This window comes from Megalobrama amblycephala, unplaced genomic scaffold (genome assembly GCF_018812025.1).
Source record: "Megalobrama amblycephala isolate DHTTF-2021 unplaced genomic scaffold, ASM1881202v1 scaffold472, whole genome shotgun sequence".
Classification (NCBI taxonomy): Eukaryota; Metazoa; Chordata; class Actinopteri; order Cypriniformes; family Xenocyprididae; genus Megalobrama; species Megalobrama amblycephala.
Genome location: NW_025953397.1, coordinates 132,495 through 189,660, shown reverse-complemented (window position 1 = coordinate 189,660; position 57,166 = coordinate 132,495). Strand labels below are relative to the sequence as shown.

The 57,166-nt window shown below is 39.0% G+C and overlaps 5 protein-coding genes and 1 long non-coding RNA gene across 8 annotated transcripts; 5 read left to right on the top strand and 1 right to left on the bottom strand.

Moving 5' to 3' along the window:
* Positions 1-16: 16 nt before the first annotated feature.
* Positions 17-6,867, top strand: LOC125261728 (serine/arginine repetitive matrix protein 2-like). Of its 2 annotated transcripts, none has more exons than XM_048180297.1 (4): positions 17-903; positions 1,048-1,422; positions 3,979-4,138; positions 6,185-6,867. In XM_048180297.1, exons 1-4 carry the CDS (start codon positions 40-42, stop codon positions 6,337-6,339), a joined length of 1,554 nt encoding a protein of 517 aa, XP_048036254.1. In that variant the 5' UTR covers positions 17-39; the 3' UTR covers positions 6,340-6,867. The 2 variants fall into 2 exon arrangements, with proteins under 2 accessions (XP_048036254.1, XP_048036255.1); XM_048180298.1 differs by lacking the exon at positions 6,185-6,867 and adding an exon at positions 5,549-5,592.
* Positions 6,868-18,856: 11,989 nt separating this feature from the next.
* On the bottom strand, positions 18,857-31,113 carry LOC125261722. Of its 2 annotated transcripts, none has more exons than XM_048180290.1 (14): positions 29,486-31,113; positions 28,401-28,481; positions 23,614-24,006; positions 23,252-23,353; positions 22,872-23,104; positions 22,570-22,748; positions 22,103-22,196; positions 21,651-21,995; positions 21,438-21,555; positions 21,251-21,342; positions 21,018-21,132; positions 20,029-20,301; positions 19,690-19,866; positions 18,857-19,095 (listed from the first exon to the last, which is right to left on the bottom strand). In XM_048180290.1, the coding sequence occupies exons 1-14, from the start codon at positions 29,733-29,735 to the stop codon at positions 18,890-18,892; spliced, it is 2,658 nt and encodes an 885-aa protein (XP_048036247.1). In that variant the 5' UTR covers positions 29,736-31,113; the 3' UTR covers positions 18,857-18,889. The 2 variants fall into 2 exon arrangements, with proteins under 2 accessions (XP_048036247.1, XP_048036248.1); XM_048180291.1 differs by having other exon boundaries at positions 20,029-20,298.
* A 195-nt stretch (positions 31,114-31,308) lies between these two features.
* LOC125261729 lies at positions 31,309-32,449 on the top strand. The gene is made up of 3 exons (XR_007183418.1): positions 31,309-31,382; positions 31,995-32,075; positions 32,292-32,449. It is a non-coding gene; the product is annotated as an uncharacterized LOC125261729 (long non-coding RNA).
* Positions 32,450-41,402: 8,953 nt separating this feature from the next.
* On the top strand, positions 41,403-44,783 carry LOC125261718 (GTPase IMAP family member 9-like). Its single transcript, XM_048180286.1, has 3 exons — positions 41,403-41,525; positions 41,700-41,796; positions 43,945-44,783. The coding sequence occupies exons 1-3, from the start codon at positions 41,403-41,405 to the stop codon at positions 44,781-44,783; spliced, it is 1,059 nt and encodes a 352-aa protein (XP_048036243.1).
* Positions 44,783-46,070, top strand: LOC125261725 (vicilin-like seed storage protein At2g18540). The gene has a single exon (XM_048180293.1). The coding sequence runs from the start codon at positions 44,863-44,865 to the stop codon at positions 45,991-45,993; it is 1,131 nt and encodes a 376-aa protein (XP_048036250.1). The 5' UTR covers positions 44,783-44,862; the 3' UTR covers positions 45,994-46,070.
* On the top strand, positions 45,959-49,698 carry LOC125261723 (GTPase IMAP family member 8-like). The gene is made up of 3 exons (XM_048180292.1): positions 45,959-46,022; positions 47,759-48,352; positions 48,699-49,698. The coding sequence occupies exons 2-3, from the start codon at positions 47,773-47,775 to the stop codon at positions 49,370-49,372; spliced, it is 1,254 nt and encodes a 417-aa protein (XP_048036249.1). The 5' UTR covers positions 45,959-46,022; positions 47,759-47,772; the 3' UTR covers positions 49,373-49,698.
* The last annotated feature ends 7,468 nt before the right edge of the window (positions 49,699-57,166 follow it).

Sequence of the window (57,166 nt, the reverse complement as noted above, 5' to 3'; positions counted from 1 at the left end):
TTTGCTTTTACCGGTATTTCTTCCTCTTAGGATATTGAAATGGTGTTAATGCTGTACTTCTGCTTTCATATTGTGCAGAGGACAAGCCGCAGCCCTCATGTGTCCCAGAGGGGACTCAGCAGCCCTCATGTGTCTCGTAGGGGAAGCCGCAGCCCTCGTGTGTCCCAGAGAGGAAGCCGCAGTCCTCGTGTGTCCCAGAGGGGACTCAGCAGCCCTCATCTGTCTCATAGGGGACGCCGCAGTCCTCGTGTGTCCCAGAGAGGACTCAGCAGCCCTCATCTGTCTCATAGGGGACGCCGCAGTCCTCGTGTGTCCCAGAGAGGACTCAGCAGCCCTCATGTGTCTCATAGGGGAAGCCGCAGTCCTCGTGTGTCCCAGAGAGGACTCAGCAGCCCTCATCTGTCCCAGAGGGGAGGCCGCAGCCCTCGTGTGTCCCAGAGAGGACTCAGCAGCCCTCATCTGTCCCAGAGGGGAGGCCGCAGCCCTTGTGTGTCCCAGAGGGGACACAGCAGCCCTCATGTGTCTCATAGGGGAAGCCGCAGCCCTCGTGTGTCCCAGAGAAGAAGCCGCAGCCCTCATGTGTCCCAGAGAGGACTCAGCAGCCCTCATGTGTCTCATAGGGGAAGCCGCAGTCCTCGTGTGTCCCAGAGAGGACTCAGCAGCCCTCATCTGTCCCAGAGGGGAGGCCGCAGCCCTCGTGTGTCCCAGAGGGGACACAGCAGCCCTCATGTGTCTCATAGGGGAAGCCGCAGCCCTCGTGTGTCCCAGAGAAGCCGCAGCCCTCGTGTGTCCCAGAGAAGAAGCCGCAGCCCTCGTGTGTCCCAGAGGGGACTAAGCAGCCCTCACGTTTCCGGGTGGCGGAGCAGGTCCCAGGGTTCCCGCAGCCCCAACGTTTCTGGGAGGGTGAGCAAGTTCACAACGCCTTATGTTACAATGCATTATGAGCTTGTAGATGTGCCATTTCAGTATTTGTATTAGTTTTTTTGTTTCGTTTAGAGGTATTGAAATGTTCCTTAAAGTCAAAGTTTCTGCTTCCAAATTGTATAGGTAACCAGGGTCAGCCCAGCAAGACAGAGTCTGACCCCGAGAAACCCCTGTGGGTCCCCCACAAGTGGCCTCAGCATGAGCCTACTTGGCAGCAGCCCCACCCCGTCTCCTGGCCACAGAGCAGCCCAGTTACTGCGTGGCCAAAGTTTAGCCCCCCAAAAAATTGATGGAGCAATGTTCATCACACTAGTGACATTGCTAGAAGAAGTGAAGGACACACTGAAGCTGCATGGCCAGATGCTAAACACACTGCTCAAAAAAGATTCCATGCCAGTCATGGCGATACCGGATGGTGCTGTTTTCCCCCTGGCCAACGTTGAGGACGTTATCGCCATGAACGAGAAGCTCTCAGACCCTGAATTCATGTCTGCAGTGGTAAGTTTTTGGGGGCCAGATCCTATTGTTTTCCTGTGTTTTCTTTTCTTTCTTCTGACAAAATCCTTCCCATGCATAATGAATCACTAAACTTTGCAGAGTTCAAGACCCATGCCAGGTTGCTTCAAATCAACCATGTCTGCTACAACTTAACATTTTTCACCTACATGTAGTCCCAATACGGAAGAGACTTAAGTATACTTGAACATCAGTTCACTGCTGCATTGACTGATCTTAATTTCAAATCTGATGGTAATTGTCTTCAGCAAAACAGTCCTTAGCTAAATAGACAAGTTATTAAGACCATTATACTTGTATAGCTACAGTCGGCAAAATTGGATACGCCCCAACAGCCTTTCTCCCGCCCCGCCACATGCACCATATTAGGGATGGGCGATTATGGCCTAAAAAAATTATCACGATAATTTCAGCTATTTATTGCGATAACGATACCAATGACGATAATTATATATAATTTTGACGGACAGTAAAAAATCTGTCATAATCAATTATTACCCGTCATTTTAATTTTTATATTTTAATGATAAGACATTCAATAGCTTTTGATTTCGTCCACATTTTCATTTTTATTCATGAACTTGCAGGATAAGTTAATAGGCCTTGGCTATGCATTTATTTATATTATGAAAAGAAAGTTGAACAAAGACTGTCACTTCTCAGTTTTCATCTTGAACAGCTTGATCATCCTTTCCTCTTTACATACATGAAATACATGAAAATGTTGAAAGACACAGTAGCTTACCGAAATCATCAGTTCAGTCAGTGTCACAAACAATTTCACTTAACATTAAGTTAACTTATACCTCAGAATTTGTTGACCATAAACTTGATAGTCAGCAAGAAAAATAACAAAACAAACCATTTAAAACAAAACGAACTGGATTAGAAACTGAATTATGTAAGTATAAGTATGATAACTTTATTATTATAAAATAAACCTAAACTGAGTGCTTGCCTCTGGACACTGAACTCGCGCTCTGCTACTGGAGCGCACTCGCCACCTACTGGACAGAGGTGGGAATTACAGTTACAAGCTACATCAGCCTCAGTAATCTGTCAAAATGACGGAAGGCCTGCATATTTTTTCCGTCATTGCTAAAAAAAATCGGTTAACGTGACCTCCGATTGATTTTTTTTATATATATATATATCAAACGACCGCGGTGGCGCGGTTGTCATGCCGACCGTAACAGCCCTAACTGTATCAAAAAGTAACCCAACCAACTATGTCTTCAGATAGTTTACAAAATACAGCTGTGACGCAGCTCTCCGTGTACGCGCTTCGGATGAGTACACACAAATCTCCTCACAGTGCGCGCGAGTTCTCTTTTGCGTCTTACAGTTGAATGTTTAAAGTGGCAAGGTTTAAATGAGTTTAGTTTAAACACAGATAGCAGCGTGAGATGTTCAGGTCTCACCTGCACTCGCACGCTATCAACACCCGGGTGATGACAGCGTGAATGACATACGGCTCATTCATTGAACATTTGTGATTATGGTAGTTTGCTCCGCATCTGATTTTCTATAGCTAACCAAACCAGTTCCAAATTGTGGAGGTAGCTCCTGGCAACAAGCCTCACGTCTGCCTTCTGTCATGCTTGTTTTAACTCCGCACGAACAGTGAATCGCACAAAACTACGTCAACAACTAGACTTATCGTAATTATCGTGAGTAGACAAATTTTTATCGTGAGGAGAATTTTCAACGGTATTTATCGCAAACGATAATATCGCCCATCCCTACACCATATTGGGGAAAACAATGCTGATTTGCCCATTGACTCCCGTGTTATAATAGGCATTTTTCCGAACGCAGGATTGAGGACCCACGGTGATATTTTCACTCAGCAACCCACTTTTGTCTGCTGTTGAACCTGAAAAATCTCTAATATAAACTACGTAGTGATTGAGGTAATGAGATTGTTGGTTCCACCTGTTATTTTTGCTCCGCGTGTTTGTCATATAGGCTATTCATGGTCGATTATCCAGAGTTTAAGAATCTTAATCGAATTGTCACGTGTCGTATCAAGATCTTTATCGACTTTTTGGCACAGCCCTACTGGAGAGTGCCAAAATAACTTCCAGTCAAAAATATTGAGGGTGGACTTCTACACAAAATTATGCTTGATGGAAAATGTCTTCATTTCCCCATGGACATAATCATGGTCATTCTGTAGTAGATCACCCCCTTGAGGCAGTTTGGCTGTGAAGCTCTATGCTGAAAAGGGAAGACTGGCATTGTGAATATGGCCTATAGACTACGGTCTATAGGCCATATTCACAATGCCAGTCTTGTAGGTTTTAGGGAACTGGTATTTTATGCTATCAAGCACATAATTGGTTTAACACTTTTTTTATTATTATTATTATTATTATTATTATTGACATGCCAAAAATAAGGATGCCAGGTTTAAAGCGGGGTGTTTGGCTATGTAATGGGGACAGAGAATATTTTATGATATTTACTGACTTAATATGGTGTTTTCTGATCCTGTGACTTTAAATGTACTGTGCTCTATTACTGTATACTCTTAAGGTTGCCATGGTTGCAGACATAGGGGGTTCCTCACTTGAAGATGCCACTAGGAGGATGATGAAGTTCCTGATGGTGCCAGAACTGCAACGGCAGTACAACGTGACCGGACGGATGGGCAAGCTGTGCTTCAAAGATCTGCGTCTTTTTGAAGTTTTCTATGGTAGATTCAGTTTTTTAATTGCTCAATGAAACTTGTCTTTGGCCTTTCTTTTATTTATCCAAAGTTAAATGATACAGTAGTTTGTCAAAACACAATTTAGATGGAGATTATCAACATTTTAACATAACATTAAGGACAATTTCAGCCTTATAACCACTGGTCTGTTCCACATGCAACTCTCTAACCACTCGCCCAATTTGGTAGGTTTCATTCTACTGGCATGAGTGTAGTGCCCATTTTCGTGTCTTGTCAAAATATGCCAAATTTATGACTTGAATTATTACATTAATTTGCCTTAATGGCTGAAAAATCAACTTCAAGAATTGTTCTCCACAGAATCAGGATTCTTCTCTGCAAAATCCACACTTTAACAGTTAGTCTTATCTTTGAAGTATACTACAACTTTTCTCCAATACACTGTGTTTAAAAAATTCAAAAATGTGTAAGTGAACTGAACTAGTCCAGTGATACTTTAATTGTTTCTAGGGGGGCCCGTCAACACTTTAGCAGCATTGTGTAGGCCTATACTGTGTGCAGGTCCTACCTAAATCAATGGCGAATAAAATGTAGGTCTATAGACCCATTTTGGACCTACGTCATTGTGACGTTCCGATGGCATTTAGTAACGGAAGTAAGAGCCCCTCCATAGACTCTCGATAAGATTAGTTTAAGACTAAGGCAGTCAAAATCAAAAATGTTAACTTTTTAAAACAACATTCATGGTCTTGGAGAGATAAGATAAGAAAAACTTTATTGTCTGTCACAAGTGACAGAAATTTGTCTTCGTCAGGCTCAACAATATATAGATTTGAAAAAAAGAGAAAACAAATACACTCACTACAATAGCCACACAGTGGTACACAGTAACAAACAACAATAACCAGACAACAACAACAATGAACACAGGTCGGAGTTAAGGTGCTGGTTTCAGAATATTCAACTTAGTGATGGCTGTGGGAATGAAGGACTTCTTATAAACATTTTTACAGGCTAGTGGGACCTTGTAACGGCGACCTGATGGCAGTAACTGAAAGGATTGGTGAAGAGGGTGGGTGGGGTCTTGTGTGATGGTGGTGGCTTTCCTAAGTACTGAGTGAGTGTAAATATCTGATAGGGGGGTTTAGGGGGAGCCAATTATTTTGCCAGCCTGTGTTATTATTTGTGTGAGGTTTGTTTTGTATTTAGTGGTGAGTGCATTGTTCCAAGAAAATATGTTAAATGTGAGAGTGGATTCTATCAGTGATGTGTAGACTGTGGTTAAAATGTCCTTGCTGACATTAAAAGTCCTGAGCTTTCTCGGGTGGAGGCGCTGCTGGGCCTTCTTGTACACATATTCTGTGTGTTCGGAGAAAGAGAGGGATCCGTCTATTTCTGTTCCGAGTTATCTAAAAGATTTGACCTGTTCTACAGGTTGGCCATAAATGCTGATTGGCTGGAAAAGCTGTGTTTGTGTCGTGGTAAGTGTTCCTCTGGTACCACAACACAGTTCCTTGGTCTTTCCAATCTTGAGCTCGAGGAAACTTGCCTTAAAAGTCCTGGCCAGATTGCCATTGAATTCTGTATTCTTCACTAATACAAAATCATTATTCAATCACTTAATTATCTCATTACCTCCAACACTGATTAAGTGTTACATTAAACAGCCTGTAGTGTGCACACTAAGCAGTGTTCATTTCATCTGGGGAAATCCATGTGGGGCCTACATGGAAACTGGGTGCAAAACTGGCTGGGTCCCAGTTAGATAGCCCAGGTCAAACCCATTTGGGCCCCACATGGCTCTGCTGGCTGGGCCATATTCAGCCTAAATATATCGGGATATGACTTTTGGTCCACATCGCAGTAGTATCGCCTAGATGCAATGTATTTCAACATGTAATGGAAAAAGGGTTATATGTTGGCATAAAACTCCATGGTAAATGTCACCCTAGGGGTAACATTTTAGCTTACCACATGTGGAAATGTGTTACTTGAATGAATGATTTGAAGAGTTACAAGTTGGAGCAAAAAAGAACCTTGCTAAATTGACTTATGCTCCCTTGTTTTTAGGTGCACTGAAGAGTAATGCAATAACTGCAAACGTGAACCGAAAGGATGTGGAAATGGCACTGGGGAAATGGTTTACAGGCGCACGTGACCGTGGCGGGGAGAGGGCTGCAAGAGCCCTAAGACAAAAAAGAACGTCAACAACACAAACGCCATGACTGTTTTTGATGTATTTTTTTGGAGAGATGTTTTGTTTTCTGACATTTTTAAAAAATATATTTTTTTTATTTTATTTACCAGTAAGGTACCGGTATTTATTTACGGTTTTTTTTATTTTTCAGAGATTTTTTTTAAAATATATTTTTTAGTTTACTGTATGTTGTGACATTGTTTTTTTTAAGAGAATTTTTGTTGTTCAATTTAATATATTTCTTGCAGTTCAAAGCATCAAGTGTCTTGTATTTATCTTGTACTTACATTCATTCTTCATTTTTAATTTTTCTTAGATTGTTTCCTTAAATGAATGGTTGGGCTTACCTTGCATGAATTGCCCAGTTAGGACCAACATAAGATCCTTACAGAGCCCACTTTAAGCCCATATGGGCATTCACGGTTGAATCCTGGTGCAAGCCCACTTTAGGCAGGTGGGGCCCAAATGGGTCTGACATGAATTGCCCAGTTAAGACCCACATAAGACCCTTACAGATCCCACTTAAAACCCACCTGGGCATCCACGGCTGGCCCCCATGTGGATCCCGGGTGCAAGCCCACTTTAAACCTCTTCAGACTGGTGGGCCCTAAATGGGTCTGACATGAATTGCCCAGTTAAGACCCACATAAGACCCTTACAGATCCCACTTAAAACCCACCTGGGCATCCACGGCTGGCCCCCATGTGGATCCCGGGTGCAAGCCCACTTTAAACCCCATCAGACTGGTGGGCCCCAAATGGGTCTGACATGAATTGCCCAGTTAAGACCCACATAAGACCCTTACAGATCCCACTTAAAACCCACCTGGGCATCCACGGCTGGCCCCCATGTGGATCCCGGGTGCAAGCCCACTTTAAACCCCATCAGACTGGTGGGCCCCAAATGGGTCTGACATGAATTGCCCAGTTAAGACCCACATAAGACCCTTACAGATCCCACTTAAAACCCACCTGGGCATCCATGGCTGGCCCCCATGTGGATCCCGGGTGCAAGCCCACTTTAAACCCCATCAGACTGGTGGGCCCCAAATGGGTCTGTCATGAATTGCCCAGTTAAGACCCACATAAGACCCTTACAGATCCCACTTAAAACCCATCTGGGCATCCACGGCTGGCCCCCATGTGGATCCCGGGTGCAAGCCCACTTTAAACCCCTTCAGACTGGTGGTCCCCAAATGGATCTGACATAAATTGCCCAGTTAGGACCCACATAAGACTCTTACAGATCCCATTTAAAGCCCATCTGTGTAGCCATGTTGCAAAGCCCACTTTGGACCCCTTTGGGCAGGTGGGGCCCAAATGGGTCTGACATGAATTGCCCAATTAAGACCCATGCAGTACCCTTACAGGTCCCACTTTTAGTACGTCTGGGCTTCCACGGCTTGCCCCAATGTGGATCCCGGGTGCAAGCCCATAATGGGGCCCACATTTGCTGCCCATGAAGCCCTCATCTGGGCCCCACATGTCATTGCTGGCTGGGCTACATAAGAGGAAATCTTTGTTTCTTGAAAATTGGTTCACTAATGGAGTGATGTTAGTAAACCAGCTGTTTGATAGTGATGGTAATTTATTTAGTTATTCCGATTTTATTTCAAGATATCAATTCCCAGTATCTAGTAAAGAATTTAATATAGTTTTCAAAGCCATCTCTTTAGAAATCTGTATGCTGTTTAGAAACAATAATAGTGCCACAGTGATTTCTGTTTGTCCCCCTAGTCCTGAATCCACTGTGGTTGGGTCTATTTGTTTTTCAGGGCATAAATCTAATTACAAAATCAGGTCATTATTTTTGGACATCGTCACTTCTATTCCTTCCTCCATTTCTTATTGGAATAACCTTTTTGATGATATTAAGTGGTCTTATGTTTGGTCACTCCCTCAGAAATTCTTTCTAACAAATAAAGTTAAAGAAATATCCTATAAAATTATTCAAAGATTTTATCCAGTTAAGTACTTTTTACAGAAATTTAGAAGTGACATTGATACATCCTGCTCTTTTTGTGAAGCCTCCACTGAAACTGTTGATCATTTGTTTTGGGAATGTCCCTTTACTTTGTCTTTCTGGAATAATATTGATGCTCTGATTGTCCAAAATGTTTTTTGTAACTTTTCTTTATCATATAGACACATTCTTTTTGCGTTTTATGTTAAAGACAAGAATCTACTTAATGCAAGTTTTTGTATAAACCTTCTTTTATTTATTGGAAAGTTTTATATCCATAAGTGTAAATACATGAAAAGTAAACCCCACTTTAACTTTTTCAAACAAGAATTGAAGATGTATTTAAATACAATGTCAACCTCTGTTAACAAGAAAGCAATGAAAACATCCAGAATTTGTGCCATGTTTAATATTCTTCCTTAATATATTTATCTATTTGCCCTTTTTTTTTTTTTTTTTTTTTTCTTCTTCTTATCTTTTTCTCTTCTCTAATTTTTGAAATATTGTTTATTTTTTGCATGTACCAACTTGTTCTGTTTGTTAATATTGCAAAAAAAAAAAAAAAAAAAGAAGCACCGATCTCGCAACACGTTCTCACTCCCAACTCGTCACATATGGACGCTTGGTCAGGACCCCTTGGCGTCACATATTAACGCTCTGGGTACCCCCTTGGCGTCATTTTTCAACGAGCAGGGCAGTCCGATAGACTTCAATGGAACTCTGAACCGGAGCCTGCGGCGTTGAAATTTGACGTCTTGGGTAAACACACCGCAGCCCGTTGTCTGCTGTGGATGGATCGAGACTACAATAAATAAGAATAGATAGGAATAGGCTGCAATAAATGATCTATGCCGAGTGTGGTCAAATGGCGGCCCCCATATCATCTTTATCTGGCCACCCAACTGGTTTTTAATGTTAAGAAATCCCTCGCAGTCTGATATTAAAGTGCCCTCTGAGAAAAAGGGGGAGCGTTCACAGAAAATGAACAACGGTGAGTTTAACAACGGTCATCGTGTGTGCGACAGCATTCAGCGGTGAGTTTAACAACGCCCCACTGCAGCTAAAGCATCATTCAGAGGTGAGTTTAACCAAAACAACGCTCAACTGCAGGTAGAACAGCATTCAGAGGTGAGTTTAACAACGCTCCACGGTGCGTGTAGTAAGAAGTTTAAGCGTTTTCTGGTCACAGGGTAAGTGACGGTGCATGCTGGATAATGTATTTTTATAGGACTCTGGTATTGATAAATAAATATGTATATATGCTTGTGTTCGATTAATCAATGTCTTGTTTGTTTGTTTGTTTGTTTATTTATTTATTTATTTATTAAAAATCCTCAAAATTAATAACGCTGACGTCATTGTATGGCGCGATCGCGATCCCAAGGTCCATTGCGATTTTCCACTTGGTAAGTAGAAAAGTTAATTAATAGAGATCGAGACTATTCTTAAATTCACACACTAAAAACTGTAGAATCAGGTCAAGTTGTGTTTAGAACTTTTAGAAGTGTAAGGCAGCAATTTATTAGGACGGTTAATGATAGAAAACTTTTTTATATATATATAAATTACTTGCTGCACCAAATGTGCAGTAGGCTAGCAAAGTTAGCTAATTAAATTCAAGTTAATTTTTTTCGCATATAATCATGAAGGTGCAATCATGGGGAATACAAGATTTTCAGTACTGATGTGTTTCCAGTTACCTATTTTACATACTCAGACTGCCACTTTAGCCAACATTATATAAATGGTCCGGTAAAAAACAGGGTTGCCAGATTAGTTTGTTTTCCAGCCCAGTAATTGTTTAAAATCCACAAATAATCTGACAATAAACGCCTAAATATTATCTATAATAAACAGTAGAAACAAATTCATAACAACAACATTATTGTGTCTCAGCACAATTTCTCAGTTTTCTATTTCTTTCTTTTGTATTAAAATAACAAAATTCCACCTGCCCAAGCCCATTTATTCACACATGGTGTAACCCAAAATCAACCAAATGGGTGGAAAACTGTCCAATCTGGCAACATTGATGAAGAATACTGGTGTAAAGTGTAAGGCACAGGTGTCAAACAGGGTCGCAGCCCTGCAGAGTTTAGTTCCAACCCTAAATAAATGCACCTTACTCAGCTAATCAAGTCCTTAAGGCTTATTTAAAAGTTAAAGGTATGTTTGTTGGAGCAGGGCTGCGGCCCTCCAGGAACAGAGTTTGACACCTCTGGTGTAAGGTATTCAATTCTTAATATATTTTTTTTCTCTCTCATCAGGTCTTTCGAATTTGCCTGCTCCTTATTCTAAACCCGACCACACAGACAAACACACACTCACTCACACAATAAAGGCACTTATAAGAGCCACGTCTGTCCTGTTTACCTGTCTGTGCTGTAGTTTACTTGTCAGTCTCTTTTTAGCTCTCTCTAATCTTTATCTCTGTTTTTATCTTTATTTGTTTTATTTGATCATCTCTCCAGTTCTCTTAATAGTTCCTAAAAATCCTCTTTATTGTAACAGTTTGTCAATCTGTTGTTTGTTTGTTATATTTCTTGTCTAGTCATGACAAGGCCCAAATTCAGGTCCTGCCCTTCTTGCCAGACTCCCAATCAGGCAAGCAGGAAAACCTGTCATGTCTGCTTTGGAAGCCTGTCCACCAAAAAAAAAATAAATGAAAAAGTGGCATCACTGGATAGCCAGTGGGGGAAATCTGTCCTTAAAAGCAGAAATGCTGGGCGTCTAATTGATTCTGCCCGTATTGCAGTAAGTAAAATAGGTTCATATTTCATAAATTAGTGTGAAGTAAAACTGAAAGGCCATGTTTTTCATATACTGAATATCATACTAATATGATCTGGCCTTTACAAACATAGTCTTATTTCATACATGGAAGAATCCATCTTTACTTATAAATTTTGCTAAAGAGTTACAAAATTGTATTCTGTGTCAAGTATTAAGTAAGTCATGATGGCAATGGCAGAAACTAGCAGTACCTCTGGCCTTACCTTATATTGATGATCGATTGTATACAGTTCAAGAGTAATGTGTCTTCTAAAATAATCTTAATGAAACGGGTTATGGCTCATTTTATTGCATTGTTTTTCATTAAATAAAATTGCTTTTAACAGTGCTAATGTTTCTAATACTTCAGTGGGTGTTGCTAACTAATGTGTGATAACTGCTTTTGTTCATTTCAGGTGCAGAAACTTGAGGCTGTTGGATACAAGCCAATTTTATTTATTGGGAAACAGGACAAAAGGGCTTCAAATAAGTGGGTGGCAGATATTATTACACATCTGCACCACACTCCTGTCACCAAAATTCTTTTGGAGAAGATGCGGAGGGCTTATGAGTTTATCTTAACAAAAGGTAAGAGTAATGTTTTTGTTTAGAAATTATGGTTATTTAAAATACATGTATATTTCTCTGTTACTATGTACAAATTAAACTTGTATTTTAGCAACCTCCACAGCACAGCAGCCAGAGAGTGTTGCCGCGGAGCAACCGGAGAGCGTCGCCGTGGAGCAGCTGGAGAGCCAAACCATGGAGCAGCCGGAGAGCCTCACTGCGGAGCAGCCGGAGAGCATCGCCGTGGAGCAGCCGGAGAGCATCGCCGTGGAGCAGCCGGAGAGCCAAACCATGGAGCAGCCGGAGAGGATCGCCGTGGAGCAGCCGGAGAGCCAAACCATGGAGCAGCCTGGAGAGCATCGCCATGGAGCAGCCAGAGAGCGTCTCCGTGGAGCAGCCGGAGAGCCTCACTGCGGAGCAGCTGGAGAGACAAACCACGGAGCAGCCGGAGAGCCTCACCAAGCAGTCTGAACCCGTATTTGTTCTGAATCTTGTTCCTGTGTCTTCCTCACTCTCTCCAACCTTTCTCTCTCCTCCTTCCTCTGCTACTCCTACAACTGTTCTTCCTTCACTTTCTTCCCCTCCTCCACCTCCACTGCGGCAGAGGAAAAGAAGGTTAAACACCTTTACCGCGTCACACTCTACCACCCCTGTCTCTACTCCATATCCATCTCCCTCTTCCATTTCCAAGCCTTTGAGTCAGGAGGTGCCACTGGTAAAGAACAGAAGAAAAGGTAACTTTTTGCATGGTACATCTTACTCCACACTATTAATAAATTTGCTCCCAGTCAAAGCTGACTTCATGTAAATTGGATTCATTCAGCTAACCAGGACATTGGTAGCCAGTTCACAGTATTTTGTTATTTACGTAGTTGTTTAGCTGTGGTTTAGTGGCCAATGTCCAAGGGTTGAGGGAAACCAATCCAGTACATTTTGCTTGATTGACAAAAACGGGGACAAATTCACTTTGACACAAATGGAAAAGACTGCATATCACCTCACATGTGAAATTATAAATATGGGCTTGTGTGATTCAGCTACAAAGCATGGCATTCGTGGCTTAATAAACTTGTCTTTTCATTATTTCAGGTTGTCGAAAATGTAGTAGGCAGAAGGTTTTCCTTTTTGATAAAATAACTGGGGAACGGATAAATGAGGTAAAATGTCTTATTAGGCCATGTGCTGGACTCAGTGACTGATTTGTGACTGACTCTGACCTTTAAAAGATAATATCCAGTGATTGCTTAAACAGTTAAAGTAATTATTACGTGTGTTTGTTTGTGTCTGTGTAGGGGAAAGCTGAATTGAAAGTTCACTGGTTGCCTTGCACTGTGTGGTAAGTCATGTTTTATTTCCTTTTTAATTCCATTTCAATGCAATGGATTAGTCCATTCCATGACCCAATACAATGTTGGCAAAGTTCAACTGCTGTCTTAAAAGCAGCATGGAAGTTCATGTCAGTGATGTCCAGTGTTGGCAAAGTAATGCATTACAATATTGCATTACTCCCTTAAAAAATAACTAATTGCGTTACTTAGTTACTTTTTATTTGCATTACTTTTTTCACCTGGGCTTGTTTGTTTGTATTTAATAACAACAAAAAATATATATTTTGGCAAATGTTTAAGGCTCTTTCACACCAAATGTGAAATTAATAAGCCTTAGGCAGAAGGAAATGCATATCCATTCCTGTACAGTGGAGGGCGTAAATGTGAGTAAATGTTCACATTTAGTCTAGATCAGGGGTGGCAAACCCTGGTCCTGGAGAGCCTCAGTCCTGCAGAGTTTAGCTCCAACCCTGATTTAAAAACTCACCTGATGTAGCTTTCTAGCAACCTTACAAACCTTGATTATCTTGTTCAGGTGTGTTTGATTAGGGTTGGAGCTGAACTCTGCAGGACTGTGGCTCTTCATGACCAGGGTTTGCCACCCCTGGTCTAGAACTACAACATCCATGATGTTCACACAGCGCACACAACACCTCTTTAGCACTTTATTTCTCTCAACTTTAGGACAGGAGAGGTGTCAGTCAATAAATGTGAAAAAGTAACTTGTGTTACTTATTTGAAAAAGTAACTTGGATATTTTGTTATAAGCTCCCTGATCTTGGCAGTAAATAATCCTCTGAGGTAGCCTGTAGAGAAACTGGTGTGAGGTCGATGGTCAGTACTCTGATTTAAATAGCGATGAGGCAGAGGCATTGGGAAGAGCTAGATCTGGCAGGCATGCCCTTGAAGCCTCTGGTCTTGCATCCTGAGGATGAGACAGAAAAACAAACAGAAAGGTATTGGTGCAGGTGCCATTCACTTAAAAAAAAAGAGTTATAGTATGTAAAGTGTGTGTGTGTGTTCTTGTATACATGGTTGTATACAAGGACACAAATGTGTATAATGACATGGGCATTACAATGTAAACATGGTTTATGAGGACACACTAAACAGTGTTTTTTTGAAATTCAAAAATGCAGACAGTTTCCTGTGATGGGTAGGTTTAAGCCAGGCACACACTGAACAATTGTAAGGCTTATTATGACTGTAATTTGATACTTACGACTGATCATGCCCAAGTGTGTCAAGTCATAGCCAGTTGCGTTTAGTCAGCGTTTACAGTCGCATTTAAATTCCTTGTGTAAGTATTTAAATGTGCTTTAGTCGAAGAAAATGTCTTTGTGTATTGAGCTCAGAATGTTTCAGCTAGTAGTTAAGTGTGTCCCTGGCTATAGGGGCAGAATATACAGTTTGCTAATGTAGAATATACAGTTTGTACAGTATAAAACATTACGCCTATAGAATGTCCCCACAATTCACAAAAATAAACGTGTGTGTGTGTGTGTGTGTGTGTGTGTGTGTGTGTGTGTGTGTGTGTAACTGAAATGAGTCTTGAGTTTGGTTGTAAACTGACTGTCTCTAAATTTGGAATGCTTGGAAGACTATTCCATAGTTTCAGAGACAAATGGGAGAATGATCTACCTCAACTTTATTTAGAATATTATATGAAGATCTTGGAATTCTGTGGATTGAAGCGGACACAAGGTATTGTTGGTAATGAGGAGCTGGAACATCCAGTGCTTTTCAAGTAATTAATATCATTTTAAATTAGTTGACAAGCAGCCAATGTATTGACAATAAAATGATGCTGATGTGATCATATTTTCTGCTTCTAGTAAGTGGTCTAGCGGCTACATTTTGAACTAGCTGAAGCTTATGAGCCTGCAGGACATCCACCCAAGCATTACAATAGTGCAGGATTCATCCCCAAAATTTTTCACATGAAACACTAAGCATGTGTCATATTTTAGCAAAAGTTCAATGCTGGAAATGTGATTCAAAGGACATTGCATAGTAAGATCTGTGCACTGTTCTGGTGATTCATCATCCCTGAGAGGCAAATTTTTCTTTTGGAGGTTTTTTTGGCAATAATTAATATCTGTTTTGAAACTTAAATAGGATGATGCTGGAATTTGTTTGCATTAAAGATAAGCATGACAGCAGTGATAATAAAATGCAGAGAAGAACAGTAATAAATATTGAAGAGGAGAATTGAAGAAAGGCAAGCAAAAGCCACTACCCTTTCGAGTCTGTAATCTGCTTGGAACACAACATGGACAATTCTGCTTCTCCTGCCACTTTTCAACTTCCAATAGTGTTTTTACTCCTACAAATATGAGATGTGCTGGAAATGTGATTTTCAAGTTTATCAGAAACATTTTGACAGATTGCAGTCGAGCATAAGATCTGTGTTCTAGTAATTAGCTGCCAACTGTTCTAGTACAATATTTAAATCTGAGATGTAATGTTGTATAAGTATAAAACTGTGTAAAATGAAAATATGCCAGTTAAGTCCAATTACCTCAAATTTGTATTTAAGTAAATTACTGAGTAAATGTGCAGTTACATTCCACCACTTGGGTTAACCAGGATTAAAGCTGCTTTAACAAGCATCGTTAAATGTCATCTCTTTAATTTAAACATGACAGTGATCTTGATTTTTGCTCTGTGTTCTAATGACATTATGTACACTTATGATGTTTTACAGTGGCAAAACCTGGGATGACACATGGGAGCCTGCGAGTGAATTCCAAAACATTGTGCCAAAGTCCCCACATCCCAACCAGCTTTCAGCATGACAACATCACCATAAACACCTGGACTCATCAATCACCCTTCAATGCAGTTTATTTTTGAGTGTTTTTGCTGTTCTTCAGTAAAGTTTTTGCACAGTACCCAGTCTCTTTTAGCGTTTATTTTCTTACAGTTGTCTTTTTAAAAACTTTTTGCTTTTGTCATGAACTGCTTAACAGTTAACAGTGTACCTTGCGAGATCATAAGTTTGTTGTCTGTGAGCATAAGCTCATAAATACCAAAAAATACTCCAAAAGCTACTAAAATGTCACTCAAATGTTGTAGTCATATATTAGATATGAATTACTTTATTATTTATAATCATAATTGTAATTACCAATTTATGTTTTCCTTGCATTTAGTTTAGTTTTTTGGCTTCTTTAAAGGGAAGAAAATAACATGTTTCCTGATGGCAGACTTGCATCTCCTGGTTTGTAAAAAAAAAAAAAAAAAAAAGAGAGAGACAGAGAGAGAAAGGCTTTAAAAAGTTTTTTATTTAAAGCATGTTGGGTCACATACCTGCAAATGTTACATAAGTATTTTATGTTTAATAGATTAATTTATCTATGTTAAAAATTACTGCATGCTAGAATAACTATCACAGTCATTTTCTTTTTGTAATAAAAAATGAAATATTTTGATATATTGTATTATTTATTTCACATACAGTGCACAGCTGCAACAATTATTTAATATTAGTTACCCTCTGCTTCATGCCATGGAAACCAACTGGCCTTTGAAAAAAATTTTCAGTGAATTGTATATAAAATAAAACTATTTTTAATATTCTACTACGTAGTAAAGAAACAAAAGGGCACTGTACACCTGCCAATCACATCTAATTCCATGATGCCCGCAAGTCAACTCAACGGGAAAGACTGAGGAATACAGCTACGGCAACTGGACATGCGCACATCAATATTGCGTCATTTAATATTTATTTATTTAATTTAATAACTATATTTGCAGTATTGTAAGGGTATGTTTAGGGTTGGGGTAGGGTAAGTGTTAATAAAACTCAATTTGATAAGTAACAAGTTTAATTCACCATTATTTTCCCTGAAACTTTGCATCACTTCCGGCAGTAACTGTACTGTAATTACCATATATGGACAAGTATGACGTGACACAGCTCTAACAGGACACGCTGTGATTGGAGTAACTTTTAGGCCAAAATAAAGAGTGATTAATGTTGCAAACTATGTTTTGATGTCTTTATTACGTAAGTAATACTGTCATTTATCAATGAGGTATTGCTATGTTGAAAGAAATTACCCGTTTACAGAGATCCTAACCCTAACCCTAGTGTAACTTCAATGAACTACAATTTACTGCGCCATTGTTTTCCGTTCCATTGATAGAATTACAGAGGCGTATGGGTAATGCAGTTTAAAAACATTTAGTAATTAAATCAAATAAATACAATCTTTAATGAACAAATGGGCATCCAGATATGTTCATTGTACAAACCTCTATGACATATTTGAGAGTCAGAATGAAATTTGGTATTTTACTGTGAGCACTTTTTAAAATGCTTTTATAATGCCTTTCCATGCATGTCAGAAATCTCTGATCAATATTATTTAATAAACATAGCATAAATAGTTGTCCTACCAATTTTCTCTTTGATATGCTTACCAGACTTTGAGTTACAGCCATTTGAAATGTGCATTTGTTTTGCTCTTCGAGGGGCCACTGCCAGGTCCCTGGGGGAGGTAGGACAGTAAAACTTACACAGATAGGCTCTCTTCATCATGAACAACAAACTGTTGATTCACATTTATAACTGAATATTGTTTTCTTTTCCCCATTTTCTATATTTACATCATGCTTGTGTTATGTTTTGCTGATATTGTGAGACTCTGACTACAGTAACATAGGCACAGGATGGTGCACAATAAAAAGAATCACAGTATAAAAGACAACAATAGTTCATTATTGTCTCAAATGTCATTAATATGACTAATAATGTTTATGTAAAAGAAGCATGGTAAGTAATTACAAAGTTTTTTTTTTATTATTTTTTACAACATCATGAAATTAAACAAACTCATATGATGGTATAGTGCATTTTTATTTTCAAAACAATTAACAATTTATTATACAATACACCATGTAAAACATTTTATTGTAGACTATAAAATAGCATAAAGACAAACTGGATTCAATAGAAATAAAAAGGGACTTCAAAATTGCTATCATCATGCTGTTTATCAGGTCACAGCTGATGAAGCTACACAAGTGGTGAAATGTTTTGAGCACCACAGAATCAAATCAGTTGACTCCAATACTTTTATTAGATGACACATAAGCGGATGTAATATTATACTGGGAAATAATGATTCCTCCTTATCATAATGGTTTTCTTCCTCATATTTTGCTTTTTATGTCTCTAAAAAGGTTTCAGTTGTTATGTAACACCTTACCGTTAAAGTAAACTACACTTTCACAGCCACGAGCTGAAGTTCTAACATTTCATTTTCCCCTGTGAATCATATAACCTTAAATTATTATTACTCATGCAAGATTATTAATTATTTTGTACACAACCTAGACTAAAGATTATTTTCATAATAAATTAATCTGCTATTTATTTCTCGACAAATGAAGAGTTTGGTTTGTGATAAAGTATGAAAATGAGAAAATCAGACACAATTACACACAACCCAAAAAGATACATTGATAAAAGCTGTGAACAGTTCAAACCTCAAATAAAAAATACATGCTGGAACCATTAAATGTTTTTGCATGAAAATTATTAAAATTAATTTTCTGCCAATCAACTAATTGTACTGTTGAGAAGTTTCTTTTGCAACAAAATGTCATTTTATAAGCTCTCCATGTGCTGTCAAATGCATTTTTTTTCTCTCAGAATTTATAAGTAAAATGTATAAGTAAAAAGTTGGATGAGAAGAAACAACTCATACCTCAAATCTCTTTAATTAATGCACTTAATTTCCACCACAGACTGGTTCTATAGGCATGCAAGCACACATTTCTATGTAAGTGAAAGAAGAGGCAACACTTTTGGTTCCATTTATAAAGGTGATGAAAAGCAGATTTTATTACATTCTTAATATCCAGTCATTATATTCAATATTAAGTCAATATTAAGGTCATTGTCCAGAATGATGAAAGGTGTCACAGTCTTGTGGATTACAGTCCGTCATCAGACATTTCACAGTCACTGTCGTACTCATCAGCTGAAGCACTGTACAAAAAGTTGATGTTGCCTTCTCCAGACAAAACTTGCAGGTAACAGTCTCTTGCTTGCACCTTCATTTCTCTGACTTTATGTTGCTTTCTGAGGATGATGCTCTGCAGACCTTTCAAACCCTCTTCACTTAGGCCACATGGTGAATCTTAAAAGAGGAACAAAATAACATTAAGCATGCCTTAGAAACTTTATAAACAGACATCATTGTTGTGTATATTTATTAGGGCTGCCCCCAAACAGTCAACGAAATGTTAGTCAGTCAGAATAACCATAGTTTTTCCTGCATACAACACAACCAAACAAAGCCACAGGACTTGGTAACAATCAGACAGTCATGAACAGATATTATGGATTACACGGCTGGTCCTCATGTTCAGATAGTAAATGTCATGAAGAAAATTCAAAGTTTGAGCATTGCGAGGGCATCAAGGACAAGAAAGCAACATTCTCTACTTTCAGCTACCAGTTGGAGTGAGATTCAGGCCAAGTGTAACGACTTATAGAGCTAAAAGCCACTTATCGTTAAATAAAATGTTTTCATTACTAGGCTACTTACTTCAATGATTAGAGAGGACATGTCCTATATGTAGTTATGGGAATATGTACTTTAGTAGATTTTAGTTAACAGATCACTCTTACTAACTGTATAATAAAAATATTCCCATAGTTGTGATGGAGCGCAGGGAAATCTAAGGTCAGAGCAACCCTAATGTTTATGCCATTTCTTACAAATACATACTTCTCATTTTCTCACTGGCAAACATGCGGGACAGCTCTCTGAGGTTATCAGCACGAGTTGAAAGAGATTTCCAGTGGTGGTCCATCTCTGCCACAAGAATCTTCAGCTCTTCCTCAAGTCTTCTTACTGACATGATGATGTCAAACGCTCTTCTTTTTGTCCTTAGATCGACAGAGTCTGGAATGCATTTATGAGAAAGACTTAAGTCATTTGTATCAAACATCAACCTTTAAAGAATCACAGAAAAAGTCACAGAATGACATTTGAAGCATTGAGGGTTATGTGTCATAATGTATGTATCAGATTTGTCAGAAGCAGTCAACAGACTAGTGTACACACCATTGTGTGGTAGCTGCCATGGCCAAGCTGTTTCACCAGACAGAATGGTTTCCATGCAAAGACTTTCTGTGCTCGGAACCATTCTGTTGTATTTCTCCACAACAGATGTCAGGATCCCCTTCTCCTCCCTGATCTTGCGGCGGATTCTGGCACGACCTTTGTTCCCATCGGTATCTTTATAGAGACGCTGGGAACGTCTCTTGATACTCGCTACCAGGACCTCAATTCTGCTGGCCAAGCCATCAGCATCATTTGTGGTTGTTACTGTTGCTGCTGAGAAGAAATAGGTAGTTTGCAGTTTAAATTAAAATAAAAGTAACAATTACAATTATTTGTGCACTGTAAAACCAAACAGTGAAATTAATTAAATGAAATGAGTTTGTTTCACTCAAATAATAATGGAAGTTCTATGTATTTAATAGGAAAAAAGTTTTGTGAACTCAAAATTTCATTTTAGTAAGCATAACATAATATGATTTAGTTTAATTGCAGCAGATTTCTAATTCCCAGCATGCTTTGTGTCAGACAGTATAAATAAATGTTAAAATTAAGTGTTATTTTGTGTGTTTTTGCAGATTATCATAGGTTATTCTTTAATATTGTTTGATGTTGGGATTTACAGGAGGTTCTGTTATGTTAGTTTTGTAGGGTTATACCACTGTGTTGAAGAGTAGAGCATGTGTTTTGGTTGAGGATTGGCTGCTAAACATTTTAAACCACATGTACTGTATGTTGTTTGATTATATACATATAATGACAGTCTCTTTGATAGTTATATTAGCATGTGTTATTTGCTATCAAACATTTAACCAAGATCTGAATGTGATATTTATGTAAATGAGCTGTTTGTAATTAACACTATGATGAGTGGGGTGAGGCTGAGAACTGTGGGAGCGAATGGATGTCGGTGATTCTGAACTTTAAAAATGAGTTTACTTAAATGTTTTGAGTATTCTGAGCTTGAGGTTTAACAGTAATCATTTCCTCACCATCTGCCCACTCCTTTACATCACTGACCCAGTCTTCCAATTGGCTCTCTGTCACTGCCAATTGGGCTTTCATGGACTCTAGGTTTCGTAACTGGCTTTGCAGAGCTTTTCTGGTCTACAATGACAAGCAATCACAGAACCAAGAAACAAGAACCAAATGTTCAATGCACAGCTTCATACACTGCAAACACACAATACTGACCATCTAAAACAAATTCTACTGATGTCATTACCTTCTGATATCGGCGAGACAGTGAAACTGCCAAATTTCTGAACTTTTGCTGATTCCAGCGCATGGCCATGAGAGTCAGCATGTCTGTGCGTCCTGCAAACACAGAAAATATGATGTTACCATATAATGTATAAAATATGATGTTGATTATGTGATTATGTAACTAGAGCAGTATGTGGTCATCTTACCTGCTTTTGACATATGTTTTGTCGTCACTGCAATCCTAGAGAGGAAGGCATTGCACTGTTCCACCTCCTCCCCTAGTGTTAGTCCAGCCCCATCCTGATACGCCCCACTCCATTTCACCTGAGTAAGAAAACATAAATAAACAAAGAACCAGATGTTTGCAGATGTTCGGTTTAAGATAATGTGGATTCTGTCACATAGTAACATTTTCTTACCTCGCATTTAAAATCATGTGCTTTGGCATGAAATACCGAAAGGAATGGCCTCATGTTCAGGAGGTGCTGGAGCTCTGGGCAGCTTTTTGCAACTCTTTGCAGGTAGGGCCAATATTTGCAGGTCACATCCATACAAAAAAAAGTGACTTGCCTACTGGCCAGCTTTTCTTGAAGGTACAGGGGATAGGCAAAAATTTCACCCCTGTACATATTTAAAGCACAGAGCAGCACTCCGTGTCGACAAACCGCAAGCTCCAATCCCTCTTCGTCTACCTTGCTGGCAGATCTTTGGGAGGTCTCTCTGGCTGCTGACCACTCGCCTCCACAAACACCTCTCCCACCGACCTACAATATGGATAATGGTCAATGAAAACAAGACTCTTCTAAACAAACTCTTCAGTAAGAGGTTACTGTAGTATTGTAGTTTTATTTATCATCATATACACTTTTACATGTTTGGTTGTGCTGTGAATGTGGTCCACAAATCTCGTAACATCTTCATCCTTGGCTATAAAGATGCCTTCAAAGATGGCCTGTTCCTCAGATCTAAAAAACAAACAAACAAAAAAACAACAACAAAGGTACAGAACAATTTATGATAACTTCTTAGAGTTGTCATAAGTACCAACTTCAGTACCAGTCTAAAATTTAAAAAATGTAATGCTTTGAGCACTGTTGAGCGGATTTGTAAACACCTCTGATTGGCCATTGTGTTCACACACTCATTGGATATGTCTGAGAATGGCTTTAATGATCAGCGCTAAAAGCATTAGTCACATTTTTATAATTTTTAATAATTTTTATACGTCAGTACTTTTGACAATTCTATAACTTATAATTTAAGATTACTTTGTGCATAATAAAGAGCCATGTTTTCTTAATAATATGTAAGAACACTGTGACACACAGTTTGAAGTACCTAGCAGCATTCTTAAAACGGTAGTGCTTGCGGTTTCCATCTACGGAAACGGCGAGCATATTTGGGGTGCATGCAGGGCAGATGAAGGGCTCTTCCTTGCATATACTGTCCACCTCAAATCGTACAGCCTCCCACTCAAAAAAACTCTTCTGAAAACTGTCTGCAGAGATCTTGCCAGTCTATTAAAAATAAAGAAACCAACAGCTAATAATATACAACAAATACATTAGCATCAAACAGGTTTTCAGCCCACAATTCAAATACATTAACAATACTGCAGGATTAATAAATTCAATACTCACACGACCAAAGCGAACAGTTCGCTGATCCAGCATTCTTAAAAATGCTTGGCAGGACAGTCCTGGTGTCACCATCTTCATTTCCTCAAATGAGAAAAATATATCGGTAGTATACATTGTGGCAAACTGAAGGGTTGCCGGCCAGTAGTCACTGCTGTTTAGGTCGGCCACTGCAGCAGTCCAAGTGGCTTGGCATGCCTCACAAAATAACTCGGGCATGCTTAGATCATATCGTCCTGGAAAAATCAAAAACACATCCACTGTAATGCAATTCTTTGCTGGGTCAATCAGGGTTTGGGTTCTTAATACAATTTATACATTACTTTGTATACTTCATAAGATGCTTCTCAAACAGGACAAAATAAAGTTCTTTACATTCTTACCATTCATTGTGACCACAGCAACAGTCTTTCCTGGACTGACCCTCAATGACTCTGGTGAACAACCACAGATTTTTTCAGGCATTTCCACAGGTACAAGCCGCACTGAAAAAGATCATACAGTACATGTGAATTAACATAATTTGTATTGACTGAGTAATATAAGATTGTAATGGATCAATGTTCATTGAAGCACATTGCTGAAAAAGAACACAAGATATGCTCAAAAAGCCGACTGACACAGAGTATCTACATAAATTCAAGATCAAACAAAAAGAGAAAAAAGGGATCATTTAAATAATAAAATTATGAGCTTAACTATTCTGAAAATGGGATATGTTGTACAAACACAAGCCAAAACTTACCACATTGGGAAAGAGCCTTATCCACCACAACAGTTGTTGGAGGCAATGGCTGGAAGAATCCAGCAGTCATGGCATCTCTATTGTGGAGGACATGTCTGGTGTGCATGCTGATGTCACATTCAGCACAGAAGAAGGGGCGTGGTCGACAGTCACAACACCGGATAACTGCTGGACTGCTCCTACACTGTTGGCAGATGTGTGTTGCCACACTTTCTTTTGCTGCAGCCGTGTTTACCAGACGGGGTCTCTCTGCCCTCCACCTCTCTGAAAAGAGACTCTGACGTATGCTCCAGTTCGAGGATGCCAGAAGAGGATCTCTTGGGGTTCCAAGAGGTGATGCCTCATCACCTGAGGAATCGCTCAGTGAGTGCTGGAGATCTTGTAGAAAACACTCTGTTAAAATAGTATGGAGTTTTTAGAAACAATAGCAAATTTTAAAATACAAACATTTATTTTGATTGATTACGTCCTGTTTGTTGCTGCCGCGTTGTTTGAAAATGCTTGGTAAAATCTAACTTATAATCTATCAGGAACACATCCCCAACATTATTTTATATAAAAACAGTCCTGGTGTTTTATCCACCATCTTCAGCCCGTTAGCATTAGCGGCTGCCACGCCCACGCACGCTAGCGTTTGTACTCTTCTCTCTGAATATTAGTTTCATCTACTCTAATGGCGAGTGTATGGATGTTTCTCTACCTTTGTGTCGGTGAGGACAGTTTATATGCGGTGCAGTTGGAATGGAGGCCGTGGAGCGGCAGTGGATCCTTCTCGAGAAGCAGGCCGACTACGCGAGCGGCAGAAGGGAAACTTCTCGCGCTGCTCACCAACCCTCGGTAAGTTTGCGGCGATATTAACACTCCTGCTTCCTCTACGCCGTGTGTTTCTCTGCACAGGGCCCGAGCACCAAGAACGCGTTCTCCCAGCCGTTCCGGCGCCGTCACACCAGGGACCTTGGGGTCAGCAGCGGAAGACGCGGCCACTGCACCTCTCCTCCGCCGCCCCCGGTCTTCAGTCCAAGCTTCTCCCCTCTTCGCGAGGCAGAACGCGGCGTGGTTGGACTCCATCATCCGCCACGTCCACCTACCACAGCCAAAGGTAATGCGCAGTCACTGTTTTCCTGGTGCTCGTGTTCTCGATGTCTCTGGCATCCCGCGATCCTCAACTTAGACCATCGGAGCTGTAGTGCTGCACGCGGGGTGAACGACACCAGGCTGCGGCAGACGGAGGTGCTGAAGCAGGACTTCAGAAGCCTGATCGAGACGGTAAGCCACATCGCCCGCGACGAAGACATCGTGTCCGGACCGCTCCGACGTACCGACGAGGAATGAAAGGTTCAGTAGATTATTCTTTAAATGAATGGTTTGCTTGGTGTAATGAACAGGGTCTTTGTAAATAATTGGAATCTTTTCTGGGATCAGGCTCTTCCGGGTGGCCTGCACCCCAGCAGCATGGGATCTTCTTCAGAGAACTTCCAAACGCTTCGCACATATGACTATAAGTCAAACCTCAAATACAGCCTGTGTTTGCCCACTTCATTGATAGAAATGTGAGTGTAGTACAGTTGTAGAAACTGTGTCTATTCCCCGAATAGTGAGGTTTCAATAAAAATAAGATGAAAAAACCTTCGTGATCAAACATTTTTGTAAAATTACTGACAAAAAAATCTCTAAAGTTAAACATTAGATCGCTGACACCTACATTCATAAATGAAATTTACGGATAATAGTCTTGATGTAATTCATGAAACATGCTTAAACCAAATGATTACTTCGGTCTTAATGAGTCTTGTCCACCTGGCTACCGTTATAAAAATAAATGCCGCCATTGGCCGTGGCGGTGGTGTTGCAACAATCTTAGAGAGATCTTAATGTTACTGGAACAAACTACAGGTTTAACATTTGAAATCCTTATCAATGTTACACTCAGATATAAGTAAAAAGGCTACTATCTCTTGCTTTAGCTACGTTTATAGACCTCCAGGGCCTTATGCTGATTTCCTAAAAGAGTTTGCAGACTTTCTCTCAGACCATTGGTCAACGTTGATAAAGCGCTGATTGTTGGAGATTTTAACACATGTAGACAATACAAATGATACGTTAGGGGCTGCGTTTACAGATTTACTAAACTCATTTGGGGTCGAACAAAACGTCACTGGACCCACTCAGTCTTAATCATACTCTAGATTTAATTATATCACATGGAATAAATCCTACTGATATAGAAATTCTACCGCAAAGTGATGACGTCTCTAACTACCTTGTAACATGCGTTGCATACTGATGATTTGTCAAATTGCGCCACGAATCGATAGGCAGAACAATTCTCCCGACAATATAGATAAATTCACAAATACCTGCCTGATCTGTCTCAGCTGCTCATCGTACCCAAACACGCAATGATCTTGAGGAAATGACTGAATGTGCACCATTTTTACTAGTACATTAGATACTGTTGCACCGATGAGATTAAAAAAGGTTAGAGAGAAAAACTGTTCCATGGTACACAGTATTACTCGCGCTATGAAAAGAGAAATGTAATCTAGAACGCAAATGGAGACAAACTCGTTTAAGCTTCAGAATCGCTGGAAAGACAGTTCGTCCCGCTATAGAGACTCTAAAAACAGCCAGGGCCGAGCATCTCCGCAAACTCATAGAGAATAACCAAAACAATCCACGGTTCTTATTCAGTGGCTAGATAACAAATAAACAAAAAGAACAAAAGTTTCAAAGTTTAAGTGAGACTTTATGAATTTCTTTAATGAAAAAATCGAAATTCAGAAATAAATTGTAATACAACCTTTGAAATTATGATTCAGCTTAATCGCCCCTCAAGAACATTCTGCTTTAAAATAGGACAGGGGCTACATAAACTTATCACTGCGTCTAAACCAACAACGTTTATTGATCCAATACCCACTAAACTACTGAAAAGCTGTTACTGTACAAGAACCTCTTCCAATATTAAACTCGTCTTTATCTCTAGGTACGTCCCACACCGTTCAAGCTAGGAAAGCCTCTCATTAAGAAACCCAATTAGATCCAAACGTATCAAATTACAGACCATTTCAATCTTCCATTTAGTCTAAAATACTAGAAAAAGTGTTGGTCCAATTGTGCTCCTTCTTGCAAAAAAACTCTATCTATGAAAAATTCCATCAGGATTCAGATCTCATCTGCACAGAACTGCGCTCCTTAAAATCAAACGACTTGCTTCAGCTTCTGACCAGGCTGGTCTCAATACAGTGTTCTTGATCTCATGCTGCGTGACACTATAGATCATATAATACTCTTAGATCGACTACAAAATTACACTGGTATCAGGGACAGGCATTCGGTGGTAAGTGTACCATCAGACCGTCACAATTTTGTTTATATAAACGGGGAAAAATCTGTCACGATAGTAAACTATGGATGCCGCAAGGATCGGTGTTAGGCCCTCTGCTATTTTCAATCTACATGCTGCCACTCGGCAATATTATAAGAAAAAGAATTAGTTTTCACTGCTATGCGTGATACTCAGTTATATATCTCATCACGACAGAGAAATCTCTAAATTATCCAAACTGACAGAGTGTGTTAAAGAAGTAAAACATTGGAACTAGTAATTTTCTTCTATTAAATTCAGATAAGACTGATAACTTATTGACCAAAAACCTACACAGAATCTCTCAGACTACAATCTGCATTTAGAAGGATGTACTATTACTCCTCCTCGACAGTTAAAGACTGGGTGTTATATTGACAGCACTTGTCCTTTGAAAATCATATTTCATATGTACAAAAACAGCCTTCTTCCACCTCAGAAACATTGCTGATTCGGAATATGTTATCACTGATGCAGAAAAGTTAGTTCATCTTTCATGACATTGCTGATTACTGTAAGCATTATTAGCTGGTTGTCCTGCTTCATCAATAAACAAGCTACAATTAGTACAAAAGAGCTGCTAGGTTCTTACCAGGTCAAGAAAATATGATCATATAACACCTGTTATCATCTCCCTGGTTCCTATTAAGTTCCGTATCGATTATAAAGTATTCTAATGACCTAAGGCTCTAAATGGTTTAGCTCCTGTGTATTTAAGACTCTGCCCTACAATCCTTCACGCTCTCTAAGGTCACAAAACTCTGACTTCTGGTTGTCCTAGGATAGTAAGTCCACTAAAGGAGGGAGAGGTTTTCACATGCTCCTAAACCTGGAATAGCCTTCCTGATAATGTTAGAGCTCAGACTCGCTCACCCAGTTTAAATCTAGATTAAAGACGCATCTCTTTAGCCAAGCATTCACATAATGCATCTCATACCAGATCAACCAAGACTATCTTTGCTTAAAGTTATGAACAGATGCTAATTATTCTCCTTTTGCTTTTCTGTTTTATCGGGACACCCGCCCTGAGGTAACTAGGAATCGTTTCAGTTTGGATCAGCCTCTTAAGAAGACCTCAGTGACCATCACCTGAAGGACGGCGAGCTCCTGCGAGGACTTCAGAAGACGCAATATCTGGATCAAATTCAATTGCATAATCTCTATATCTAATTTATTGTTAATGTAATTATTTTCCAAGCTCTTTGCTTCTACCTTAGTACTGCTAACAGGAGTAATTAATTACCTAAAGTTTTATTTGCTAAAACTTTAAATTGTATGTTGACATCCATTTTCAAATTTTAAAATACGTGAAAAGCGCTATACAAATAAATTTGAATTGAATTGAATTGAATATTTACATTCTAACCCACTGTCAGATATAAATGGAAACAATGAATATGGTGTACAATGAAGTACAAACCAACAGTCTCTGGAGCAAAGGCCACCTCACAGTTAGTGTCAGGAGCATTGAAGGGAGGATCAATGTTCTGAATGTGATCAGCTGTAGAGGATTAAAACAACACAAATCAACATTTACATATATCATTCAAATTTACAACTGAAATTACCAGCCTGAAATGGCACAAGATCACTGTTTAAAGGGATAGTTCACCCAAAAATTTAAATTCTGTCATCATTTACTCACCCTTAAAGAGTTCCAAACCTGTATTAATTTCTTTGTTCTGCTGAACACAAAGGAAGATATTTTGAAGAATGTTTGTAACCAAACAGTTGGTGGACCCCACTCACTTCCATAGTATTTATTTCTCCATACTGGTTACCCATATTCATCAAAATATCTTCCATTGTGTTCAGCAGAACAAATAAATGAATACAGGTTTGGAACAATTTGAGGGTGAATAAATGACGACAAAATTTTTAATTCTGGGTGAACTATCCCTTTAACATACAGCTGGAGAGTTTTTTTATTTCCCAAACCCTAATGTGGACAGTCCAATTACTCTTGTTTAGCTGCCTATAAGGTGTCTTATAGATGATAACAGTATATAGGAATGCTTATATAGAAGCAGATTAAAATAAAACAAGCTGGCTGGCCATTGACAACACACTCAGAAGAACGCATCGTTTCAAACACAGCCTTCCCAAGACCAACACCTTGCAATCGATTTACTATGATGGTAACCAGGCAGGCACATTTTACTGCATAACCATAATATTGACAAGATTTCCTAAAATGTCATAACAGCCCACAAATAAACATTTTTTTATGTGCTAATTTTGTAGTTCATACTGCTTTACAAAAATATTTAATAGTAACATTAATGTGCCTCTTTCACTTAATTTTTCACTTTCACTTAAGACTAGTGACATCTTTAATAAATCTACTTTTTATGTCAAAAATCAAATGACTGGTTCTGGTTTGATTGTTTCCCTGACATATCAACTAAACATGTATTCCTTCATTTCCTTAATTCCTTTATTACAATATTAAGTGCCTAAACAATGTGATTTCTCAAAAAATCTTTAATGAAAAACAATACTGACCCTTTTTTGACTGATGCCTGCTTGATCTTGGCCTTGCATAGACAATATTTCCATGCACGTCTCTTTTTCTCCAGTGCACCCTTGGTTGCCTTGGCTCAGGCATCTTTGCTGGTGCTGCTGCCGCCTCCTCTTCTTGCAGCTCACCAAGAAAGTCATCAAGACTTTGGAGCTCATCCTTCAGTTCTTGATGATCAACCAAGTTATCCAAGACCATTAGATTTTCTTGGATTTCTGAATCACTCATGGACATAGTGATGGGCAGAAAAACAAACAGACAGAAAGACTCACAACAAAGAGATGGACAAATAAAACAGGGAGGGGGGGGACAAAGAGAGACAGAGAGGAGAGACAGAGAGAGAGAGCTGAAGAGAGTACAGGTGATGGGTACAGGTTAACAAGATGGACGTGGCTCTTAAAAGTGCCTTTGTTATTTATTTGTGTGTGTGTGTGTGTGTGTGTGTATGTGTTGGAGTGTTAGAATAAAGATAATTTTTGCTGGCAAATTTGAGGGACCTAATGATGAAAAAGAAAAAACAAAGAGACAAACAAAAAAACAGAATTGAACATTTTACATCAGTATTCTCTTCACCTGTGTTGCCAGATTGGGCTTGAGTGTATGTAAAATTGATTTTATACAGTTGAATAAGCAAAAAGTTAATACTGTTAAATACATTTTACACAAAAATTGTTAATAATGTAAGTTTTTCTCTATTTCGCCAACAAAATTAGTTCCAAACAAAACCACAGCAGAACTCACTGTAAAAAGTACATGAATCAATTAATAACTTATGACAACATAATTTATTACTACATTAATTATACACATGGTTTTATTTCATAGTGAGAAATTGTGCTGAGACACAATAATGTTGTTGTTATGAATTTGTTTCTACTGTTTATTATAGATAATATTTAGGCGTTTATTGTCAGATTATTTGTGGATTTTAAACAATTACTGGGCTGGAAAACAAACTAATCTGGCAACCCTGTTTTTTACCGGACCATTTATAATGTTGGCTAAAGTGGCAGTCTGAGTATGTAAAATAGGTAACTGGAAACACATCAGTACTGAAAATCTTGTATTCCCCATGATTGCACCTTCATGATTATATGCGAAAAAAATTAACTTGAATTTAATTAGCTAACTTTGCTAGCCTACTGCACATTTGGTGCAGCAAGTAATTTATATATATAAAAAAGTTTTCTATCATTAACCGTCCTAATAAATTGCTGCCTTACACTTCTAAAAGTTCTAAACACAACTTGACCTGATTCTACAGTTTTTAGTGTGTGAATTTAAGAATAGTCTCGATCTCTATTAATTAACTTTTCTACTTACCGAGTGGAAAATCGCAATGGACCTTGGGATCGCGATCGCGCCATACAATGACGTCAGCGTTATTAATTTTGAGGATTTTTAATAAATAAATAAATAAACAAACAAGACATTGATTAATCGAACACAAGCATATATACATATTTATTTATCAATACCAGAGTCCTATAAAAATACATTATCCAGCATGCACCCTAATTAGTCACTTACCCTGTGACCAGAAAACGCTTAAACTTCTTACTACACGCACCGTGGAGCGTTGTTAAACTCACCTCTGAATGCTGTTCTACCTGCAGTTGAGCATTGTTTTGGTTAAACTCACCTCTGAATGATGCTTTAGCTGCAGTGGGGCGTTGTTAAACTCACCGCTGAATGCTGAGGAAGAGTTCACTTTTTCCTCGGAAGAAGAACACGACTCTGACGATGAGTATCATCGTTAATGTAATTCATTTCTGTTCATTACACCAAGACATCAACCATTCATTTAAAGCACGACTCTGACGATGAACGTCTGTATTTTGAAGAGCGACTTGATCCAGCTGAAGATACAGTTTCTGATGAGTAAGTGATTTAGTTTTACTTAAATTATTTGACGTGTTTTTTCTATATAAGCGTACATATATATTTGCCTTATATTTACATCTAGGCCTATCTATATAACTCTATATAACTTTATCTCATAAAAATGCTTATAAATAGAATGCTTTTCTGTTGATATACTTAAATTATTTGACGTGTTTTTTTTATATAAGCGTACATATATATTTGCCTTATATTTACATCTATCTATATAACTTTATCTCATAAAAATGCTTATAAATAGAATGCTTTTCTGTTGATATTCGACTTGTTATTAATATGCATAGATACGTTGGATACACGCGTTAGATCGATTAACTGCATGCAGTTGAATAGCATATTATGATAGACGTGAATGTGCTAAAATATGCTTGGTTGTGAAATGCGCGAACATGTTGCTATTCACTAAATGTGCTAACTGATATAGCAGACTGTAACGTTTACACATTCGCACACTTTGTCCAGTAATGGCCAATTGACAGACATATACAGCATGCTTGTATACCTGTTACTTTCCTGTCCGTTATGCATAGGTAATGGTATGAGAGTAGTATCTTATATGCTAATAATAACAGTTTTTTTGTTTTGTTTTAGAAATGTGGATCCATCACTCTCGCATTCACCTGCAATTCTCACTAAGAGGGCACGCAGCAACACAGGCGATAATGAGAAAGAGTAAGTACACGTTTACCCACTATATGTGCAAACTGATATAGCAGACTGTAACGTTTACACATTCGCACACTTTGTCCGGTAATGGCCAGTTGACAGACATATACAGCATGCTTGTATACCTGTTACTTTCCTGTCCGTTATGCATAGGTAATGGTATGAGAGTAGTATCTTATATGCTAATAATAACAGTTTTTTTTTACAATTTGTTTTTTTTAGGAATGTGGATCCATCACTCTCACATTCACCTGCAATTCCCACTAGGAGGGCACCCAGCAACACAGGCGGAAATGAGAAAGAGTAAGTACATGTTCACCCACTATATGGTAGGCCTATGTACACTACCGTTCAATAGTTTGAAATCGGTATGATTTTTCATGTTTTTAAAATAAGTTTACAAGGAACATGGAGGACAAAGACAATTCCATGTCCTGCACCTGTGACTGCATACAACCAACACATGGGGGGTGTCGACCTGTCTGATCAGCTGATACAGTACTACACAACACAGCACAAAACAATGAAGTGGTACAGAAAGATCTTTCTACACTTCCTGGACATTGCTGCCACAAACGCTTTCATCATACACAAAGACCTTTACGGTAACATGACCCATAAAGAGTTCATAGAACAGCTGATTGCAGAGCTCTTTGGTATGTCGTCACAGAAAGCAGCTCCAAAACGGACCAAAAGTGACCATGTACCGGTTCCAGCAGCAGAGCTTGACATCAGATGCAAGGAATAATGCCACCGCTGGTCGTCGGAACTGCATGCTTTGCAAAGTACAGCTTGGTAAAAGGCAAGACACACCTTGGAAATGCCAGGCATGTGACATTTACTTGTGTCTTCAGCTGAAAAGGAACTGTTTTCAAAAATGGCACACAGATGTGTGACTGTTCAGATTCTCTGTTCACCACCTCTCACTGACCATTGGGCTGCAAAGATTATCTATATGTGATCAAGCAGGTTATGTATAGGGTGTAAAAGTGGGCTTTTTTTATAAACCTTACCTTTATTTGCCTGTATACACAAAATGTGCCTTTGACCCTAGTTTATATGTGGATTATATTGTTAACTTTATTTTAAATAAAAAAGAAAAAAAAACAATGATATGTCTTGTCTTTGCATTTTCTTAGTTGACTCAGTCACATTCCTGACTGAATGGCTCATTATGTGGCTCATTAGGGGCAGGGTCTTAATCTCCCAGGTGTAAATCACTTCATTATTCATGAAGAGTCACACCTCTTCGCATATGGCCTACCTAAACAAAAAGTGTCTTAGAAATTTAAAATCAATACAATGTTTTATGTGTCAGAGTAGGGAGGATCATTTCCACATCATTTTGAAGCAAAAACTCTACACTAAAATATACAATTCTCAAAAGTCTTGTGAAAAAAACATTTAGTATGCATTTTGAGGTATTGTTTCAGTTACTTTTTTTGTTTGTTTTTTCAATAACCACGCATAAACATTATTCCTTTAAAAACACAAACATGTACATACATGTTCCTCACATATTATGGTAGCCTAGTTTGTGCTGAATACAGTGTAATGACACTTTTGTCATTAATATGTTTATAACCAACTGATAAAAGCACAAATGTCAGGGCATGTCAAAACTTCTCCAGGGCCCAAAATCAGCCTCAGACTCCAGAGGGTTAAAGCTCGTCCCATGTTCTGTATCGTCTTTTCATCAGATTCAATCAAAATATCTGCTTCTTAAAATTTCTCGTTTCACTTAACCCATCTGTAACGATAAAACACTCATTCACACTAGTTAATGACATATACACTCTCTATGGATTCCCCCCCCCCCCCAAACTAAACATACAAAACATAAAGTCCAGTCACTCTCACACTCACTCACACTAGACACACATGACTATAAACTGCTCACTTTCAAAGTTGCTTTTGGTGTTAAATCTAAAAGCACATCTTTAAACTTCTTTAAACACATCTTTAACCCATTTTTTCTGTAGATCTTTACTTAGTTTTTTTTACACTGTCTTTTATTCAGTCTCAAAACATCTCTGTTCACTATAATTCTTTTTCACAAAAGTCAGCTGGGTTGTTTTGGTTCTAGTCTCATTGCATTGCTTTGTTTTGTTTAAACTTTAGCAGACTGATAACAGACAGACAGAGTGTCCTTGCCTATACCCCAGCCGTCTCTCTCTCTTACTGCACAAATAATCAATTCAGCAGCCTCTCAAGACTGTAACTTAGACTGAATTTAATATCAAATTACTATACATAACCCTACATAACCCTAAATGCTGAATTCACTTAACTTTCTCTTGAATCTGCAAAATCAGTCTTCATCTTTAACACCACCATTGCCTTGGAATTATCCTCTGCCATGTCTAATGACCTGCAGGAGTAAAATCTATGATAGAGACACATTAGTTCAAAATCACACAGCCACATGAATTCAGGGATTCATCATAATGCTGAGTCCCAAACTTCTATACAGTTCTTGCCAACAGGGCAACCAACATCATGTTACTAAATTTTACTCTGGTCTCCCCAGAAATTACGGACAATCACCTCATGTTCTCAGTCGGCTCTTGAAAGCTCATTCCCATCAGCTCTATATCAATACTTTTTTTCCTCAGGGTCTTGTCCCCTGGCATAGTTGCTTGTCACAATGAAAAACAAGCCCTCTCGGGAACGCGGTTTCTGGTGAGTGGTATAGAGGAGCATTTTTGGGTCAGACTGCTGTCCTTCTCACAGGTCATTCCCCCTTAATGATGCTGCTGGCCTCACAGACATCCTGCTCAACTCTCATACCCATCTCACATAAACACCTCCCTTCAGGGTAGATGCCCAGTGGCGGCGGCAACCCCCTGCCTTAGGTTGTCCTCTGTCTGGCCAAAGAGGATCTTACCCGTCATTGAGAAATCACCTTGTGCACACTGGTACCCGCTCTTTCCCATTCCAGACCTTTGACAGTTTTCTTCAACAGAATCAGGTGTTTGTGTCTGCTGGCTTTTTTATAACTTTTAACATCAAACTTTATATACTGTCTTTTGACTCTGGCCCAGCTTAAGACTTTGCCAGAAATGACATTGATTTCCAAATAACCAACTGTTTATATTTGTCTTTTACTCACACATCATGGAAATTAGAGGTTACAAATTTCCAGTCAGGTTGAGTCTTTCTTACAACTGGCAGTCTCATTTTTCTGCCATTTTAACTTTTGACCACCAGAAACCAAACATTTAGACATTAAAGGTCCAAAATCATTTTAGTCATTTTACATTGTGATAGCGATGCGCTCATCACATAAAAACATACTTGAGACTGTTCAACCTTTTTCCCCAAAGTGAAACATTCTTTTAGAATTTTCATTTTCACTTTCACAAAATTAATTTTTTCCTGCTATATTTCCCTTCATCATAGCCACTTATCTCACTATCAAAAAGTTAGTTTGCAGATGCAAAACATATTTATCAATGTGGTTTCTACTGTATATGTAATATTTGCAGAACCACAATATTATTTTACCCATATTTCTACTACTAGGTTGGACTGACAGCCTTATAGCTGCTTTCTCCTTCAACCGTTCTTATATAAATTGTAGTTCTCTAGACATCTAATGTCATGCATCCATTTAATGGATGAATAAACAAAACTTTTTTGTAAGTTACGTTCACATCAAACTTCTTCCCTACTTGCCAATTCTTTTTGCATTCACCTTCTTTCCCTTCTGTCTGCTTCATCTAGCCTACAATCTCTAGTCTGCTTACATTTCACACACACATTGCTCTCACACAAACACAACATCCCCAAATCGCAGTTCTCTTCAACTCATTCCCTTACGACCTTAAGTCTTATGACCACTCAACGTTCCCTCTTCTGGGAAATCACAATACTTAACTAACTCTTCTATCTATTACATGCATCTTTGGCCATACAATTTTCTCATTTGATAAAACACTGGTACATCATATTTTACAACACCCCCTATCACTCCCTGGTTTTGCAAGCTTGCTCTGGGATTCCCCATTTTGGCTCTCCTTTTCTGCCTCCTGTGGATTTGCTTTCGGCGCGCACCTAATAATCTGGTGGACGTCTCCTCCAGATCTGACCTTTAACCCAAAGCCTGACCGTGAGCCTCAATGCTCCCCGATCTTTTTAACCCAAAACCGGACGGGCTGAGCCTTAATGCTCCAGCTTAAGACGTTTAAACTGAGTCACTTTTTCACAAATTTGTTCACTGCAGTACCCTCACTGCAGCTGGGCTCAATCCCAAAATTTGCTTCAGTGCGACCCAGCTTAGATTTCTCAGAAATCTCCCTCCATGGAAATGTCTTTACTGCCCACGCGGTCCATTTTAGGAACTTCTTGATCGCACTGCTTCTTTTTTACGATGTTTAAAAATACGTCATACAGCCTGGCACAATCTGCCTCCCGGGTTCAATTCCCACAGATTGCTCCAGCTCGCATGATACAGCTCAAAATTTCTCCTAGAACTTTTCTGCAGCACCCGACCTCAATTCCCAAAACCCCCCGATCACTTTTTCTATTCAAAACTTATTTTACCCACATAAACTCATTTTTTAAATCACTTAAATCACAAATTTTTAAATTTTTTCCTGTTTCCTAATCTTCCAAATTTTACCAAATCACACTTAGGGCCCTATTTTAACGACCTGAAACGCAAGTGTCAAAGCGCGAAGCGCAAGTAACTTTGTGGGCGGGTCTCGGCGCTGTTGCTATTTTCCCGGCGGGATAAATGGCTCTTGCGCCCGGCGCAAATCTAAAATGGGTTGGTCTGAAGTAGCTTCATTATTCATAGGTGTGGTTTGGGCGTAACGTGAAATAAACCAATCAGAGTGTCATCTCCCATTCCCTTTAAGAGCGAGATGCGCTCGCGCCATGGCGGATTGCTATTTACATGGCGTACACGCGATGAGTCAGTTAATATATATGTGTGTGTGTGTATTGGCACGATTGTTCAATTAATTAGCCAATTTCGTTCATCATTATAAGTAGTAATAGGCTGAATTGAAAATAGGTAGCCTAATTCTAATACACGCAATGACTATTCATCATTACATTTTTATATTTATGTACAGAATAATATTCTTTTACACTGTAATCCTTTTGTTTTTAATATTTGGCATGTTTGTGTGATGCGCATCCCTGTGTGTAATAAGCAAAGTCAACGCGCACTGTGGACGCGCCCAGAGGCGCAGTTTCTACCAACGCGCTCTAACAAAAAAATATTGCGCCATTGACTTTAGACCAGGTTTGAGTTGGTCTATGGCGCAGTCTATTTTCAGCTCCTTAAAATAGCAATGCGCGGGCAATGCGCCTGAACACACCTCCTTTTTTGCGCTGAACCGCCCAGGGAGCGCAAGTTCATTCACTAGTTTAGCGACGTGCTTCTGTGGAGGGAAAAGCGCGCTTTGCGCGGGTGCAAAATAGGAATGACACATGCGTCGGTGTACAAAGTCAATTGCGCTGGGTGCAAGATAGGGCCCTTACTCTTAATTCCCCATAAAATTTAAATTTATCTCTTACCAGAGAGTCGTGTAGCCACCTGGGTTCGTTTCCTGATTCCAGTGGTGTCCCCCTCTGGACCCTGGCGGTCGGCCCCTCATCCCTTAATCTATTCGGGGTAGGGCTGAAACTACTATTAAGTCCAGGATGATCAGTCACAGTCCGCTCTCGGGTCCAAAAGGCACATCCATGGAATCCCACTTCCTGACACCAAATTGTTGTGGCAAAAAAATCACTCCGACTCTACTGCATAAGAGACGAACACGTCCTATTGTCTTTAAAGGTTTTATTTCTTGCAAGAAAGGTCAGACAGGTCACACAGAAACACAAGTAGCTGCAGAGTGTAAGACCAAGAACGAAAGCTCCCCCTCACTTTTATATCTCTAACCTCCAAGGCCGAAGCCTCTGTCCTTTTACCATATTTGGAACATCTCTTAGTGGCTGTAACTTTCCACACATTGTTAGCACAAACATGTTTTTAACATACATCTTGCATGTCCCCATACCATATCTTGCTCTTTCTATTTCTAACATCTATGTTAACACTATGTTAAACATTACCACTTAAGCCAACATCATACCATGTTCCATAAGCATCATATTTCACAAGAATACAGGTTAAAAGCATATGAAAAATTAAAATTTCCACAACAGATAACAATGCAAATGTTGTGACTAGTTCCAGTTCCCTTTCAAGGGAACTTGCACTGCATAATCGCTGTGGGAACCCCTCTGTGTGATGTCGTCATGAAGCACGTATGAAATCTGTCCAATCGGGAGATGGTACGTCATAGGCGGGTGACGTCACTGACCAGGAACTATAAAGCCTACCCGAAAACACTCTCTTTCAGCTTCTGTGTCTTCAGCAAACGCTACATGTGATCTTGTCTGTCTTTTTTATTGTTGTCTGTCTACCATCATTCATTCATTTATATTATGGCGAGTGAGCAGCAATTCAGGAAGTGTGTTCATCCCTGTCCTCGTTTCATTATGGACAGGGATACACATGAAATGTGTGTTGCTTGTTTGGGAGTGCAGCATGCCCAGGCAGCTCTCGAAGGGGCTGCCTGCATGCACTGCAAGCAGTTACCCATGAAAACGCTGCACTCCTGCCGGGCCCTCTTCGAGGAGAGTGGCTCGGTTCACGTTCCTCAGGACTCGGGTCCCGCTTCTGCTGAGGCAGGGCTGCGCCTCATGTCCTGGGGTTCACAAATGGATTTAGCAGCGGGGTTAGAGAGGGGCCCAGCCTTATCTCTGCCCTCACCTGCTGCATCCAAAGTGTCTATCCGGAGTCAGGAAGCACACGCTGATGGCGTCCAGTTCTGAGGAGCTGGATGTTGTCAGTGTGACAACAGGAGGGACTGAAGATTTGGGAGCTCGTGGATGTGCTTACTTGAGCCGTTGCCAAGCTGAACATTGACTGGCCGGTCGAGAAGCAAGAGCAGCAGACTAGAAGTAAACTTGATGAACATTATCTACCATCTAGGTCTGCTCATCCTCCACGTCGGGGTTGACCATTTTTTCCCGACCTCTACACTGAGGTGTCGAGGTCGTGGAAAAGACCGGTATCCTTCCATGTCTACACCCCTCAAACGTCTACCTACAGTAACATTATTGGTTTGAGGAGACACGGGTATGGGGCGATGCCAAAAGCGGAGGAGTCGCTTGCAAGCCATCTCTCTCCCCAGGCGGCATCGTCCCTCAAAACCCCGAAATGACCCACTAAGCCCTTGAAAACAACATCAGCGCTAGTGGGTAAAGCGTACTCAGCTGCAGGTCAGGCTGCAGCTTGCTTGCTGTAGGGACTCGTTCGACAGACGTTACCAAATGGCTTTATCAGCCAGAGGCATGATTGAACAAAGCTTAATTTGGTCCAAAAGATCCATTTCCTGACAGGAAACACCTAGCCGTAACAGAAGTGATGACGTGACTTCTTTTAACAAAGGACTCTGTCTAAAGGACTTCTTAGCTCATCAGCAATAAACTAATCAGAACCCATCACGTGGATCTGATCACATTAAATCTATTGATTCTCTCACAAAACCCTCTTGTATTATCGGACGGAACAGGAAAACACTCATCAACGGATTTAAAGACGAATCTGTCCTATCAATACCTCCCTTGTGTGAGCAATCCATCCTGACCCGGTCACTCGTGACTCCGGTCAAAGTTTAAACTATGCTTAAGGACTCAATCTTGAATCTCAAAAGGGACAATTGTCGATTACTTAAAGTATTAACTATATCCAGAATAACATTTGCTATGGTGTGATTACTAACACGTTGGAGTCAATGCCGTATATGTTTGTATTCCCGTATGCCTCTTCTTTCTCTGGTAATCATTGTTTTAATTAGGTCAGTCTAATAATATGTGTGTAAGAAGTGTGTCATGTTTGAGCTCTAAATACAGAGTTTATAATTCTCTGTAATTCTGTGTGAATGAAACATTGAAATTCAGTATCAGGAAAATATTAAGAAACTTTATAAAGTTGTTAATAAAACACGAGAATGCTCTGCAGATATCACGCGATGTGATCAATAGACAATAGACGAGGCGTGTCTAATCTCCGTAGCAACGTCCCATTGGAGGATCGCTCCTTTAAAACTATGCTGTCCGAACAAGCTGGACGTCAGACATCAGTCAAAAAAAAGTCGAAGAAGTCAGAAGTCGGTCAAAAGGTCGGCCAGAAGCCGGACTGAAGCACAGTCGTTGAAGCCCGGTAGCCGAAACACCGCTACTTTGACCACGGCGGAAAAGTCGCATGGGTCATTGATAACTGATTGACCGGGGCTGATTTTCCATCTAACACCCGACTTCAACCACAAGCTGCGCCGCTGATCATTCGACAGCCGTCACATCCAGACTCCGCAACCCTCTGTGAAATATCTGACCAAAGTCTCCCAAGAAGAGAGCCGCTCAAGCCAGACGCTCAGAACAGCGCGTTGCACCAGCCAACAGCATCCTTCAAAGCTTCCGCGCAACCCACAGGGCTTTCCCGAGAAGACGTCACCTGAAAGACAGCCAATCCAGAACGGGATTCCGCTGTACACGAGTCACGGAACAACCCGATTACCTCAGCTGTCAGAGCAAACGCAGGTACAAGCAAACTTCTCTCTCTCTTGCTGGAAACTGGTGAAACTCCTTTAAACCTAAAGAATCAAGCCAAAGCTCTGCTTTTGTGATTTTCCTCAGGTTATGAGTTAAGTTAGCACTGAACTTGGGACTTTTCATAATTCATCAACTCCGCGAATGTGTGTGCATGTATGTATGTATGTGTGTGTGTGTGTTTAGCCTTAGTTTCCTGTAATCATTAGAAGTAGTCAATAAATCTTGTTTTGATTTTCACATATACGAGTTTCTTGTGGTGTGTGTCAAATTACTGCCTTAAACGTAAAAGATCAAGTTACCTCTTGCTTATGATAATATAATAATTATAATCATAATAATAATCATAATGAAATATTGTTACTGTTGGCCGCAGAATAATATTTTATCCAGAATTGGTAAAATACTTTAACCTCAGTTTTCGCTGGACGAATAATTGATGAAGTGTTAAATATTAATTCTGAATCATTTACAGTGAATCATTTACAGTTGATTCAATTCTTATTCCCTGTAACAATTAAATTGAGCTAATAAATGACTCAGGTCTTACATTGCATACAATGAGCATTTTGCAAGCATACCAGGCTGACCATCGGCCACTCTATGGCAGCCCTGGTGGCCACGGAGAGGCATCTTTGGTTGAATTTGACTGAAATCAAAGACAAAGATAAAACGTTTCTCTTGGACACACCACACTAAATCCTTCTGTCCTCTTTGGTGATGCTATCACCACCATCACCGAGAGGTTCCAGGATTCTAAGAAACAAGCTGCAGCTTTTCAGCAGTTTCTTCCCCGCCACACCCAAGTCCCTTCAGCTGCTGGGCGGGAGAAGCCCAAGCCGAGTACGAGCTCCTCGCATACACGCAGACAGCACCAATAGCAGAGCGTTGCTACCCGTTCTCCCCCTCTGAGGAGCTGGGATGCGGGACAACGCTCTCAGGCGAAGTCCTCGAAGAGCAAGACAGACCTGAGGGCCATCATTGTTGCTAAGAGGGCTTCGTCAATCCTGATGGCAGACAGATCAGGATCCTGAGGGTGGTCCCCTTCGGAGTCTAGCGGTGTTCACCTCTCTTAACGGTGCCCGTGTGTCTTCGGTGCCCTCAGTGTGGAAAGGTCTGTCAAATATCTTAGTGGGTCCTGCACACAGTAAAAAAGGGTATGCGATTCAGTTCATCATCCACCCCGATTCAAAGGGATCTTGTCCACAGTGGTGGGTCCCGAGCAGGCTCTGGTGATGGCACTCCAAAGCATTCCAATATCGGGTTCTTCCCTTCGGCCTAGCACTGTCGCCCCGCACCTTCACCAAATGTGTAGACGCGGCTCTGAAGCCCTTGCGTATGCAGGGCATCAGCATTCTGAACTACGTAGACGATTGGTTGATTCTGGCTTAATCAGAGAAGATGGCAGCTCAACATTGAGATCATATGAGAAGGTTGGGGTTGAGACTAAATGCAAAGAAAAGTGTGCTTTCTCCAGCTCAGAGGGCCACTTATCTAGGCATGGTTTGGGATTCGGTGGCTATGTGTGCCCGTTTATCTCCGATTCATAACATTGATTCTCTCGACCATCTCAGACATAAAGCTAGGCCAGTCACTCACTGTCAAACAGTTCCAGAGACTGTTAGGTCTTATGGCAGTTAGCTTATGGTCTTATATTTGTATGTTTTGGGGCACCTAGGAAGGGTCTCCCCGCATCCAAGCAGAGAATGAGCAAGTGAGTGGTCGAGGCCATCTCACTTGCTTATGAGTCAGTTGGACAGCCTTCAACATTGGCTGTTAGGGCTCATTCGACTCGGAGTATGGCTACCTCTAAGGCTCTTATTTCGGGGGTTTCCCTGCAAGATGATTGTGATGTGGCAGGCTGGTCCTCACCGTATACATTCATGAGATTTTATGAGTTAGACCTCGGCTCCACTCCAGGGGCGCAGGTGCTACTGTGAGTGGTGCGCTTCGGCTAGACACGAACGGTCACTTGCTCATATGGCGACGTTGGGATTGTCGTTCCCATAGCGGTTACGCAGTGTGAGTTCCTTTGAAAGGGAACGTCTCAGTTATGAGAACGAGGGAACGAGACGCTGCGTCGCCTTGCCATACTCCCAGCATGCCCGTAAGTGACTTGCTTCAGCATTTCAGAAGCTGAATGAGAGTGTTTTTGGGTAGGCTTTATAGTTCCTGGTCAGTGACATCACCCGCCTATGACGTAACGTCTCCCTATTGGACAAATTTCATATGTGCTTCACGACGACATCACGCAGAGGCGTTCCCATAGCGATTACGCAGTGTCTCGTTCCCTATTCAGGGAACTAAGGTTATATACATAACCGAGACATTAGTCTAGCATAGTCCATGTAGTTGCTATTTTTTTTAAATAGATATAGTCTAGTAAGTGTTAGTATTAATGGGTCAAGTGTTGATGATAAAGATATGTCTTCAGCAGTTTCTTGGAAATGGCTAAAGATTCAGCAGTTCGGGTTGAAATAGGCTGGTCATAGTCAAGGTAAAGGTAGAGAGTTGGTTGAACACGACTCTTTCTGCCTCAGAGAGTGGAGGGTAGGAGCGAAGTATAGATATGCTAGCTGATAAGATGTCTGTGTCACCTCATTCATGCTGTTCATTCACTTCCCCTGAGACTCGAACCCACAACCTTTGGGTTAAAAGTCTCCATTAGGTCACGATTGCCTCTTAAAACTGTGAAGAACTTTTTTCACTGTGAAGAGAGCACATTGATCTCAGCCACCCTCCTCAAGAGCTGACCTCCAAGACAGATAAAGAAAGAAAAAACAACATATACATTTTTCAAATCTCTTTTGAAGTTGAACACCATGACACTGTGTCATGTGTCATGGTGTTGATGCTCTGGGAATGCTCTGCATGAACCGGTGTCTGAAGTACATGTCAATATACACAAATCTTGATTGGTTGCAGCAGTCAGGTGATGTCACAGGCTATAAAAGGGCACCTGGAGAAAGCATCGTCAGCTTTTTTGTCTTCAGGAATCTGTTTCACTTTTAGTGTGTGTGTGTGTTTGAAAAATAGTATCAGACAATATGAATAGAAAGAATGGCTTTAGGAGATGCATTGAGCCATGTCCTTGTTTTATTACCAGGGTTTATAACAAAGAATATATTTGACTCATCAAAATAAGGAAATGGGTCAAAAGTGCTCATTGTACTCCAATCCCCCTGTTTATCTTTGAGTCACTTGAATTAATAAAGATGTTTTCTTAAATTTCATTATGATTTGTTCTGTTTTTAATTTTCAGGTTCAAGAGAAAAAACAGATGAAGTGAGGATTGTCCTGCTGGGAAAAACTGGAGTTGGGAAAAGTGCAACTGGAAACACAATCTTAGGAAGAGACGCGTTTACAGCAAAAACATCTCATGAGTCAGTGACTAAAGAGAGTCGGAGAGAAACATCTGAAATCAACGGCCGACACGTTACTGTGATCGACACTCCAGGACTGTTTGATACTGAACTGAGTAATGAGGAGATCCAGAGAGAAATCAGCCACTGCATCTCCATGATCCTGACTGGACCACATGTGTTCATCATTGTGCTCAATTTAGGACAACGATTCACTCTAGAAGAAGCAACATCAGTGAAGATCATCCAAGAGACATTCGGTAAGAAATCTTTAATGTTCACCATGATGCTCTTCACCAGAGGAGATGATCTGACGGACCAAACTATTGAACAGTTTCTAGGAAAACCTGGATCTCCTTTGATGAATCTGATTGAAGTGTGTGGAAACAGATTCCATGTGTTCAATAATAATCAGACCGGAGACCGAACACAGGTGTCTGATCTACTGGAGAAGATAGACAACATGGTGACAGCGAATGGAGGGAGTTTCTACTCATGTAAGATATTCAGAGAGATGGAGAGAGAAAAACAAGAACAACAGTTGAAGATCCTGATGGACAGAGTTAGAGAAAGAGAAGAGGTGATGAAGAATCTAGAAGAAGAAATCAGTCAAGAACGACAGACATTTAAAAATGAAATTGAGCAACTGAGACAAGAAAAAGAGAAAGTAAAAACAGAAAAGGAAAAATGTCAAATCAAATACGACAGAAATAGAAAGACTGAGGAAGAGAATAGATAATGGGAGGAAGAAAAGTGAAGAAAGAGAAGAACAACATAAAAAACAAATAAAAGAGAAAGAGAGAGAAATACGAGAAGAGATGAGACGAGAACGAGAGACATCTAGACATGAAATGGTGGAATTAATGCAAGAAAAAGAGAAAATAAAAAAAGAAATAGAAAAACTTCAGATCAAATACGACACAGAAACAGACAGACTGATGAACAGAATAGAGAATGAGAGGAAGAAAAGAGAAGATGAGATTAATGAGAGAGAAGAACGATACAAAATATTAATGAAAGATCTTCAATCTAAACATGAAGAAGAAGACGAAAAGATGAAGATCCTGATGGAGAAACTGAACAGAGAAAGAGAAGAACTGATGAAGAAACATGAAGAAGAGAAAGAGAGAATGAAGATGACGATGGAGGAAGAACGACAGAATCATGACAAAGAGAGAAAGAGAAGAGAAGAAGAACTCAAAAGAGAAATAAGAGAAGAAGAGAAACATCAGAGAGAGATACGAGATGAGATGAGACGAGAACGAGAGACTTTTAAACATGAAATAGAGGAAATGAAGGAAGAAAAAGAGAATGTGAAGAGAGAAAAGGAAAAACTTCAGATAGAAATAGACAGACTGATGAACAGAATAGAAAATGAAAGACAGAATCATGAAACAGAGAGAAAGAAAAGAGATGCGAGAGAAGAGCGATATAAAACACTAATGAAAGAGAAAGAAGAGAGTGAGAAAAAGATTTGTGAGGAAATCAAGAGAGAACGAGAGACATTTAAACATGAAAAGGAGAAAATAAAAACAGAAAAAGACCATCTTCAGATGGAAATAGACAGAATTATGAACAGAATAGAGCATGAAAAACAGAATCATGAAACTGAAAGAAAGAGAAGAGAAGAAGTGTTTAATGAGAGAGAAGAACGATATAAAAAAGAAATAAAAAAGAGAGAAGAACTGATTAGTAAACTTGAAGAAGAGAAGGAGAGACTGAAGATGACGATGGAGGAAGAACGACAGAATCATGATGAAGAGAGAAAGAGAAGAGAAGAAGAATTCAGAGAGAGAGAGGAACGATATAAGAGAATAATTAAAGACAGAGAGGAAAGAGAGAATGAAATGATTGAACAGATGAAACTGGAAAGAATGCAGTGGGAGAAACAGAAACAAGAGGAAAGACAGAAAAGAGAAGAAGAAACAAGAAGAAGAACAGAAATCTGAACAAAGTCCAGTTAGTGATCAGAGGAAGAGTAAGTTGAACTTTAAATTCTGTGAAACATAAATCATATTCACATTCACTTCAGCTGTTTTCAGTGTTTCAATAGTTCTGCTCTGATTCTCATTTACACTCATCTACTGATTAATATATTACTATTATATATACTATCATTAAAAAAGAACTTAGTGACAGTTAATATATAAAAACCCACTAAAATGTTATGTAAAGCGTTCACAGCACACTATTAAGAACTGCACTTATAAAACACATCTGTATATTTAATTTACTTTATTTCAGTACACTTAAAATCAATTGAAGTGTTAGTGCTAATTAGTGCATTTATATTAAATGTAATTAAGCAGCACATTTGGAAAACTGTAGTTATAACTAGTACATTAGTAATATATTTTTAATAAAATCCATTTAATTTAAATTTAGGATTACTATGTAAAAGTCTATTAATATTGAACTCATTTTTAAAGCATTCAAAGCACACTTTCAATAATACACTATAAAACTCTGTATATTTAGTGGTAGTATACTTCATTTCAGTGCACTAAAATCAAAAAGTATTATAGTATACTTTTTCAAGTGGAGTGAAGTACTACTGAAGTAGAAATACACTTTTAAAGGTCCCGTTCTTCGTGATCCCATGTTTCAAACTTTAGTTAGTGTGTAATGTTGTTGTTAGAGTATAAATAAAATCTGTAAAATTTTAAAGCTCAAAGTTCAATGCCAAGCGAGATATTTTTTTTAACAGAAGTTGCCTACATCGAACGGCCAGTTTGGACTACATCCCTCTACTTCCTTCTTTAATGACGTCACTAAAACAGTTTTTTGACTAACCTCCGCCCACAGGAATACACAAGAGTTGCGTTTGTAGAGTGTGTTTGTCGCCATGTTGTCGAAACGCTGTTATTTTCATCCCGCAGTCTAATCACCTTTGTTTGGCCTTCCCGGGGACGCTGTACTTAGAGATCAATGGTTACAATTTATGTTTAACTCGGTTCCCGAAAATTATAATTGTGGTACTTTTATACTAATTACTAATTACTATTGTGGTACTGCAATAGTTAATGTTGGACTGCAGTGCACATAATGGCCACAAGAGGGGACTATGCTTATGTATATGGCTGTTTTCCGTATGAGGTACTCTTCTGAGTGAGTGCTAACGTTGTACATTTTCTGTCGCTGCTTGTGGAGATTAAAGAGTTCAGTCTCTCGGGAATTATTGTCTTTTGTGTTCATTCGGCACGACACCACAATAATCCACATGTAAAACTATGTGCAGCACACGTTATGGTAAGAGGCGTGACCTTTCCGGGCAAGGTGCGCTCTCTATGGCTCTGGGTGCGCTAAGCTGCTGTCGAATCACAGCACAGGAACCGCTGGCACAATCAGAACTCGTTACGTATTTCTGAAGGAGGGACTTCATAGAACAAGGAAGTCATCAGCCCGTTTTTATGACAGTGGAAACAGCGGTATACAGATAAGTAAATTATGTGAAAAATACTGTTTTTTTACACACGAAACATGAACACGTTATATTGCACACTATAAACACAATCAAAGCTTAAAAAAAACACGAAAAACGGGACCTTTAATTAGTGTATTTATAGTGTATAACTTTCACACTTTTAATATAAAATGTACTACAAATGCACTTGCTTGTATTTAAGTATTTTTAGTGCATTCAAGTACACTATTGTACCTGGGATGTGTTATTCTTTTTTCATCTTATTCCATGTTGATGTTATTTCTTTACAGGCTGTGGAATAAAAATGGAAGGAAAAAATGTGATACCAAATCCTTGTTTAAATTTGGTCTTGTTGGGAAGAACAGGCGTTGGGAAAAGTGCATCAGGGAACACAATCCTGGGACGACAAGCTTTCATGTCAAAGACAAGCATCAAATCAGTCACACGAGATGTTGCTGTTCAGTCTGATTCAGTCTCTGGGTTTCCAGTCACTGTCTATGACACGCCAGGATTTTCTGGTTCAGACATTAAGGAAGAGCTTAGGAAATATGAAGAGGTTCTTCAGAGATGTGAATCAGGTCCCTGTGTGTTTCTGCTGGTCATCAGTGTTGATAGATTCACTGAAGAAGAGAGAAAAACCGTGGAGAGGATAGAGAAGTTACTGGGAGAAAAACGGCTGGAGAAAACCTGGATTCTCTTCACCAGAGATGAACTGGAGGATGAAAACATGACAATAAAAGAGTTAATCGATGACAATGAATTACTGAAGAAACTCATTCAAAAATATGATCAGAGATACCATGTGTTCAACAACAAGAAGAGAGGACAGAGTGACCAAGTGAGAATACTGATAACTAAAGTTTTACAGAGGAACTCAAGGAATCGTAAGTCTAAAAATCTCTTTAGATTTGTAGGAAATGTTCACATAAGCCAACAAGGAATTAGGCTTCTTTCTATGAGAGTATGAAATATTTGATTCATTCTTTCCACATTAACAGTAAAAGATAGCTTTCAAAACAAACAAAACATTGATATTAATAAAAATGAAACTTAAAACATGTAAATTTGTACTGCTTTATCACTGGTTTAGCAGTGATACTGTCTGATTCATCTGGATTCTGAATTGGTATTTATATTACTGTAACTCTTTTATTAGTATAGTAGTTTAGTGCTGTAAAGTACATATTGTAGTAAAATAAGTGACTGTGATCTGTTTTCTTTGTTATACAGTGTCAAAAATACAAAGAATCCCCATCAACATCCAGGATGCTTCTGTCTCCAGTCTCTCATCCAGACGGATTGTTCTTCTGGGTAAAGGTGCTGTTGGGAAGAGTGCAGCTGGAAACACAATACTGGGACAGAAAGAGTTCAGATCTGAGATGAGAATGAATGCAGTAACCAGTGAATGTTCAGAAGCTCACACCACTGTTTCAGGCAGATCTGTGTCTGTAGTTGATACTCCTGGATTCTTTGATGCACAGATGAGCTCTGAGCAGTTTATGACCGAGATAGCGAGAAGTGTTTATTTATCCAGTCCTGGACCTCACGCTTTTCTCATTGTGTTTTCTGTGAATAAGAGATTCACTGAACAAGAGCAGCAGATTCCTCGGATAATTGAGATGATGTTTGGTCAGGAGGTGTTAAAATACTCTATCATTCTCTTCACTCATGGAGATCTGCTAGAAGAAAAGTCTGTAGAGGAACTCATTAAGGAGAATAATATATTAAGAGATCTAGTTCAGCAGTGTGGAGGCAGATATCACATCTTCAACAATAAAGATCAGAGAAACAGAGAGCAGGTGAATGATCTACTGCAGAAGATTGACACAATGATAGAGCAGAATGGAGGAGGACACTACAGTAATCAGATGCTTGAAGAGGCTCAGAGACGAGATCAGAAGTAAAGTCAGGAATGTGTCTGTAGTTGATACTCCTAGATTATTTGTCACAGATGAAACATGAATCTGATGAGTTCATTGTAGTCCTGGACCACACACTTTTTTCATTGTTCTCAGAGTAGATGTCAGATTCACTGAACAGGAACAGCAGATTGTTCAGAAGATGTTGATGATGTTCAGATGATGTTTGGTGAAGAAGTGTTAAATACTCCATCATTCAGCTAGATCAGCTGAAAGAAAACATTATAAAGGCACACTTTAAAGTTTACTCTGCATTAAGACACCTAGTTGATCTGTGTGGAGGCAGATATCACGTCTTTAACAACAGAGATATAACTGAAGTAAATTTGATTAGTATGTGAAATCCAGTCCCTAAATCAGTACAGTATTCTGCTGCTGAGATATGGCTTCTTTACTGTTGCTAGGGGGCTATAAATGGTTGCTAGGATTGTTACCATGGTTATACTTGTTCACTGGATGTACCCTATTCAGTAAAACACTATCACACACCAGAACAGCTGAAAATGAACATTTGAACACAGCCGGTACAGCAGAGTGCACTGGACCATTAAGTAGAATATTAAATATCAATGTAGATGATGTTTATTTTAAACTGTGATTTTGACATTTGTCATATAAAGTTGTTTAATTATAATTCAGTGTCATTTGTATCAAAATACTACTGTTTATTTTATTGTAACTTTGGATTCTCAGATGTTGCTCTAAGCAGTGCAAAAGACTGATGTAGATTCAATAGGAGACTTTCAATGAGACTTTCATATGATTCACAAGTTCACATATCCATATAATTAAATAGAGTAAAGTTATGTTTATATGGCGTGCTGTCCGGGGAGAGGGCTCTGAGCTCAGAATTTCAGCCCGAACCCAGAGTTCTCCCTCCGGATGTGGTAATAATAGATAGAACTAGAAGTGCGGAGATGGGGTGGAGGAGGGATGCTGATAAACTGTCAATGAACAGAGGTAAGTTTGCAGTATATATACCTCTTGTTGTTGAGTTGATTAACTGAAAGCTTTCCACTTGTGCTAATTAGGTTAATTATCTGCACCTGCTCCTCCCAAACTTTGTTAATAAAATATCATTTAATTTTCTAAATCTCATTAGGCACATATCAAACCTCCAGCAAATCATATTTTTCCACCTCAGGCATTTATAGACCTTTTATTCTCAAACTCGTAATGGAAAAAAATGGAATTAGTTTAAAAAGGATTTTACACAGATCTTGCTATCTACTGCTCATGTGTTCCTCAAAACAATTTAATTCGTTTAATTTGCCCAAAATAATAGGTATAATATAATAATAGGTTGTTAGGTTGAGAGTGGTGTGATGGGGTTGAAGACTGTAACAGGTTTGCCTTCAATCTTATATTGTACGAAGGGTTTCTGGGTCAAAAGATCTGGGGAGCATTTCCAGAAAGCATTGTTAGTCAACTATGGTTGTAAATCCCACTGAACTCTATTGCTAATGACAGAACTTGTGTCCATAGTTTGCTTTGGGAAACACACCCCTGCATGAAAAACACAGTGTTTCAGCTGCTGATGTGGCTGCCTTTTCTGACACTGGATGCTTGTCAGTGTTTAAAGGGTCATGAAACCCTAAACCAAAATTTCTGAGATTTTAACAGAGGTATGTGTGTTGAACACCATTGAAGACAATGTTAGCATCTGTTAGATTTAATAGTAGGGGGGAAATGGTTAAATTTTAGTTTTTATACGCTATTTTCGTCTTCCGGGTTTAAAATCTTCATCCTGTCTGTGACGTGGCAGAGCACGATAGTACTTTGATGACTCATCGGTGTTTCAATATTGATAAATGCTAATAAACCAAAGCTTAATTTATTACTTTTCTTAGCTTTTTATGTCAACGACCTTATAGGGACTAATTTTAACTTTGTTTGAAAACTCAATCATATGGGCAAATGCAAGATGAAACATGACTCCAAGGCAAACATGGAGGAAAATGAAAATATTGTGCCATCCCAACTATTCGCTCAGTAACGGGATGATACAATGCTGACAGATTTAACTTCTGATTCAGTTGACACAGTCAATCCAGAGAAATCATTGGCAACTCCACTGCCGTGCACACTAGCTAAAAGTCCAGCACCAAAAAAAGGAAAGATAACATCTCTTGACTGTGACCTCAACAAGGTTATGGTTGCCATTCAGTCTCTTTCCTCAAAATTTTAAGTAATTTTTAAAAGAGTTACATCCATGGAGACAACGGTGAGAAACACTGATCATGCCATGACCTTTTTGAATGAATCGGTGGAAAAACTTCTTAAACCACCAACCATAACGAGAGGATCTCCGCGCTGGAAAAGAAGACTTCAGACTTGAGAGAAGAGAACAAACAACTCAAACTTCAGCTGCTGGAGGCCAACAGTTATCGACGAAGATGGGGACTGAGACTGCACGGGATGAAGGAGGAAGATCATCAAGAAAACATTCGCGATCTGGTGATCAATGTTCTTGGCAAGATTTCCCCGAAAATTGCTCGAAAATTACCAGAGGTGGTGGATTCTGTGCACAGAATTGGAAAGAGGAAAGACGGCAACTCAGCGAGAGGTAGGCTATAATTATTCAATTCAGCATGCGTCACTTTCGGGATATTGTATGGAGGGATGCAAGAGGCTCGAAATTCTAAGAGGAAGCCCATCTTCGTTGAAAAGAAGACCTGTCACCTGAGGAAAGAGCAGCACGGGCCAAGGCATGGCCGTTGGTCCAAAAAGCCAGAGAAGAAGGCAAAAGAGCGTCTTTCATTGGTGCTTTCGCTTACATCGAAGGTAAAAAAGTGAATATTGACATTTAAACTTTGAGTGAATAAAAGACACACAGACAATTTCATTGTCCCTAAAAACTTACAATGTGGACTAATATTGGTTGATTTCTTGTTGCATGTGAGATCCTGATGGGTCGTTCTTTTTATTTAATTTTTTTTATTATTTATAGTAACAAATAGCTTGAGCTAATTTAGGAGGTCTTGTTCGTTGTTGTTCTTTGTCTGTTTTTGTCTTTGTTTTCTTTATCTTTTGGATGACAGTTCATAATTTTGTGAAATTAGACTTTAATTAGACTTTTTTTTTTTTTTTTCCAGGAAACACATTCTTGTGATAGTGACCTAAAGTTTTGAAAATCGCAGTGGGGCGATTCTGTATTTTTCTGTCATGGAACAAACCATTCTGCGGGGGTCGCTGTTTTATTAAACAAATTGAAGGGAGATGTAGTGGAAACAATTCATTCTGGAGAAGGGAGGTGGATTATAATCATTTTAAACACAGACAATACGAAATTTATTTTTATTTTATTTTATTTTATTTATCATTTGTAATGTCTATGGACACAATAATAGCTCTTTAAATGCATATATGTTTAAAAAACTTAGTCAATTATTACTAGATTTAAAAAGAAAATACTCTGATGCTTATCTGTTGATTGGAGGTGACTTCAATGAAGCTCCCAATGATTCCATAGATAGAATCCCTCCAAAGAACAGTACATCTAAAAAATTTTATCGGCTGTGTTATAATTTACAAGTTACTGATGATGGCGTTTTTTTACATCCACACGATAAAGAATATACATGGACAAATAATGATATGACACGCAAGTCACAAATTGATTTTTGGCTCTTATCTACTAATGCAATTCAATTGGTTTCAGATACTTCAATCGGTTATTCGCCTTCATCAGATCATAGATTAATTTCAGTTTCTTTGATTGGTAAGGCAGACAATTGTAAAAGAATTTGTGGATATTGGAAATTCAATAATAAACTACTTTTACATGAAAAATTTGTGGATTCTGTCAAAAAACTGCTTATGTTTTGAAAGATAAAACAATGAGTCAGACTGAATTTTTTAAATTCAAAGTCAAACAATTGGCAATGCGTCGTGGTAAAGAACTTAAACTGGCAAATTCCAAAATATGTCATGAGATTCTCAATGAGCTTGACAAGTTATTATCTAAAGTAAATCTTAATATAGAGGAGGAAAATTTATTGGCTAGTCTGAGAAATGAAATAGACGATCATTACTTAGAATTAGCTAGGGGTGCATTTATAATATCTAGGGCTAAATGGTTGGAAATGGGAGAGAAAAATACCAGTTATTTTTTTGCTCTGGAAAAGAGAAATATTAAAAGAAATTGTCTAACAGCTTTGAAAAATGATGGTAATATAAACAAAAACCCCTGTCAAATTAATAAATATGTATATTCTTTTTTTAAACAAACTATACTGCTCGAATTATAATGAAAACTATGCAAGATAATTTTTACAAAAAAATCAAACCTTACACTCCAGTGATCTCAAGTGAATTTAAAGCGGTCTGTGAAAATGACCTTTCTTTAGAAAAACTTACCAAAGCAATGCAGTCTATTAAGAAAGGTAAATCCCCTGGCTCAGATGGCCTTACTATTGAGTTTTTATGAACACTTTTAGAAAATTATTAAGAGACCATTACTTAGAATGTATAATTAATGTTTTATTAATGAAGAATTATGCACCTTTATGAAACAAGGCCTTATTACCCTGATACCAAAACCGGGTAAAGATCTTCTCTCCCTTGAAAACTGGAGGCCAATAATAATAATTATTAATAATAATAATTATTAAATTTAGATTATAAAATTTTATCATTAGTTTTTTGCAAAAAGATTAAAATCTGGTCTATGTGGAATTATTAATGAAACTCAAACAGGTTTTATGTGTCATGAGCTGGGTTTGATTTTCCTTTTGTTTCTCCCTTTTCCCCTGCCTTCATTGCTTATTTGTGTCAGCTGTTTGTCATTTCTGTCGGCGTTCGCACCTGTTGTGTGTCTTCATTGATTGTCTTTGCTATTTCTCCCTGCTGTTTGTTCGTGTCTTTGTCGGATGATTAATTACCTGTTATTGGTGTTAACTCTCTGCTTACATCTAGATATCCTTAACCTTTGTATGTGTATCCGCCCTATAGTCTTAGTCCCAGTTCCAGTAGCCATCTTGTGATCCGTCCATCTGAGCCCTCTATTCCTCAAGCCTGGTTTCTTCCAGCTGCCATGTGTTGTACACTCCATCTACAACCCGAGGCACTTCCAGAGACCGAGCTACTGGGCTCTGCGAGCCTTCGCTTGAGTCTCCTACTTGAATTCCTTTTTCATTGCTGACCACCAGCTGCGAGCGTCCCTGTGTGATGGCGCTTGGCAGTCTGCCTTTGTTGTACCATTTGGACTGTGGAATAAATCCTGTTAATTTGCGCTAACGCCTCTGGGTCTTCTGCTGCACACAACATTATGACTAAAAAACATATAAGTTGTAATATTAGGTTAATTTTAGATCTTATAGATTATGCCGCTCATATTAATTCAGAAGCAGTCATACTGTTTCTAGACTTCTACAAAGCGTTCGATACCATAGAGCATCATTTTATATTCTCTATGCTAGAATTGTTTGGTTTTGGAGAGACAATTATAAAGATGGTTAAAATGATATATAAAGATATGGATATAACGATATAAAGATACACAATATGATATCAATGAGGGAAAAATTATTTGTGTTGTTTTTCTTGCTTAAAATTGGACACTTTGACAATATCAATAAACATTTTCATAATTTTTTAATTTATTTCATTTTTATAAGTTTGTTGCCTCGAGGCAACATTGTACCACAATGGAAAAATTTAAACATTTGGCATTTTCATGTAGAAAAAAGAAATATATTTATTGAAAACATAAATTTCTTTAACTAGACAATTAAACAAATTTATCTAGTTTTTAATGTATTAAAAGTTTAATATTTAATAAAAAGTAACATTTTATATCCAGCTGTTGCCCTCAGGCAACATTGTACCATAGAGGAACACCAAACCATCATATTATTATGTTACTATATCAAGTTAACATATCCATATTCATCCTCATCTCCATCTTCTCTCTCACCCTCACTCTCTCCCTGACGGATTGTCACTATGATTTAATCTTCCTCATCATAGTATGAACCCTCATTAACTCCTCATCATCACCCTCATCAACTGCAAGGTCTACCTGTGTTTTACACCTTTCTGAAGTGCTATAGAAAATGTGCAGATCATAATATATGCAGATATAGTATGTGAATTACTATTCTTATAAGTGCATTACAAAATCATGTAAAAATGCAAATATATTTAGATAATTCTAAATTTTTCCCTTACAAATGCAATACATTTGTATTCAAACCTATTATGCCTGTATGGCCTTATGCGATTCCATTATGGTACAATGTTGCCTTGAGGCAACATACATTTTTTTGTTATTTTCTCTAAAACATTTGATGATATATAATGTAAAGTTCTTAAAAATACTTCTTTACTTGCCAGTGAAGGTGACTCATATTTTTGAGGTTGATTAAATAGTTACAAACAAGTGAAAAAAGCACTTTTCATTGGAGAAAATATGGAGTCATGTGACATGTGCACATGTGCTGAAACAGGACACAAAATGGACCCCGTTGGTCATGTTTTGGTCTTTTTTGCACTTTTATTGATTAGTATTTGAGTTATTCTGTCCTAAGATACGTTTGATCAATCAATTGGTGCCTTATTTTATTAAAAACAAAGAAAAATAGACCATGTTGCCTGGAGGCAACACCGTACCATAGAGGGTTAATAGTTCAGTTCTCTTACAGTTTGATATGTAAGACTTGATTTTCCTGCTAAACAAAAACAGAGATCAAGCATCCTGCAATAAAGCAATAAAGCTTATCTGGAGAGAAGATCTTGAAGGAATAGCATGGGACAACGCCTTGCCCTCACACATCTACAGTATGCTTAATTTCACAGCAGTCACTAGTATTATGAAGAAGATGGAAAACTAAGAAAAATTCTGTCCTCTTTTTGGGTGGTGTCTCTCTTCTCCTCTCCCCCAAAACAGGTGTTGGTGTAATAAACATTTACAATCCTTTTGTTCTGGTCCTGGTATAAAAGGTAAAAAGCAAAGCAGTCAGGGGGGATCATTCTGTAGTCAGAGGCCCCCACAGAGATGGGTGAATGTCTGAAGACATTCACACGTCACTGTGTGTATATATGCATTTCTTTGAGTAATCAATGTTATGCATTTATTATTTCTGAATTGGCTTCTAATTGTCTAACTATAATGTTACTGGCATGATACATTTTTACTTGACAAATAAAATGTTATATTTGGTTATTCTGTATTATTCTTAATTCATTATTTCTAGTAGATCAAAGCGAAGGTATTACTTCAAATCTGTGTTCAGGATTGTTCATACGAAAGGTTTAATAGATGGAGCATGGGGCACATATATTAAGTCCATTTCGATTTCTGACTATCGCTGCCTTAAATAAGTTGCAGTTTTCGTAAATATATATAAAACTATGCTTTTTGTTATGAGTAAGCAGAGCGCGACCGACTTAAAGGTAGATATTTACCCTGCATCCAATGTTTAAGGTCAGAACTGACGAGTTTGTGTCCGGGAAGAGCACTCAGTTGGCCAAAATGACTCTTGTAAACCGATACAGGGACTGCAGTGAACGAAATAATTTAAACTATAAGGTAATCAGAATAATCAAAAAATCTAAATTAAGGCATAGCTAATGATTAATTTCTAACCGGAAACACAACCTAAGAATAAGAATCATTTGAAATTGGAGTCAGATTAAACGAGTGAAATTAAGTGAACTTCACAGAGACGCTGAAAAGGCATACATGCGTTAACCTTCGCCCGGGCGTGTCGGATTCCGTTTTTGGGCTGATGCGGGGTTCCTTACAGATACATCTACGAGATTTCCTATTAACAGGGG

Bases quoted from the DNA above. Each gene is read 5' to 3' on its own strand.
- LOC125261725 (XM_048180293.1), top strand. From the start codon at position 44,863: ATGAGACGAGAACGAGAGACATCTAGACATGAAATGGTGGAATTAATG.
- LOC125261723 (XM_048180292.1), top strand. From the start codon at position 47,773: ATGGAAGGAAAAAATGTGATACCAAATCCTTGTTTAAATTTGGTCTTG. The intron at 48,353-48,698 runs GTAAGTCTAAAA...TTTGTTATACAG, and splicing joins ACAGAGGAACTCAAGGAATC to TGTCAAAAATACAAAGAATC.
- LOC125261722 (XM_048180290.1), bottom strand. From the start codon at position 29,735: ATGTCCATGAGTGATTCAGAAATCCAAGAAAATCTAATGGTCTTGGAT. The intron at 24,007-28,400 runs GTTTGTACTTCA...CTATTTTAACAG, and splicing joins CTTTGCTCCAGAGACTGTTG to AGTGTTTTCTACAAGATCTC. The intron at 21,133-21,250 runs GTAATGACATCA...TTGTCATTGTAG, and splicing joins TGTCTCGCCGATATCAGAAG to ACCAGAAAAGCTCTGCAAAG.
- LOC125261728 (XM_048180297.1), top strand. From the start codon at position 40: ATGGTGTTAATGCTGTACTTCTGCTTTCATATTGTGCAGAGGACAAGC. The intron at 1,423-3,978 runs GTAAGTTTTTGG...TATACTCTTAAG, and splicing joins CTGAATTCATGTCTGCAGTG to GTTGCCATGGTTGCAGACAT. The intron at 4,139-6,184 runs GTAGATTCAGTT...CCTTGTTTTTAG, and splicing joins TCTTTTTGAAGTTTTCTATG to GTGCACTGAAGAGTAATGCA.
- LOC125261718 (XM_048180286.1), top strand. From the start codon at position 41,403: ATGCTATCACCACCATCACCGAGAGGTTCCAGGATTCTAAGAAACAAG. The intron at 41,526-41,699 runs GTACGAGCTCCT...TCCTGATGGCAG, and splicing joins GCGGGAGAAGCCCAAGCCGA to ACAGATCAGGATCCTGAGGG. The intron at 41,797-43,944 runs GTCTGTCAAATA...TTTAATTTTCAG, and splicing joins GGTGCCCTCAGTGTGGAAAG to GTTCAAGAGAAAAAACAGAT.